The sequence below is a fragment of the Melospiza georgiana genome, chromosome 20, assembly GCF_028018845.1.
Source record: "Melospiza georgiana isolate bMelGeo1 chromosome 20, bMelGeo1.pri, whole genome shotgun sequence".
Lineage (NCBI taxonomy): Eukaryota > Metazoa > Chordata > Aves > Passeriformes > Passerellidae > Melospiza > Melospiza georgiana.
The window spans coordinates 2279857-2348173 of NC_080449.1; the positions used below are offsets into that span (position 1 = coordinate 2279857).

The 68317-nt window shown below is 57.4% G+C and overlaps 3 protein-coding genes across 19 annotated transcripts; 2 read left to right on the forward strand and 1 right to left on the reverse strand.

Annotated features, from left to right (window-relative positions):
* Positions 1 to 2716: 2716 nt before the first annotated feature.
* Positions 2717 to 3223, forward strand: RNF224 (ring finger protein 224). Its single transcript, XM_058038484.1, has one exon. It carries the CDS (start codon positions 2717 to 2719, stop codon positions 3221 to 3223), a length of 507 nt encoding a protein of 168 aa, XP_057894467.1.
* Positions 3224 to 6794: 3571 nt separating this feature from the next.
* Positions 6795 to 8734, forward strand: LRRC26 (leucine rich repeat containing 26). Its single transcript, XM_058038485.1, is given in 5 exon segments — positions 6795 to 6816; positions 6819 to 6913; positions 6915 to 6975; positions 6978 to 7532; positions 8475 to 8734. Coding segments are annotated over 5 exon segments (993 nt in total).
* Positions 8735 to 11051: 2317 nt separating this feature from the next.
* Positions 11052 to 52133, reverse strand: GRIN1 (glutamate ionotropic receptor NMDA type subunit 1). 17 transcript variants are annotated; one of them, XR_009115433.1, is made up of 22 exons: positions 51834 to 52133; positions 47758 to 47892; positions 38359 to 38535; positions 34146 to 34208; positions 33267 to 33367; positions 32699 to 32820; positions 32117 to 32291; positions 30610 to 30754; positions 30435 to 30518; positions 29136 to 29271; positions 28161 to 28288; positions 27816 to 27980; positions 27475 to 27593; positions 26690 to 26802; positions 26055 to 26203; positions 24722 to 24879; positions 24229 to 24390; positions 22559 to 22668; positions 21418 to 21563; positions 18721 to 18831; positions 15357 to 15918; positions 12515 to 12576 (listed from the first exon to the last, which is right to left on the reverse strand). XR_009115433.1 is itself a non-coding variant. In XM_058038190.1 (22 exons), the coding sequence occupies exons 1-21, from the start codon at positions 52089 to 52091 to the stop codon at positions 16974 to 16976; spliced, it is 2796 nt and encodes a 931-aa protein (XP_057894173.1). In that variant the 5' UTR covers positions 52092 to 52133; the 3' UTR covers positions 15989 to 16849; positions 16938 to 16973. The 17 variants fall into 17 exon arrangements, 16 of the variants coding, with proteins under 16 accessions (XP_057894171.1, XP_057894170.1, XP_057894165.1 ...); XM_058038190.1 differs by lacking the exons at positions 12515 to 12576; positions 15357 to 15918 and adding exons at positions 15989 to 16849; positions 16938 to 17012; XM_058038188.1 differs by lacking the exon at positions 15357 to 15918 and having other exon boundaries at positions 11052 to 12573.
* Between the last annotated feature and the right edge of the window lie 16184 nt (positions 52134 to 68317).

Below are 68317 nucleotides of genomic sequence, written 5' to 3' on the forward strand. Positions count from 1 at the left end.
CTGGGAGGGTTCAAAACATGAGTCGATGTGGCACTTGGGGACATAGGTTAGTGGTGAACGTGGTACTGCTGGGTTGATATTTGACTTGATGATTTAAAATATAATTTCCAACCTTAATGGTTCTGTGATTCCCTGTTCCTGGATCCAGGTGGGCTTTTGGCAGGGCTGGTGGTGCCCTTGGTGTCAGCGTGGCAGATGCACAGTCGCTGTCACCAAGGGCTCCCCTGCCCCAAACCCTGCCTGTGCTGAGCTGGGGTGCCCAGCAAGGGGCAGAAATAGCCAAGGGCAGCTGGGCACAGCCCCTCAATGGGACAGAGCTCTGCTGGCATCAGGAAGGGACATGAGGGCTGATGGGCAGGGGCTGGAGGGGGAAGGAGGGCAGGCAGGACGCCTGGGGCTGTGTGTGGGTGTGTGGGTGTGTGTGTGGAGCAGGAGAGGCAGCCAAGGGGTCACTGCCTCTGAGCAGTGCACAGAGCCAAGCCCAGCCCTCAACCACAGAAGTTTTCTGGCAGAGCCCCCATGGCACTGCAGCACTGCTGTCCCTGTGGCAGCTGAGCCAGGCCAGCGCTGTGTGTTGGGTGGCAGAAGGACAGCCTGGGACAGCCCCAGCCCTGCACGGCCCTGGAGGAGCACACTGAGCCTGCCAGGAGCCAGCTCTGCCCTGGCTGCCAGCACCCAGGGGCTGCACCCAGCACAGCCAGCACACCAGGGCACAGCTGGAATCCCACACAGCTGGATCCTGATCCACCCAGGACACACAGCCTTTGTTCCAATGGGTTTGACCAGAACCAATTTCCCTGGCACAGCCCGGTCCCAAACTGGCCCCACCGCCTGTGTTTGCCACTCATCTGGCAATGGGAAGGCAAAACCCTGCCATGGGGTGCCACCCCCTGCCTGGGCACCCATGGCACACCCAGCCCGTGGCAGGGCTGGGTCCCTCCTGGGTCAGGATGTGTGCCCAGGGGTGCCCTGCTCCCGGAGCTGCTTCCTCGCTCGCAGGCACCAGCGTCAGGAGCTGAGCCCTTCTGCAGTGACCCCGTGGGGATCTTCATTTCCAAAATGCCCAATTCACCTCTGAGCAGCGCTGGGAACGTGGCCCGAGGGCTGCGGGTGAGGCGGCGGCGCTGCCTGTCTGCGTGCCCGCTCCCGCCGGCAGTGGGAGCTGCTGCCCGCGGGAACGCTCCTGCCTGTCCTGCCTGCCCTGCCTGTCCTGCCTGTCCTGGCCCTCCTGCCCTGCCTCCAGGACGGGCTCTCGTCCCCCAGGATGGGCTCTCGTCCCCAAGGATCCTGAGCTCAGGACCTGTCCCCCTACCATGCTCCCTCTTCAGTCTGCAGCCCCTCCATGCCAAGGCTGGGACTCTGCTGCTGGAGCCTGGGCAGCTGTAGGGACAGTCTGGCATCTCCCTGGCATTGTCACCTCCCCTGGGTCCTGCACCTTGCAGGTGTCCCTGTGGGGTGCTGGGGTATCCCCAGCCTGACACTGAGCATTGGTAACAGAGCCCCCAGAGCCTGCAGCCCCACATGGAGGGCAGGGCAGGCCACAGTCACCCCCAGGCTCCACACCCCACGCGTGGGCACTGCCAGAGCCCCGGTGTCCCTGCAGCAGTGCCAGCCCTGCCACCCCACCGTGCCCCCGCTCCTGTCACAGCTGTGCCCACAGCCCGGAGCACCTGGGGATGCTGCAGTGCCAGGGGGTCTCTGCTGGCCGACGTCTGCCCGGATGTTCTTGGCCCTGAAGGGTGGCCCAGGACGTGGATGCTGCTGCCCAGGTCCAGACGACATCCAAGTTCTCTGCCCAGGGTGGACGCAGAGCTCCTTGGCCTCCCAGGGACGGTTCCTTCTGTCAGTGAAGCACAGGCTGATGGTTAATGACCATTCCTGGGCTTAGATTTCAGAGGTCGTTGTTACCCAGGTGCTTGTAACCCAATCTCCCGGGCTTGGCTTCCCTGCAGCAGATCCAATAGCAGCTGTCCCTGAAAGGTGAGCCCCTGCCCACTACCACGGCCACGGGCAGCCACAGGGACCTGGCTGGCAGCTCAGCCCCCCGATGCTCCCCACGGGACTGCCACAGCCCCCGGCACAGCACAGCCCTTCTGCCACCAACCCCGAGGCCCTGGGAGGCATCTCAGGACAGGTAGGGATGGGGGAACTGGGAGGAGGGGAGAGACGGGTACCCGTGTGCACCAACACACTTGAGGTCACCCGAGGAGAAGGAACAGAGTGTTGGTGGGCTCCAGGAGAAGTTTACAAACATTTTGGTGTGTACCAGACCCCACCTGAGATGAGGCTGGGTCCCCTCAGACCCCTCCCCACGAGCCTTGGTGCCACCCCCTGTGCCAGCACAGCCCGGGGCTGTGCCACTGCCCGGTCTCCAAGTGCTGCTCCCCAGCCCAGCCAGCCACCTCACTCCTGCTCCCCCCCTGCTCCCCCAGCCCCAGGCTGCGCCCTGAGCAGGCTGCTGAGATCCGGCCAGCCCCGTTCCCCGCAGAGCTCCCGGTGTGGCACTGGGCCACGCCATGGATGTAGTGGCAGTGCCACTGCAGTGGCAGCATCCCGCTCTGCCGGGCAGGGCTGGCAGGGCTGGCAGGGCTGGCAGGGCGCTGGGCGGGGATCCTGCTACTCCCACCTCCCCACGCGTGGGGGCACTCGGAGCTGGCATCCCACCGCTGTGCCCCTCCCCGGCCGTGCCCTGACGGCCGCTCTCCCCCTCCCCAGCATGTCGCAGGCCGGTGGCAGCCCCCGGGCGGAGGGCTCGGGGCCGAGTGTCGGGGCGCACTCGCGCACCCCCAGCCGGGGCAGCCAGCGCGTCGAGTGCATCATCTGCTACTCCTCCTACGACCTGGGCGTGCGGCTGCCGCGGCGCCTCTACTGCGGGCACACCTTCTGCCAGGCGTGCCTGAGGCGCCTGGACGCGGTCAGCAACGAGCAGCGCTGGATCCCGTGCCCGCAGTGCCGCCAGAACACGCCCACGCCGCGCGGAGGGGTCACCATGCTGGACCTGGACCTGGCCACCTTCCTGGCCGTCAAGGCTGACCGGGAGCAGCCGCGGGGCGCCGGCAGGAGCCCGGCCGCGCTGCCCGCCAAGGGCCCGGGCAAGGAGCCGCCGGTGACCCAGCAGCCGGCGGGGCTGTGCCAAGAGCCGGTGCCCCCGGCGCTGCTGCCCCGGCGCGGCTGCTGCCGGCTGTGCCTGTGCTGCGGGGTCACCGCCGCCTTCGAGAGCTGAGCCCTCAGCCCGGCCCGAGACTGCTTCTGGGACCCGCTGGGGACCGCAGGGCCGGGGCCCCACAAAGGGATTCAGCCTGCACAGGGCTGTCCTGCCCATCCTGTCCGGATCTGGGGTGCAGCAGTGGGGGATCAGGATGCTGCCACCCCTCATCCTGCCCGTCTGCCCTGCTGATGGCTCAGAAACCTGGTCCAGCCATCACAGACGTTCCCTGGCCCCGAGCACAGCCTGGCTCATGCTCTGTCCCCCCGAGCATGTGGCTCTGCAGCAAGGGCACCGCCTGGCAGGGGACAGGGGCACAGCAATGCCATGGGCTGTGTGCAGCACCCTGAGAGCTCCAGGTCTATTAAAGACCCTTTGCTCCTGCTGGGCTGCACATCCTGGTCCTGTTTGCTGGCAATCCTGGCCCGGGGCAAGCCCTGCCTGTGGGTGGGGGAGACGTGACCTGCCCTGCTGGGCTGCTGTGTTTGCTCTCCTGGCCAAATGCATGAAAAAATTTGGCATTGGGATCGTAGGACGGTTGAAGTTGAGGTTGACAGAGTTGTTAGGAAACCTCGGATGTTGCTCTGCTGTGGGCGGAGAGCTGAGCTCAAGAAGCTCCTGCTTGGCCTCGTGCTCTGTGGCTCATGCCAGGTTTGGCTTTTCCTGCCTGACCCTTTCCTCACACACACACACACAAACCCTGCTGCTGTTTTTCCAATTGTACCCTGCTGCCTGTATGGCTTTCCCTGCCTGACTCCACACCAGGGTGCAAGGACAAGAGCCCAGGCAGCTGGTCTGGGTTAACAGGGGCCCAACTGGAAGCACTGGGCTGCACAGGGTGATACTGAACAGCTCTTGGCCAGGGCTTGGTGTTGCCTGGGCAGCTCTTGCAGTTCTTCCTCAGGGCTCATTTTCTGCATCTGTTTTCCATGTGGTTTATGAGCTCTTGCAAAAGCCCAACACCAGGAACCCCCTCAGGGCTGAGCAGGGACCCCAGCCTGTGCCTTCCTGGGGCTGGCAGGGACCTTGTGCCTCCTGGGCAGTCCTGGTGCTTGGATATTCCCTGTGCTGGGGCAGGGCTGCAGCCAGAGGGTTCCATCAGCCGTGGTCAGCACCCAGCCTGCACAGAGCTCATGCACAATTCTGCCACTTGGTGTCACCTGCCATAAAACAGCCCCAGCTGAGACGTTCCCAGAAGAACAAACCCGGTGTGCCCCAGGGCAGATGGTGCAGAAGTTACATGTGAGTCCTGCCTTGAACCTTTAATTACCTGGGAGAGAAATTATGTGCAAGAAATGTGCGAGAAATTAAAGCCTTCAAGGAATGGATAAGAGCTATCACTGAGTGCTAATGCACGTCCTCCCCTATCTCCATTTCTCCCCAAAGACTCAGCAGTGGGTGCTGGGAGGAGTGTGGGCAGGGCCCACCCCAGCCCTCCCTGCAGAGGTGCCAGCAGCTCTGTGCTCAGCCCAGCACCTTCGGGTCCGCAGTGCTGGGTGACCAAACCCGTGGCTGTCTGTCCCACAGCCCATGTCCTGCTTCCCTGCCTCCCCCCAGCACCAGAGCCCCTCTGGGGGCTTGGGCCTTGCTTCCTTCCTCCGTGGATGTCCCCCTGCTCCCAGCCAGCCCCTGAAGGAGGGGATCATCCCTTCCATCTCTCTGGGAATGCTTTTGGCATGCTGGCTGCAGGGTCAGTGTCCTGTGCTGTGCCCTGGGGGCTCCTCCCCTGGCACAGGCACCCGAGCTGGCGGGGCAGAGCAGCTGCTGGGAGCCCAGAACCACAGGAGGGGCATCGTGGAGGGGGAGCAGGGCACTGGTGGGCGCTGCTCTGGCTGGGAACAGGGCCCTGGGCTCCTCCTGTGTGGTTCTGGGTCCCCATGCTCCAGGAAAGGGCAGTGCCAGGGCCCCCAGCACAGCCAGCAGGTGGAAAAGGGCAGAGGTGGCACTGCTGGGGTTCAGGACCCCACATGTCCCCAACGTGCCATGGCAGCGGGGTGCAGCCAGTGGATGGAGAACAGGAGTGACACCAGGCAAGCACGGGATGATGTCTGGCCATGTCCCTGGCAGGGACAGCTCTCCTGCCACGTGCCATCAGGGTGACAGCAAGGGGCTTCCAGAGGAGCTGAGTTTTCAGGCTTTTCAGCCTCCTGGGCTCTTTGTGCACAAAATCTGGAAATGACCTTGCTTTTAATAGTGGTTTGAGTTATTTTTTGCATGAATGTTGCACTTCTCACCTGATTCCAGATGGATGCAGAGAGTGGGCAATGAAAGTCCTGCAGAGGAAGAGCATTTTGGGACAGGACTCCCTCAAAATTCAGGTCTCCCTACAGCCTGTGGCTGCAGATGGGATGAGCTGGGGCTGCAGCTGCACATGGCACTGGGTTTGTGCCCTTGCCCTGGGGCTGGGCTGGGCTGGTGGATTCCTCTGAATTATTTCCAGATGGGGATTAATGCAGCAAAGCGAGTTTGCTGCAGGATAGATAAACAAACCAAAGCTCCTCGGGATGCTATTAATAAATCCTCTGCCTGCTGCTTCTGTCCCAGATTTGGGAACATCCTGGCCTTGTCCTGGGGTGCAACTGTGCTCTCCCTGCCTTGCTGCCCGTCCAGCCCCTTGGCCGTGGGGCAAAGGGACAGGGATTCCTCTGGGACCATGGCCACTGGGGTCCTGCTGGGTGTGAGTGGGGACAGTGTCCCTGCTCTGGGCACCCCTCTGGCTGTAAGTGGGATGGGGTGTTGCCATGTCCCGTGGTGGCCCAGTCCTCACTGAGCTCTGCCAGGGGCAGTGGCACTGGGAGGTGACAGCAGCCCAGCCTTCAGCAGCCAGGCTTTGGGTGACTTTGGGGCAGAGAGGGTGTAAACAGGGTGGAGGCAGACTTTGAGCCCTATGGAACTGGCACTGCCATGCCGGGGGGAGGGCAAACCAGTTTTGGGTGGCTGCAGCCTGGCAAGGTCACCTTTGCCATGCTTCTCACTGGGGGCTCCTGTGTCACCCTGCGTGTGCACACAGACTGTTCCCCTCCTGGGAAGGAGGAAGGTGCCCATGGGATGTAACCCCAGCCCTCCTCATGCTGGCAGGGCTGGTGGTCTCCTGTAGGACAGACAGGGCTTGGGCAAGGGCTGGGCTCAGCAGGGTGGGCCATGGTTCCCAACACAGCTCCACGCTGAGGGCCCCTGGGCGTGGTGGGACAGCACATAAGATGGGCTAAAACCTTCAAATGATATGATTCTGTCTCAGTTATGTTTTTTCCTGGTAACTCAGCCACTTATGTGTATGGGTCCTGGGCCCATACACGCCTCTGTACCTGGCTATTGAGGCAGCATGCCCGTGGGGGATGCCTCTGGGGAGAATGGAGGCTTAGAGATGGATCTGGATTTGCTGATTTCCAGCTCTCCAGCCGGCAGCACACACAAGCAGTTAATCCCAGGCCACGCAGAGCTGGCTGCTTACCTGGCTGGAGCCGTGCCTGGGGGAGGGAGGGACGTGGGCACGGTTCCACACCTTGCAGGGCAAGCATCATAGTAAAAATATTTGCTGAAAAAAGGGCAGCTCCACCCCGAGGAAAACCGGGTCCGGGAGCAGAGCCCCATGCAGGTCTGCAGCCGGGCGAGCAGGGGATGACTGCGAGCGGCAGCCGGGAGCCGAGCACAGCCCGGCCCCTCCAGCCAGCGCCGCCGGGCTCCGCCGAGGGCACCGGGCAGGCCCGGGGGGCTGAGCACGGCCCGGGGCTCTAGGGAGCCTGTCCGAGGGGGCAGCAAGCCCTCTGTGCCTCGGGGGCAGCCATGGGCTGCTGGAGGCTCCCCGGCCCCGTGCTGGGCCTGCTGCTGCTGCTGTGCCCGCCGGCCCCGGCCGCCTGCCCGGCCGCCTGCCGCTGCTCCCCGGCAGAGGCGGACTGCAGCGAGCGGGGCCTCCTCGAGGTGCCCTGGAGCCTCTCGGCCAACACCAGCACCCTGCGGCTGGCCCACAACTTCATCTCCGTGCTGGGACCCCGCTCCTTCCCCCCGCTGCCGGGGCTGCGCCTGCTCAGCCTGGCCCACAACCGCCTGGAGCTGATCCACCCTCAGGCGCTGCGGGGGCTCGGGGCGCTGCAGGCGCTGGACCTGAGCCACAACCACCTCAGCGTGCTCACCCCCGACACCTTCCGGCCCCTCACCGGCCTGGCCACGCTCGACCTGACCAACAACAGGCTGGGGCAGCTGGAGCCCGGGGTGCCGGCAGCCTTGCCCCAGCTCCAGGCGCTTCTCCTGCAGGACAACCCCTGGGTGTGCACCTGCAGCATCCTGCCCCTCTGGCGCTGGCTCCGCCGCAACAGGGACAAAGTGCGAGGTGAGTGCCCAGAACGCTGTGTCCCCAAGCCCCCCGCCCGCTCCATGCTGCCTGGTCACCCTGCCAGGGCTGAGGCAGACCCAGCACCCTGGCTGCCGCCTGGCTGGGGCTTGGGTTGTCAGTGCCCTTGGGGTGAGGTTCCCCGAAGCTGTCCTTAGGTCATGCCAGCTCCTGTGTCTGCTTGGGTGATACACTGCTGGGTCTCAGTTGGTGCCCACATTTTGGTTCTGGTCAGCAGCAGGGATTGCCTGCCAATGTCCCAGGGACAGGCACCCAGTGCTGGCCCCAGCAGTGGCACCAGTCCTGCACATGGCACCTGGGGGGGCGAGTGCAGCCCATGTGTCAGGGTGCACATCGCCGCTGGTCCATCCAGGATGCAATGCTTTCAGCCCCTTCCCCAAAGCCTTCATCAACCTGCTTCTGATCCTGCATTTCTTCCCCCACGAGCCCCATTGAAAGACAGCTCTGCCAGCAAAGTCTCTCCCACCGCTGCTGCCCCCTCCTGCTCGCTTCCAGCTCGGATGTGTGACTGCACTTGTTCTGGCTGGGACCTTCTGTGGCATTTCCAGGCTGGCTGCTCACTGCTCCCCTCATCTGTCTTCTGGGAGCCAGTCCCTCCCCTTTGCCTGCCCCTCCTGCCCAAACCCATCTTCCTATGCCCCCTCCAGCACTGTGCCCACCTCCCATCCCATCCCATCCCATCCCATCCCATCCCATCCCATCCCATCCCATCCCATCCCATCCCATCCCACACAGGTGACTCCTGAAGCTCACTGTTCCCCTTCTTTGCACCCTGACACGGGTGATGTTGGTGACGCTGGCCCCTGTCCTCCTGCCCTGGTGCCATCTGTCCCATGCAGACCTGCTATCCCCCTGTCCTTGGCCCCTGCCTTTCCCAGCTGCCCAGTGTGCCCTCCAGCACTGCTTCTCTCTCTCTTCCAGAGAAGAATTTGCTCCTCTGCAGAGTTCCAGAGCAGCTGAACAAGTATCCGATCATGGCCTTTGGGGACGAGTCCTTCAGGCAGTGCCAGGACACCTCCCTGTCCCCCGAGCACTACATCGCCTTCTTCACCATCGGGCCCTTCTCCTTCCTGGCCAGCATCTTCTTCTGCACCTTCCTGGGCTCCTTGGTCGTGTTCTACCACAGCCTGCGCCGGGAGTCCCACTGCTGGAGGACACCCCGTGTCTGCAGGGTGCACTGAGGGGCCCAGCAGGCCCTGCCCTGGCAGCCTGGGCTCCATCCCTGCCCCTCTCCAGCTGCCTGCACCCACCTGCTGCAGACTCGTCCCTGTGGAGCAGCCAGAGGAAGTTCTGTTCCTGGAGTCGCTCTGGGTTCTCTCAGAGTCCCCCAAGATGGTGCCAAGCTGCCTCTGCCAGGGGGGAGCAGCCTCCAGCTCAGCTCCCTGCAGGGGCATGGGCTGACCAAAAATGCTCTCAGTGTGGCCCCAGGGCCACCCTCAGATCTGCATATCCCCTTCCTGGGGGCATCCTTCTCCCCTTGTCCTGCCCCCTGTGCTGCCCAGTCCCCCAGTGTGCATTTAGGATGCCCCATGTGCCTCACTGTGCCTTTAGGTGCAGCCTGGGAGTCCCTGTGTGCATCCCAGGACACACCACTTTCTCTTGGTGCCTTTCAGGCCACCCCAGGAGTCACCATTTGCCTTTTGGTGCAGCCCAGGAGCCTCTGTGTGCCTTTCAGTTTGTTCCTTGGGCCTATTGGTGCCCCCTGCACCCTCTGACTGCCTTCAGTGACCCCAGCAGCCTCAGTGCTTTTTTTCTGTGCCCTCAGAACTCCACCTAAATGCCATGCTTGGCTTCCGTGTTCTGGCAGGCAGTGCTTTCCTTTTAGGGTACCCCAGAGCTGTCTGTGTGGCTTTTGGTGCACTGGAGATCTCTGGGTGGTTTGGAGCATTGCAAAGCCTCCGTGGGGCTGTCAGACCACCCCAGGCCTGTCAGTGTTCTGCCCAAGGACAGGGCTGGCTGCAAAAAGCTCCTTTTGATAGTTTTTTTCCATTGAGTCAGGAATGCTGGTGCTGAGATGGCTCAGCCAACAATCAAGGTCTAGGGTGAGGCTGAAGCTTAGGGTGAGGGCCAGGAAGAGCCTTGAGCTGCCAGGGCTGTGGTTGGGCAGAGCAGCTGCCAAAGGATGGGGAGGCTACAGTGGTTTCTCCCTCAATAGCTTTTCCCTAGGCTACAGCTCATCCCCAGCCAAGGTGTGGGGTTAGCTCAGGGTTGGGAGCAGGGACAAACAAGCCCTTTACAGGGGCCCTTTACAGCAGCCCTGGCTGCTGCCTCACCCTCATCACCCACAAATCAGGGCTGGGGCTGCCCCTGCCCTGCTCCCTCCTCTTTCCTGTGGAAATGCTGCTGGAAATGCTTAGTGAGCCTGCTGGGAAATGGCCTGGAAGAATCTGGAGCTGAGCTCCATGAGAAAGCCACAAGCTGAGGTGACAAAAACACCCTTCAAGGAGAAACAAGACCCCTTTTTGGCCTGACCTCTTACCCACTGCAAGATGATCACAGCCACAATGAGATGCTGTGACCACCAGCCTTGTCCACTCCATCTCCTGCCCTTGCAAGAGCTGGGACCTGCCAGGGCTGTGGCAGGAGTCAGAGCATCCTTCAGCAGGCTCCTGGCGAGGGTTCAGTGAATCACACATGAATAAACCAGGTGTCACCTCAGTAGTGGCTTGCTCCTGTTTTTATTTTTAACAGAGAAGCCAGCCCCATGTGCTGCCACATGGCCACATCCCTGCTGTGGGGCAGGGACTTGGCAGGGAGCTGCTGGAGGCAGTGCTGCTGCTCCAGTGCTGCCAGCCCTGCCCCAGGAGCAATCCCAGCTCTCCCAGACCCTCTCTAGAGAGGTTCAGAGGTTCAGGAAGGCCTGTGCTTCCCATTTGGAGGTGGGACCTTGTTTGTCATCCTGCACAGCCACCTGATCCCTGCTCCTTCCCTCAGACTGTCCTGAGGCTCAGCCCCCATGGAGGCTGGGCTGGAGGTCTCAGCACAAAGGGAAGATGCTGTGGGTGGGTGATGTTCCTCAGTTCAGCCCTGGGGAACCCTCCTATTTTGGAGATCTCTTCCTGTGGATGGGCTGGTGTGTGGGGACTTCCCCAATGCCCTCATCCCTGCAGTCCATCCCCTGTTCCCAAAGGCTGGCTCCCAGGAGAGGGAGCCCAGAGTGGCAGGGGACAGTTTTCCCCAGGATGGAGGTGGGACAGGGCCAGCTGCCGTGGTGCTGGTGTTTGGACAGCTCCATGCTGTCCCATCCCCTCGCTGCAGGGCCTGTGCACCACCCTGGCTGTGCAGGCTCTCTGGCACCTGGATATCCCAGGGTGGGGATGCCCTTTCCCTCCCAGTCTCCTCTATAGCCCCTGGCCTTTCTCCCTCCTGGTTTCTCCATCCCTTCCTGTCCCTCCACTGTTTGCAGACCCTGCCACAGGCTTGGGTGAGGCTCTGATTCACCACAGGGCTCCCTGCCAGCTTTGCCAGAGGTCAGAGACAGAAAGAGGCACACAGCTCTGGAATAAACCACTTCATGATCCAGTCTAGACTTTACTGAGCTCTTGCAAAAACTTGGTATTCATGTAACATTGACGTATAAAGTAGGATGGGTCCGATTTCTCAGCTGGAGCTAGATGAACATGATGGAGCCACAGCAGTCGGTGGGACGATGCTCACAGACCTCAGCTGCCATGTGAAATCCTGCCCGCGGGGGCAGCCTGGGGCCGGGGAGGGCAGTCCGTGGGCACCACGCTGCCCCTGGGTGTTCTGCTGGCAGGAGACGCCGCTCGCCCCGCTGCCCACGGGGAGGGTGCTCGGGGTGCCCATGCGGGCCCCAGGGGAGGACGGCGCGGGGAGGGACGGGGTCAGCCCGGCCCGTTCTGTTCCTTCTCCCGAACTGGGACCTGCTTTCCACCTTTCCTTGCGCTGGGGCTGCAGGGCAGCCGCGGGAGCTGCTGGCAAGCTGAACTGCAGGTGAGGGTGGCAGGGGAGCCGCCAGCGCTGGCCATGGTGCCCCGGCCGTGCAGACAGGCTGGGGGCCCGCAGCGAGCCGGGACCAGCCAGCAGCATCTCTCCTTGCATTGCTGGTGCTGAGGCAGTGTGGAGCTGGGGTAGAGGTCAGTGCAACCATCCAGAGCCATTTCCCGTGGAGAATTCCTGGCCAGGAGAGCTGCTGTGTGAGTGCTACATGCTGGCCGTGGCCAGGTCCTGGGGATGTTTCTGTGCAGGAGAGGTGGGAGCCGGGGTCTCGGCTGGCGGCACTCCGGGCTCCGGAGTACCGCGGTTAGCTCAGGGGCGAGGGCTGCAGGGAGGGAGCTCTCCTGCTCTGCCAGACCACGGACGGGAACCGAGTCACAGCCACGGGACGGTGGGGGAAAAGGGAGGAGTGTCCATCCCCTGCAAGGAGCAGAGCACACATCTTCCAGCCCCTGCAGCAGACAGAAGGGTCTCTGGGCACAGCAGGAACATGTGCCCAACCCGCCACACCGGGAGCTGGCTGCTCCGGCTGCGCAGGACTGTGGAGCCCTCCAGGTGGTGGGAGACGTGGAGCACACGTCTGAGGGGCTGTGTGTGCTCAGAAGGCTGCAGCCTGTGAGGTTAAGCACGGGTTTGTGGTCTGGCACCAGCTCTTCCCTGCTACCGTGGGAGAGCAGGCACCGTGTGCCTTCTGCAGTCCTTTCCCCTTGCACAGAGCCAGCCAGTGGCAATTCTGATCATTGTGGCACTGTTTGGAAGCAATTATCTCTGTACAGTGAAGTCCAAACCTTGTCCTGGTTCTGCCGTGCTTCCTGGGGCACGAGCATGGCAGCAGGCCTAGGAAGGGAGGGAGATATACAATGGAGTCACCGTGTATGGATGAAGGATGCTTTCCTCCCATCTCACCCAGAAGAACCCATCAGTGTCCCTTGAAAGGCAGTCCTGGCTGTGCCTTCCTACTGGGTTGGGCAAGGACTGATGGCCCTCGGGGAGAAGGTCACACCACAGTGCTGACTGAGGGGTCGGAGAGGTTGAGCTGGCCGGTGATGTCGGTGGGGTGATACTGCTGCAACACACAAATAGACAGACAAAGAGAAAGCAGTGTTAGGCAGTTCTGGCACTTGTCCCCGCTGCCACTTCTATCCCATGTGTCCCTACAGGATATCTCTCGGGGGTGAAGCAACGCCCTGAGAGCTGCTGCTGGCTGAGGTCCCCTTCCCAGTGCCATCCACGCTTGTGCAGAGGTCGTTGCAGACGCTCTCCAAGCACCCTGGAGCGGGGCAGAGGGGACACCCAGGAGCGCAGTGCAGCTTCTGCAGAGCGTGGCTGCCACGTCACCCACTGAGCCAGGCCCTCTCTGCTCTGGGAGGGCTACAAGACAAAGCCTGTGACTCATCAGCCCAGCCCACGCCTGAACCTGTGTTTGGAGGGTCTGGCTGGGTTTTGGCACCTCTCTGGTGCCAGATCAAGCTGTGCTTTGAGGCCAGGGCATTTCACCTCCTTGCTTGAATGACCCTGCTGTGACTATCCTTTCATGCAGGTGAGATGTGTGGTGTGGTTGGTTTGTGATAAAGTGTGGCGTTGATTTCTAATGTGAAAATACGGCCTGTGTTGGGGATGTGGTCTGGGTTTGGGGTTCTGAGCTCCTTGCAGATGGGGGGGCTTGTCATGGGAGAAGCCATGGGAGAGGCCATGGGAGAGCCCTCCCCTACTGCAGTCCCATCAGCAGGTGGGGGGCAGAGCAGAAATACCCATCAATGGGCAAGAAAAAACGTCCTTCCTCCCCAGGCAGGAATTTACAGCTGGGCAGTATTTCCTCCCTTCCTCCTTCCAAACTCCCTCTCCCAGCTCCACTCTCCAACCCTGACCTGGAAGCTCTGTCCAGCCCTGCTGTAGGCTGGAGCATCCTGTGCTGCTCTCTGGGGTCCTAATCCGGTGCCAGGGCAGGAAAGGGTCTCTGTGGGTCTCACGTACTGCAGCACAGATCCTCTCCAGTGACATTTTCCCAGCCCTTGCACCACCCTGCCCAGGAGGGCTGATGTTTTGAGGGGCTCCAAGGGGGCTCCTCGGTGACGGATTTCACCTGCCCTGCTTTGGTCGATGGTGGCCGTGGCCTTCGCGGCGCTGCCGGCAGCTCTGGCACTGTGGCTACCCTGTGTGCTGCACACCCTGCCTCCTGCCACCCCTGAGCCTTGCATGGGCTCCGTGGGGCTGCCCTGCCCTGCCCAGCCCGGATTTGTGCTTCCCGGGACCCCTCGGTGGCAGCAGCTGGGGCAGGGCCGGGAGCCAGCGCGCTCCCGTCTCTCCGGTGCCGAGCGGGGACACGCTGACACCCGGGGAGCCCCTCAGGGGATCACACAGGGAGCCCCTCAGGGGATCACCTGGCACCTCTCAGGGGATCACCTGCCACCTCTCAGGGGATCACCTAGCACCTTTCAGGGGATCACACAGGGAGCCCCTCAGAGGATCACCTGGCACCTCTCAGGGGATCACACAGGGAGCCCCTCAGGGGATCACCTGGCACCTCTCAGGGGATCACCTGGCACCTCTCAGGGGATCACACAGGGAGCCTCTCAGGGGATCACCTGGCACCTCTCAGGGGATCACCTGCCACCTCTCAGGGGATCCCCCTGCCACTTATGGCGCTGGCTAAGATTCCAATGGAGCCTCTGGGAATTCCTGGCCATGGCCTTGCCTTGCTTGGCCATTGCCTGTTGGCACAGAGAGCGGCCGGGGCTGTCCTGGTGTTACTCTGCTGCCCTGGAGGGAGCTTTTTGTGGCTATTCAGCAGCCCACCAAAAAACACCCCTCTCTCCCAAAATCGGGTGCAGCCACCCCTTCCTCATGAAAAATTTGGATTCCAGCTAAATGCAGTGTTTCCATGGCAGAGCTGCTGGGAGGTGTGTGCTTTGTGGGATGGGGCTTGACTCCAGCAGGGAGGAGAGGTGACTGGGAAAGGGGAGAGGCTGTGACTCACTGGTGGAGGAGAAGGAGGAACTGGAGATACAAAAATGAATGGGTAGAAGAAAGGTCCTTTGTTAAACATCCTGATGTGAGGGGGGGTGGAAGAAGTGGAGCGTGCCTGTGTGAATGCGTGTGCCTCGGTGCATGTGTACATGTGGCTGCTGTGGTGGTGTAGCAGGGCAGGCTGGGGCCTTCTGGCCTCTCTGCACAGCTCTGGGGGTGGGAAACGCTAAAACAACCAAGCGAAATGGGCAATCTGGCCAGAAAAATTAAAATACAAGAGCATGGCTTTTGATTTGAAAGCATATCTCCTCCAATCACAGAGTTATCACAGGGTAACATTCTCATTTACTTTTTTTTTTTGTGTGTAAAGTTCATGCATGCAATTTTTAATAATAAAAATTAAAATGAAAATAAAAAAGGAAAAGAAAAAAAAAGCAAGAAAACGGTCATATCAAAACTATGTTAAAGTAGGACTAATGCTAGAAGCACATATCAGTAATTTAAGATAAATTATGTTACAGGGACGGTGCAATAATCCCCAAACCAAACATTATAAAGCCAAGAAATTAATCAATATTAACCGTAGAAGAGACTCAAACATGTTAAGGTATGGAAGTGAAGTGAAGGCACCAAAAACTTTAAATGACAACCAGGAAGAAAATATAGACAAGAACTTAATGTCTTTAAAAATGACTTCAACCTAACTGGGCTCATATGGTAGTCCCTGGCTGGTGGAAGATTTTCTGGAAGAATTTTAGTTTGTTGTTGTGGTTTTTTTTCCATTAAAAATTAGGATTCCAGCTAAATGCGATCTTGCTGTAGAAAATATCAACTTCCCTTTAGGAAAAAAAAAAAAAAAAGAAAAAGTCTTTGACCTACTTTTGGTTCTTTTGGGCCAAAAACTAGGCTCTTTGTCAGCCAAGAAGTGTTTGGCTTTGGGACAGCTGATCCTTCACTGAAAAGGTGACCTTTTGCAGGAAGCCCCTCGGTTGCCGCCCAGCCCCGGCACCGTGCCCAGCGCGGGGCGGCGCCGCGGGCCGTGTGCCACTGCTGTGTCACGGGGCTGGGGCTGGCAGTGTGGCTCTGCGGGGGCTAAGGGACCTGTGCACCTCGATCGTGTCTGTACGCAATGTGCCGGCTCGGAGGTGTCTGTGTGGTTTATGCGTCTCACATGGCGTCTGTGGGGTTGCAGTATCGTGGGTGGCTGCGATGGATGGACACGTCAGCTCTGCCAGTGCTACTCGAGTTGCAGGAGCTGCCTATGGGGAACACATGCATCTCCTCCTGGGGCGGTGGGGATGATGTGCCGCGGAGAGGCTGTGCAGCTCGGGTGATGGTGGGCGCTAGGACGTTCAGAGTGGGGTGGAAGCTTCCCAGGGCTGTCTTGGCTCCATGGTGCCAGCCTGTCTCTCTGGCACTCCTGAGGGACCATTCTGCAGGGCTGCAGAGCAGAATCCATTTTTAAAACTCCCGACAACGGAAAGGAAAGAAGCAAGGCCGCCAGGTCTGCGTCTTTCGCTCGCTAGCCAGGGGAGCCCGTGGGGCTGGGGTCAGCCTGGCCTTCCAGCCCCAAGGGCTCTCCAGCCTTGCCCATCTAAGACCTGGTGTGGGCCCGCAGCTCTGCTGAGCATCATGAAAGAGAGCACCTCGCTGCTTTCTCGTCTTTACAAGGACCCCAGGCAACGTGCCCCAGCATGCTACGGACTCATGGGGCCTTCCAGCAGGAGGGCGTTGGGGTCTCTGAGCCAGGGCTGCTGCATGGAAGTGGAGGTCACCGAGCACAGGCTGTGACATGAGCTGGTGGCAGCACCCCGCTCCCGCTGGCTGCTGACCCTGCAGAGCAACCAGCAGGTCTGCCCAACATCACCACAAAGCTCTCTCCACCACGGACCTCCTGCCATAGCTGCTAGCCTCCAAGTTGGCCATGTTGGCTTGGATGTTCACCCCATTGGCCTGTTCTTGACCCAGCTAGCCCAGTTCCCTGGGGAACGCGTCCTGGGAGCCTGGACATGGCACCCCGTGGCAGGCAGAGCATTGTGACAGGCTTCAGAGCACTGGGGAGTAATTGACTGTGCAGCTGCCCCCAAAGTGGGGACCATCTTCTGGGATGAGTGGGGTCATCTTCCTCCACAGTTTGCCCATGAACAATGTAGCAAGAAGAGCATGACTGGGACCCAAATATGGAGAGCTCTGTGTTGTGCAGGACCCCAAGGAAGGGGAGAGAACAGCTCCATTGCCCATCCATGGGACCTGTGGTGCAGGTGGGCACTGGGCCTGCTCAGCTCAGGGCGTTGGGGGCACAGAGGGCTGTGGGCTGGTTGGTGTAGGATGGATGCCACACTATGGAGCAGGATCAGGACCAGGATGATACCCTGAAGAAGGAGCAACGTTGGGGTTACCAGGGGTGCCACACACCAGCTGCCCCATTTTTCCTGGGTTCTCCCCCTCTCCTCTGCTCACCGGTGGCACTGGTTCCCCCAGGTGCCCAGGGCACTATCATGTTGCTGCTCTCCCAGGGCAGGAATCCTTGGTTTCCTAATTGTGGAGTAGTTCAAACACATCAGAACACGGGGGTCTACTCAGCACATGCAGATCTTTCTGCCAATTTTTCTCCTCTCTATTTTCTCTGCATTCTACTTGTCCCTCCTCCTCCTCCTTCTCCTCCTCCTTCTCCTCCTTCTCCTCACTCTTGCACCACCCCCTGCACCTCCCACCCCGTCTCTGTCTCCTCTGCCCCGGTCATGGCTCAGGCCACAAAGACACACCCTGTGACCTCCCTGCAGAGCTGCTCGGGGGTGCAGCAGTGGGGAGAGGGGACCCCAGACATGGGGGCGTTACTGGGACAAGGTGCCACCCAGGGAGCACAGAAGCAGCACAGGACATGACAAGGATACCCATCTTCCCTGGGGGTACAGATGATGAGTGGGAAGAGTGTGGGTGTTTCCCCCATGACTTCCAGGCTTCGAGGTGACAGTGAGAGGAGCACTTTGTGTGAGATGGTGGCAGTCGAGCCCGGCCGAGGGCTCAGCTGTCCCCAGGGCCGCATTCCAGGGGTGCTCCAGGAGCTTCTTGGTATGGAGCCTGCGCTGGTGCCAAGGGCAGCCTCCTCCATTTCTCATACACAGCCGTGGCCCCGAGACCCCCTGCGATACCACATGCTGTCCCCGAGGCGCCCAAGCCTGCGGCTGGGGACGGGCACCCCACCACGGGGGCCACATCTCCCACGCTGCCACCGTCCCCCGTCCCCGCTGCGCCTCGGGCAGCCTGGCAGGGACCTGCTCTGGGCAAGCCGGGTACAAAGGCGCCGGTCGCCCCGGGGACGGGGTCTTGGCAAGCCCGGCGCGCCAGGAGGTCGGGCAGCAAAACGCAGCGGGCGCTGCCACACGAGACAACAGAGTAGCCACAGTGCAGAGTGTCATACAACAGACGGCGACATGCAGAGGGACACGGCTCAGTCCGACAGACCAACAGCCCAACCTGACGCTGAAGTGTCTGAAGCTCCAGCACGAGCAGACACATTTGCACATTTGGAAACAGCTGGCTTTAGAGGCAGCAATTTGGAAATTTTCTCTGGTTATGTGAGAGCAGCGGAAAACACAAGTTTGAACCAAGGCTGGGTCTTTAACAACCTCCTCTTTGGAGCCTTTTCATCTCTTTTCTAGAGCTGCATTACTGCTGATGATAACCAGAGACAGCTGTCACTCCTGTGCGAGGACTATTCCGAATGCTAATTGTCACAAACAAAAATCACATGTAGAGAGTGTGACACGCATGGCTCTTGGTGAGGTGACACGGTGCCCAAATTAAATCGGGGTGATTGTTTTTAGGCATACAATGACAAACAGGTACAGGAACACTTAGGAACAGAAAAAAAAAAAAAGAAAAAAAAAAGAAAAAATGTCATCAGTTTCAAGAGGTCAGCACCGGTAAGGTGAGCGAAGCACAGAGAGGAACATCAGAAATCATCCAGGCAAAAAGAAAACAAAAAAACAAAACAAAAACTCGGTTGCATCTCCCAACTCATCACAGGACTCCAAGCCACCTCCTGCCTGCCCTCCAGGATCCCAGCATCCTTTCAGGTACACGGGATGACTGACTCACTGACTGACTGACTGACTGGTGACGAACATGAGCTATGCATGTACACTGGCAGCTTCGGGATGGGTGTGTGGCAGTCGATGGGATGGCAGAAGAGAGAAAGAGAGAGAAAGAGAGAGGGCAGAATTGTTCTTCTTCCTCTTACCGTATCCTTGGAGGACCTACGTCTCTTGAAGCTGGAGGCCAGGGTGGAGGTGATGGACCTAAAAGTGGCTTTCTTTTTAGGGTCAGGTTCTGCTCTACCACTTTTTCTATCCTAAAATGAATATGTATAAGTAATTAGATCTCTAGTGTGTTGTTGGAAACTCTAAATCTATTTGAATACTGCCCCGTGTCATGGCCTTCATTTAGGTGAGAAAGCTACTGGAGGTGTTCTGCCACTCCCAGTCCTCCAAGGGCCTCCTTGAGCCAGGGCTACGGCACAGCCACCACACTGCTACAGCTACGGGGGGCCGGCCTCGCGTCTGGAGCGCTGGGAACCCCTCTGGGAGGCAGCCCTGCTCTCCTGGTGTCTGCAGCCAGGCTGGCACAGCTGACCTCGCTTCCTGGGGATGCTCTGCCTGGCGCCCTGCCCCTCGCTTCCACCGCTAGCCTGGCTGGACCGAGACGTGAGATGCTGCACCTACCACTAAAAAAAAAAAGTGCTCAGGGCCTTTTCTGAGGCTGAATCCTAGTGCCACAAGAGAGAGAGAGGACTGCATTGAAAGAGAAGTCATTGTATGAATATTCTGTAAAAAAAATGTGTTCAAAAATTCAAATGATGCAGTTGTGCAAAGCCGAACGTGGTTGTTGGTGGTGGTTTGGTTTGTTTTCCAAAGTAAAACAGGCTAAAAAACAAAAAGGAAACTGGAAGAAAAAGAAAAGTAAAAAAAAATACAAAGGAAAAGAAAGGGAGGAAGCAAAGCGTTAGTGCCATGATGTCGTCGGGTCGGGATGAACTCAAAGAGAAACAGAACTGAAAAATGTAGGCGTTGGAGTTAGCGAGTCGGACCTGGTTGGCGCAGGCTGGGAGCACCAGCCGCCATGGTGCGGGGGCCGCGGGCCGGGGGGCCCGGCCGCGCTCGGCGCCGGGCGCTGGCAACGAGTCCTCCCCAATTGCTTTGGTGCCAATGAGTGTGACCTTGCCGACGGGGGACGGAGTGACCAGGTCTGGCTCTGCTACCGCACGGGGGTAACCAAAATGTATCCCGCTGGTGCGTAGAGCATGCTCGGGGATACATTTGCTCCTCCTTCTCAGTTCTCTCTTTTGCGGACATGCACAAACGGAAAGGAAAGCAAGATGAATGGAATGAAATGTCTTTTTCTTCCATGGCATCTCAGGAAATAGCCATGGCAAAACTGTGATCCCAAAAACCATTATTTTTGTTTGTTTGTTTTAACAAATAAATCTTTCCACTTGCCTACCTTCTAGCAATGTACCAGATACTAGTGCTCTGACGTTTCCTCCTGTGGAAAAGTCTTACAATGTCAAACGGCTCTTTACCATGAGGCTGTTTACCCCCACAGGGCAGCATGCTTTGCTCACAGTCCCACAGACTCTGCCCAAGGACCCAGTGCAGTATTTTCTAGAAGGTTGGCAAGTGAAAAATGGCAGTGCGACTAGTGTGCTCTGTCCCAGCAGCCTTAACCCCCTCGGTGCTGCTGCTTTTTGGAAGCAAAGGAAAAAAAAGGAAAAAAAGGAGAAAAAAAATTGAGAAATGGCTTTTCCGAGACTCTTTCCGGTGAACTGAACCCAGCGAGCTCTCAGGATGCAGCAGCCCGGCCTCGTGCTCCCCTTGCTGCTCCCCCCGCAGCCCCAGCCAGCGCTGCTCCCCGGGGCCCCGCCGGGCTCCTCGGGCTCCCCGAGCCTCCTCCTCTCTCTTTGCCTGGCTGGCTCTGCTGTGAGCAGCAGTGTCCTTTAGCCACCTAAAGGAGCTCTCGCTCTGGGAACGCTGCTGCGCTTCCCCAAGGGAAAAACCAGCCCAGGCAACTCAGACAGAGCCTCCAGCTGCCCTACACTGGGGTCAGGGGCACGGTGGGGCTCAGCCCCAAAAGCAGCAGGGGAAGGGAAATGTGAGGCTGGTGGCCCACAGATGTGCCCACGGCTCAGTGTCACTGCCAGGCACCTCCGACCCTCCTGAGCTTCCCTGCCTGAGCGGCACAGAGATGTTCCAGCAGCAGGAGAAGCCTGGGAGAGCAACAGCCCCATTAAAGGAGACCAAGGGAGGCTTGGCACTGACAGGGACCGGCACTGCTGGCTCCTGTGTGGGGAGATGTCCTTGTCTCCAAAGGACAAGAGCACGCACCACCTCTTTTTGGAGTTGGTCCTGGGTATGGCAAGGGCTACCACGCTGCTGCAGAGCAGGCAGGGAAGGGGAGGTGATGGAAACTATCCCTGGAGCATTCCTCCACCTGAGCACTGGGCAGGGACGGTCAGTGGCAGCAGGCTGACCTTCCCATCTGCTGCTGAGCGCGGCTGGAGCCGGGCTGCAGGGCAGAACCTGCAAGGAGCCGTGCTGGCACTGCCTGCTCAGCCAGGGCAAGGTGTGCCTCTGGCACATGGTCCCCAGCAGAGCAAAGTCCCCATCCCGAGCTCCACTGGGGGTGTCTGGGCCAGGCCTCTGCCCTGTTGGAGCTTTGCTGGGAGAGACGGCATCGGGCAGGGGCAGCTCCCGGGGAAAAGGAATGGACACAGGGACACTACCCTACAGCTTAACAGGCACCGATTAACCCAGCTGGAGCTACGGGGGTGGGGTGGGGGACAGAGGGCCCCATGCTAATCCACAGCTCTGCATTCACTGATTTGGTGAAGGAATGGAAAACGCACCTGGTGGAGATTTGCTCTAAAAACGGTTTGTCCTACCTGCAGGTTTTTCCTCCACACATTAACGGCCGCAAACGCCAGCTGCATCTGCTTCCTCCGCGCGTCCTTATGCCTTTTGTAAGCTATCTCTATGAATATTAAAAATATCCCGGCAACAATACCTCCAGCCACCAGCATAAACACACCTGAAATAAGCAGGAAAGTTACAGGCGGCAGTGGAATTGCAACACCATCCCTCAATTCTTCTGCATCGTGCTCAGCAATGGGAGCATCTGCCACCCCCGGGTCCCCCCGCCATTCCCCCAGTCCTGGAGGGCCGGGAGGGGAACACAGCCTGGGCACTGAGGGGTGCCAGTGCCAGCTCTGGGGGACACTGAGCTGCAGCACTGCTGGGGACAGGCACGGCAAGCCCCAGGGCACTCCCCATCCCCAGGACCGTGGGGCCATTTGCACCAGAACCCAGCCCTGGTGCTCATCGGGAAGCACAGCCATGCACAGAGCTCTGTGCTGTCCTTGGGTGCCTGCAACCCTTGGGGCTGACATTTCTGGAGTGGTGTCTGAGGAGATGGAGCAAAATACCCCTTTTCTCCATTGTCTGTAACTGGCCAGCAGTGCTGGTGCAGACAGGGTCCCATCCCTCATCCCTCATCCCTCATCCCTGCATTGTCTGGCTGTAGGACCAGCAGCACCACCTCAGTGCCAAGGGAGAGCCTGTCTCAGGGTTCTCAGAGTCTTTACAAGATGAAAACCCTTCTCTATCAATTGTCCTTGTTCTGGCCCTGCCCAGGGCTCCTCAGGACTTGGGGGCTGCCCCTGGCCTCCAGCCCCTCCTGCAGCAGGGCTCTCACTTGCCTTTCCCGAGGTGCTGTTCTCCTCTCTGCAGTGGTGCCAGCCCTGATGGCACTGTGACAGCCACAGTTGGGCCAGGGCACAGGGAGGGGAGCCATGCTCACACCACAGCCCCACTGCCAAGAAGGGCACCCAGGGAAGGTGGGGGAAGGTTTGTGGAACTGCTCTGAGCAAGGTGGGAACAGAGCCCACCTCAGCAGCCTCCCAGCCCTAGGAAAGCACAAATCCAGAAGGAGCAGAGATTTGGCCTGAGAGGAGAGCCCCGGGGAGGATGTCTTGAGCAAAAGCAGGCTACCCAGGGAAGGGGGAGAAAGAGGTTTGCAGAACAAACCTGCCATATTTTCAAAGGTGAGTGTTGCTGGGGCATTGCTACGGGAATCACACTCTTGATACCTCACCCAAGTCTTGTCCAAATCCTCCATGAAGCCGTTCTCATGAGACCTGCAAGCACAAGGAGACAGGACAGGGCAGTCACTGGGGACCAGCCACAGGGCACACACTCTGTGCCTTGTGCCCTCCATCCCAGGGCTCTGGGCTTGCCTGCACCTCCTAGCACAGGAAGCAGGGATGTGCTGTGTGTGTGTGTGTGCACCTTGGCACAGGAGTGTGTGGGCTGTGTGCAGGGGTTGCCAGCACTGCGTGGGCACTGCGTGGGCACCCAGAGCTCCCCACTGCCCCTGCAGCAGCTCCGGGCCAGTGCCTGCTGCCAAAAGGGCCACGTGTAAGCCATGGGGAAGGTGTGCTCCCAGGGAAGGATGGAGCTGTCAGTGCTCCAAGAGCTCTTGGAGAAGACTGCAGGGAGTGGACATGAACCACATCTACCAGTTCCCTCCTGCAGGGTTCCTCTGCCTGCCAGGGACACTTGGGGCCCAGGCAATGATGGACCCCAGTCCTTTCTGGTGACCCCCAGCAGCTCTAGGCCAGGGCACTGCTGCCTGGCAGCTCCCTGCAGTGCACACTGAGGGCTGGCACACCCCAAGCTCGGTGTCACAGCTCAGTGTCACAGTCATGTCCTCACAGTACCTGCCTGAACAGCTCGTGGGGATGGAGTGGGCACAGAGCACACATCCCACCACAGGCTCCCTGCACTTTCCTCCCTGTTGTTCCTGGTACACCCCCACCACCTTCCTGGGCCATCTGTAGCCCTGGGCTTCCCTACCCTCTCCCAGGAGGATACTGAGGACCCCTGTGGCCTCTTCAGGCTTCTCACGTGCTGGTCCCAAGTCCCATCTGTCCTGCTGCCACCCTCACCACGTTAAGATGATCCCACAGACAGGGTCCATGGCTCCCTGGGTCTGGCCCATCTTCCACATCCTGACCATTCTCCCTCAGGCCTTTCAGTTCTGCATCTTGGGCAGGACCCTCGTGGCTCTGACTCTGTCTCTCCTAAAATGAATCTCCCAGCACTCCCTCCTTTCACTTGCTCCTTCCCTGCTGCCTGTTTCTCCACGTGACATTTCTCTGTCTGCAATGAGTGTGGCTTTGCCAAAGCCACACAAGGAAATCCCTTTTCACCCATAACATCAGGCTGACTGTGACACCCCTCACTGCAGGTCAGTGCTGCTGTAAAAGCCTTGGACTCAGACGTACCCCTGTGTAACAGGAGTAGCCAGAGGTGAAAGAAAAGAGCCCTGCATGACCAGGGCAGGGCAGTGCTGTGGGACAGGCTGACCCTGAGGGAGGAGCGGGGTGATGGCAGCACCCACACCCTGCTCATACAGACAGTGCTGGACAGGCTGCTCACACAGCCCTGCTGCTCTCTGCCCGCATTGCCTGCAGCCCTGGCTGGCCCTGACCCTTCTCTCTGCCCTGCTCTGCCCCCTCCAGCTCCCTGCTCTTCCCCAGCCCTGCCAGCCGGGGCTGTGGGTGCCCAGCCCAGCCTCACAGTGTCCCTCTGTCAGGATGGAAGGGCAGCCCCCCCGGCCCTGTCCCTGCAGAGCTCTGGGGGGAAGCTGGCACTGCCTGGCACGGACAGCAGGGAGGCAAGAGCCGTGTACAGACTTGAGGATGGCCAGGGAGACGTTCTGCTTCCAGGGGCTGTCCTTGCGCATGCCGATCCCGAAGCCGGAGCGGAAGAAGAGCTCCCCCGTGGTCACCAGGTCACACTTCTGGGAGGCCTCGAACTCCAGCACCGCCGAGTCCCAGATGAAGGCGTGGAGCTTGCTGGACACACAGGGGGATGCACGGGTCAGGCTGGGCAGCCCAGCTGGTCTGCAGCGAGGGTGCTCGCAGCCCGAACTGAAACACTGAAGCCACCCAGCCTTGCACTGAAGGAAGAAAAGAGGCCAGAAAGGGAGGCCATGGCCAGGGCTCCCACTGTGCCACCCCCACGCAGAGCTTGTGCTGCCCACCGAGCCCTGGGACGCACTAGGACTGGGAGGGGCCGTCAAGGCACGCTTTGGCCACAGCTCCCCAGCTTTGCCCTGCTTGCTCCACCCAGCTGAGCTCCCGGAGGCCCTGCCAGCGTGGCCAGGCAGGGTCTGACCCCACTCACTTGTCCCTCACTGCCTGGATGGCCTCGGCAGCGCTCTCGTAGTTGTGCTTCTCCATGTGTCGGTACATGGTGCTCAGCTCCACCTGCCGTCGGAAGTAGATGTCCACAGAGCTCTGCTTCACCGTGGCGTAGATGAACTTATCCGAGGGGTTGCGCAGCTGAAAGGACACGGCAGGGCTCCAATGCATTCTGGCCTTCACCAGCAAAACTTTCTCACCCCAAAGCTGTTTCCTAATCTCCCTTCTCCTTCAGGCACCTGTTCCCTAGAGAAGACCTTGATCTCCTCAGAGGATGCCACAGGCAGTGAATGCTCTTGGGAGAATGGTGCTGGGGCAGGGGATGCTCTGGGAGCAGGGAATGCACTGGGTCCATGGTGCTGGGGCAGGGAATGCTCTGGGAGCAGAGGATGCTGGGGCAGGGGATGCTGTGGGAGCAGGGGATGCTGTGGGAGCAGGGGATGCTGTGGGAGCACAGTGCTGGAGCAGGGGATGCACTGGGTCCATGGTGCTGGGGCAGGGAATGCTCTGGGAGCACGGGATGCACTGGGACCATGGTGCTGGGGCAGGGGATGCTGTGGGAGCAGGGGATGCTCTGGGAGCAGGGGATGCTCTGGGAGCACAGTGCTGAGGCAGGGGATGCTGTGGGAGCAGGGGATGCTGTGGGAGCACGGTGCTGGGGCAGGGGATGCTGTGGGAGCAGGGGATGCTCTGGGAGCACGGTGCTGGGGCAGGGGATGCTGTGGGAGCAGGGGATGCTGTGGGAGCAGGGGATGCTGTGGGAGCACGGTGCTGAGGCAGGGGATGCTCTGGGACAGGGACACGGTGGCACTGAGGGCGCAGGAGCCCCGTGGATGCCATGGGTCTGGCAGTGCCATGGGCAGGGCACACTGCAGGGTGTGGGATGCTGTGGGTCTGTGCTGCTGTAGGGCACATTCCTGCGTGCCTGGGCTGATGAGCTGTGGCTGTGTCCTTGCCAGAGCAGGAAATGGATTTGAGGCATGTGGAGAGTATTGACTGCGCCGCAGGGACGATTTCATTAGTTATAACTCATCCATAATGAATCGTTTCCTCGGTGGGCACAGGAGGCTCTCCAGGAACTGGCAGGCAGTTTGACTGCAGACAGGCTATTTCTGGGCAGGTTGTTTTCCTGCTGATCCCTGCCCACGTCTGTCCATTCCCACCCAGGGCAAGGGCTCAGACTCATCAGCACCAGCCCAGGCACAGCTCCCTGGGTCTGGCCCCCAGCACAGATCACAGCCATGGTGAATCAGGGCTCTGGGAGCCACAAGCCATGTGATGTGCCCCAGGGAAGGGGAAAGCAGAGGGGTCGTTACCCGGGGGTCGTTGATGCCTGTGATCCTCTCCTCAGGTCGGTCCAACACCAGGAAGGCTGCCAGGTTGGCAGTGTATGAAGCTACAATGATCATAGCAAAGCCAGCCCACACCATGCCAAGGATACGGGCAGAGAAACTCCGGGGAGCACCTGCAGGGAGAGGAGGGATCAGAACAGCAACACAAGGGCTTGGCTTGGTTGCCAAAGCTGTGTCAATCCTCACGAGCCCAATGGCAGCTGCAGATGTGCACCATCTATCTGCTCTGCCAGCAGCTGTGCAAGGAGCGTCTGCATTGCCTGAACCAAAAAAAAGCCTCCAGCTCCTTCCAGGGCACGCTGTGTGCCACCCTGAGAGGGTGGGTAACCCTGGGCAGGGCATCCAGCCCAGGTTTTCCTGCCTTGTTTCCCATCTGGGGCTGGGCCTGGCAGGAAGCCCTGACACCTGCCACAAGTGTGCCACACTCAGCAGCACCACATCTCCTGCAGCCTGCTCCAGGGAGGGCTCAGAGAATGAGGTTCCACAGGGACCATGTGAGAGGGGGAGGCTGTGGAGGAGGGCAGGGGCTGCCCCTCAGCCTGCCCAGCTCAGAGCCTGGGCTGCAGGGCAGAGCAGTCCTGCTGTGAGCTCTGACTCACCTTCTCCAATGCCAGAGTTCAGCAGGACTCCCCAGGAGAACCACATGGCTGAGGAGAGAGTCAGGGCATCTTCCTCCTCCTCCTCACTGTTTACTTTGAACCGGCCAAATGGGCTGGAAAACAAGATGAAGAACCCTTGTCATTCCCCTCACCCTGATTCCCAGGGCTCCCCACTGTGCCCTACGTGTCCTGGTGCAGCCCTGTGTCCCTCATTCCTACAGACTGTGCCTGCTCCCAGGCAGTTCTTCCCTGTTGTGGCACATCCCCGTGCTGACCTGCAGCCCTGCCTGGCTCACACTGCTCCTGGTCCCATCCCACTCTCTCCAGACCAGAAAGATCATCTGACCCTGGCCAGCTCCAGCCTCTCCCACTGCAGCACAGAGGGCTCCCTGCAGATCAGCCATCAAAGCCTCTGGGCACAGGGCTGAGGCAGGGACAGGTGCCCTCAGAGGAGCTGCCACAGGGCCAAGGAAGGCCAAGAGGAAATTCTCTCAGAGCCCAGAAGCTGACAGTGCCCTTGGTCAGGGATCTGCACAGCACCTGCTCTGACAGGTGTGTTCCACATCCTTACGTGCGGGGTACCCCAATATCCACATCCCTTAGCTTAGGCAGCCAGAGGGGCCAGGAGCCCCAGCCCAGAGCTGGTGGGGCATAGCAGGTGGGGTAAGTCCCTGTGAGAGCCCTCAAAGGGCTGCAAGATGTGCCCAAGCAAGGGACCCAGGGGACAGTTCCCAGGAGCACCTCCCTGTCCCCTCCAGATCCCAAGTGGCCCAAAGTGCACTCACCTGAATCGGTCTAAGAGGTACAACATCACTGCCACCACGTGCACAGACAGCCCCACCAGCAGCCAGAGCGTGCTCTGGAAGGGCTGCATGAACGAGTCCAGGGTGCTGCGGGGGATTTCCTGCACACAGGAAAGAGGGAACAGCGCTGGCATCCCCCAGCTGCACCCACAGGGGCCCTGCCCCAAGCTCCTGCTGCTCAGGAAGGGTCAGGTTGGTGCAGACAAGAGCCTGCATTAAAACCAGAGGCCTGCAGGCTGGAATTTGCAGGGGCTGCTCTGGGCACTGCAGTCTGGGGAACGGGCACCTCCCGTGTTCTACAGAAGCTCCCCCCCAGCCCATACCTTCTTCACGAGGATGGTGAGGCCCTGGTACTTGAAGGGCTTGGAGAACTCAATGTACTGAGCCCGCTCGTTGTTGATGGTGAGGGGAGCCACAATCATGTCAGCCTGGCCGCTCAGCAGCTCCCCCATCATCCCGTTCCACTCCTTCTTGTTGCTGTTGTTCACCTGCCAGGGAGCCAAGGCCGGGTCAGACCCCTGCCCTGACACACAGCCCCCACCAGCCAGGACCCTGCACTTTATAGGAATCCTGCATCGCCCTTCCACCCACCCTGCTCAGGAGAAGGGCCTGGGGGTGTTTCAACACACGAGACAGGCAAAGAAAGACCACAGGCTGCCCAAACTCACCCTCTCTTGGGTACCAAATTTACCATCAGCCACCAGGTGAACCTCGTAGGTGAAGTTCATCACGCCTGCCAGGCGGATGAGCAGGTCGATGCAGAAGCCGTAGCAGCACAGGGCCACGGTGGGACGGCCTGGGGGGGGACAGGGGGGCCATGAGTGGGGACAGCCCCAACCAGGGACCCCACAGCATCCCCCTGTCCCAGGGACAGCAGCCACCCCACGGCTCTGGCTCCATGTTGGATGGAACCACCTTATCCTTCAGGGCCATCTGCCTCCATGCTGCCTCCAGCCCTGGGGGTGTGGGCAGGCTGGGGACAAAGGGGTCCCATCCTTTGCCATGTCCCAGGGAGGTGGGCTCAGAGGGGGTGCTGCCCACCCACTGCAGGGCAAGGAGAGGGCTCAGTGCACGTGCTGGAGGAGTCCTGACATGAGCCCAGCAGGCTGAACACAGCCCAGGACACAACTCTGGGGGGATGTTGTGCACAGGAAGGTGTGAGGAGCCCAGGGGAGCCCTTCAAGGTGGATTTGGGCAAGGCTGGCATTGCTGAGCAGCTCCCACCCCACACCAGGTGCTCACTCCCGATCCTGACACAGTTTCTGTGACAGTTTGGAACTGGTGCTGTGTCAGTGCAGCACGTGCTAAGGTGCCTTGAGGGCCTTGCTGCTGCTGGAGATCAAGGCAGAGAGAATTGGAACAGGCCAGGAGACAGAAATTTGGGATGCAATCCCTCAAAGCTGCCCTGGAGCCCATCCAGAAGAGAGACAGTGGGAAAGAGTCTGCTGGGCTCAAACCCCTGGATCCCAGGGCCCAACTCTTGCACAGCACTGCTGAGAGGCTGAGCTGATGGGGACAAGGGGGTGTCTGGGGGCCAGCTGTGCTGTCACCTCTCTGTGCCTCATCCTCTGGGCCTCCTGGGTGACTGAGCACCCTCCCTGGGACCCCTTCCTGGAATGGCAGTCCCCAGCAGACTGAGTTACCTGGGATGGTCTCATTGGGTCCAGTGCAGAAAACCTTTTTGACAGGATCTCCATTGATGGTGAATTCCTCCCTGCATGTCCCATCTGCCTGAGTGGGCTTCACATACACAAAGGGCTCTTGGTGGATGGTCACAATCTGTGAGGTGAAGCACAAACACCCTCTGGTCTGTGTTTCCCTCCAGAGCTACATTCCCATGGTGGGAGCTGGGCTGCCCTCCCCACACGAGTTGTGGTGCCCTTCCCAGCTGCCATCTCAGCCCAGCAGCTCTGGCATGTGGAATCAGAGAATCCTCTAGGCTGGAAAAGACCTTTAAGATCATGAAATACAACTGTAAACACAGCATTGCCAAGAAGAACACCAAGAATATTTGCTTTCCCTTCACCCAAGGTGAGGAGTGTCCTCCTTCATGTGGCCCTTTCAGCTGAGTCCCAAAATCTCTTTCCCTAACAGGAGACTGATGGCAGACACAGCCAGGACTGGTGCCTGGAAAGGGGCTCCAGGCACTGCCCCAAGTTCATGCAGGTGTTTCAGTCCTGCCCTGGACCTTTGAGAACAGCAGCAATCACAATGTTCCCATAGCACCTCTGTGGGAACAACACTGCCAGTGGGAATGGGATTTCCCTTGCTGGACAAATGAACAGAACAACAAATGAATGGTCAAAGTGGGAAGATCAGCCTGGCCAGGGTCCAGTCACAAAAATGGGATCCAGTCACTGAAGGGGCTGCTGAGTGACACTTAGAGGAAGAGCATGAGAAGCGAAGCAAGACTGGTGGGACCCTCTGCCAGTGTTACCTCCAGCTTCTGGCCATCAGCTCCTCAGGGATTTCGAGTTCAGCCTTGCAGCCACCAATCTGCCCACCCTTCACAAGAGGGTTTAATCTGCTTTTGGATCTGTTTCCGCCTGGCCTCTGCACTGTCTAACAGAGCTGAACCATGCCTTGGCCAAAGGAGCCAAAGGAGCCCATCCTTGCATTTCTCACAAATCTGTGACAGGTGTCCTCTGGCTCCCATGAGAAATAGTGAGCACCTTGCTCCTCCACCTTTCCATTCAGTTTTCTCTCATATGCACTTCCCACCTGTCTCTTTCCAAACCCAAGGATGCCTGCTGCCCTATCTAGATTGACTCCAGCTGAAAGTTGTGCTTTGAACATGCTCCAGATTTCTCTCCTATATCCTCTCCTGGCCTTGCAAATGCAGCTGCCAGCTGCAGAGCAGCCGTGAGGTGGGAGGCAGATGAAGTCACTGCCCAGCACACAGAGAGCAGAGAAGCTCTGCCCCTAATGCCATTTGCTCTTACCTTCAGCTTGGTTGACATCTGATAGCCTTGAGGTTTCTCAGTTTCCCCTCCAGGCCAGATGATCTTCCTGTCGTTGGTCAGGACCTGAGATGGATCCCAGAGGAAGCAGATGGACATGAGGCCGAGGAGGACACTCCAGTGCCAGCCCTCCCCGCCCAGGCCAGCCTGCACGTACATTGCTGCCGTTGTAAATCCCAACCTGGACCAGTTTTCGGTTCTGCAGGTTCATGATGCTGTAGTTGGCAAATTTCCTGTCCCCGTCCTCGTTGAACTCCACCCGGCCGGTGACACCCTCTGAGTACTTGGAGGACATCAACACCCTAGGGAGAGAAACACAGCTGGACAACCTGGAACACCTGCTGTGCTCCTGAGGTGCCTCACAAGGCATCAGAAAGGCAAATGCTTCCTCTCAGTTCCCTGCCATGAGCTCACTACCCTGTACAAGCCTGGCCAAGGCTACCTATGGTCTGTTCATAGACCTGTGGCCATCTCCTCCTGCTGGATGGAATCAGTTTCCCAAATGTTCTCTGCCATATCTGCTGCCATTGCCCTTGTTCTCCACCAGATCAGTCCCACCTCCCTTTGGAATGATCCATCCCACAGCACCCAAGGACTTTCCTCTGGGGTTCCTTGGGAGATGTGCCCATTGCTACAGCTTTGGTGCTGTGCCTGGCATCTGCCCATCCCAGCCTGGCCAGTGGCCCAGGCACACACAAACACCACCAAGGAGAGAACCAGCCCCCAAACCCTGGGAAGGTGACAGCAGAGACACACAAGGATTGTCTGAGCCACTTGTGAAGAACAGCTTTGACTCACTCATGCCAAAGACTGTCACTGCAGGGGATGCCAGAAACGCCTCTAAAACATCTCCAGGCCTTGCAGGTCTCATGCTCCACAGAACCCAGTCTGTAGGGAGTGGCTGCTGCACCAAGGCCCAGCCCCGTGCCCCAGCAGCTGCAGTGATGCAGGGATTGGGGTCTGGAAGCTCATGCAGGACCTGCAGATGCCCCTGCCCTGGCAGCAGCACCCCACAGGCACAAGCTCCCATCTGTGACACTGTGACACTCCAGCCTCCACATCCACAGCACCAGGGTTTGCTACAGCCAAGGGCAGCCTGTCCCATGCCTGGACAGCTCCTGCCACCAAGCCCTGCGTGCAGCACTGGACCCATGCACAGCCCTTGGAATGCTCAGCAGGAAACGTGTCAGCAGCACTGAGGTAAAATGGGACTGAAATATCCCCCTACCTTGACTGGGCAGAACCCTCCTCTCTCCCATATCCACCCATGGAATCAAGCTCCACACTGGAGGAGGCCACAGTCCCCAATCTTGTCCTCCTGGAGTCATTCCCTGCCCACACATCCCAGCTGTCCAGGCATTGCCCAGGGTAGCATGGGTTGACATGGACTGAATTGGTGCCAGGCACCAGGATGATGCCTAAACAGCCTGGAAAAACTGGGTGCCATTGTCTGTGTCTTGGGAGAGGTTTCTAGGAGATGTGCAGCCCTCATATCCAAATCATGCAGGACAGTCCAGGCAGCCCTGTGCCACATGCCCAAAAGCTTTAGTTGGCCCTGGACAAAGCCACCATGTCCTCCTGCACCTTTTCCACATGCTCCCACCTTTTCCAGCTCTCCCCCACCAGGTCCTCTGCTCGCTCCAGCAGGACCCTTTCCCCAATACCTCTTAAAAAGGGGTCCTGTCTTCCAGATGTTGGTGTTGCCCACGCAGCCCCGCGGTGGGTCTGTGATATTCTCCTTCTCGAACAAGTCGTGCACGGCCTGGGCCACCACGGCGACAGCGTCACTGATGTGGGCAGACTCGTTCTTGCCATTGATGAGCTGCAGGCCGATCACTCCTGCCGCGGCAGAGGAGGGGGTCAGGTCAGCATTCTTGGGAGCCCTGGCTGCTCCAGCACCACTGCCGTGCCCAGCTCTGGGCACAGCGAGCACACGGCTGCGGGCTGGCACCTGGCACCCCCAGCTGCATCCCCAGGGCCCTGCCCAAGCCTTCCCGGGTGACAGGCAGCTTGCCAAGCCGCAGCGACACGGAGTTGGGGCGCGGCAGCCCCAGGGTGGCCACGGCCGGGTCCTCACGGGGGCGGAGGGATGGAGAGCAGAGTGCGGGGCTCTCCAAGCGGGGCTCTCCGTGCGGGGCTCTCCAAGCGGGGCCAGCCCGCGGGGCCCGGGGAGGGCAGCGCCGCCGATCCCCGCTGCTTCGGGCTCGCAGCCCCGGGTGGGTCTGTGATATTCGGGGGGTGCCTACCGTCCGGGGCGTAGCGCAGGGCATTGCCCGAGATCTCCCGCTCCCCCACCAGCCACACGTAGCCCGAGCCCGTCATGTTGAGCATGGCTGCTGATCTGTACACCGTGGCCGCGTCATCCTCGCTGCAATGACACAAGGGAACGGCCATGGGGCTCCCGCTGAGCCGGGGCTGCGGCGGTGCCACCCCGGGGGACTCCGACTGCTGGGCGATGGTTAAACCCTCGGTGCAGTGGGACCCTTGCTCTCAGCCTCGCCTGGTCCCACAGCTCCCGGAGCTGCTGAGCGCCTGCACATCTGCCCGTGGTGCTGCAGGCCGGGGCCATCGGGCTGCCCTCCTGCCCTCCTTCCAGCCGGACCAGCACACGCCATCAGTGCCCAGGGCTGCTCCTGCAGCACAGCCAGGCACGCTGGGACTGTCCCTGCCCGGCAGCAGCACCCCCGGCTGCCCGGGACAGGGGCTGGCTGTGCGGGCTCTCTCAGGCTCCTCGCAAGGCGGTCAAACCCCAAATCCAGTGACCCCAGCCCTGGGGGAGAGGAAATGGAGCAGGGAGGGGCAGCATGGCCTCACCTGGCAGAGAGGATGATGACCCTGGCCTCCAGCTCCTTCGCCTCCAGCAGCAGCGCTGTCACATTTTTGGTCCCAGGGTCAAACTGAAGCACTTTCTCAGCCTGTGATGAGTGTGAGCAAAGCTGGTTAGTGAGTGAGCCCCGAGACTGGTGGTGAGAGCCATGCTATCTAGAAAAGGGTCAAGAGAATTCATTAAACTGCACAAAAGTCCGCTAAATAAGATTGGTTAAAGTTATTTTTTTTCTTTTTCTTTCCTTTCTTTCTTTTCTTTCTTTCCTTCCTTCCTTCCTTCCTTCCTTTCTCTTTTAAGGTTTTGGCTTTTCGGTTGGTTTTTTTTTTTTTTTTTGCACTGTGCATGCAAACTGAAGTCAATCAAGACCCAAAAAGAGGCGTGCATTGTACAGGAAAGAGAAAAAGGCTTTGAAATGCAATTGAAAACTCAAACGAGTGTTGTTTTTCAAAAACATGGGAAATGAAAAAAAAAAACATATTGCACAGGGTTAACCTTTGGGAATCAAAGTGAGCAACTTACACCAAGGAACTGTTTCCTTTGGGGAGGAAAGGGGGTTGGTTCAACTTTTCAAAAAAAAAGAACTTGCAAGTTAATTACTGGTTCACATGCATGTTTCAAAAAGAAATCCTTCCAGGGTCAGCTGGCTAAGTTTCCATTCTCAAGTCCAAACCAAACTATCTCAACATAAAAACGTGCTACCAAGAAACATAGTCATGGATATTTTTTTTTTCTTTCTTTTCTTTTCTTTTTTTCTCTTTCTCTCTTTTTTTTTTTCTTTTTTATTTTTTTAATTTTTCTGTTGGCTGTGGCTATTTTTCATTTGCTAGTTAGGTTGGTGGGCGGCGTGCATTTCCATGCATATATACCTTGGGTCCTCGCTTGTTGTCATAGGAAAGTTGGTCGAGGTTTTCATAGTTCCTTTTTTTACTCTGATGAATAATGTGCACAGAGAAAATATGTAGACACAGAAGAATATTATAAACAGTTGAAAATGACGTGTAGTAAAGCAATCCAACATCCACCTCCTCCTCCACTGTTTGCTAAAGGGTCTCTATAACGCTGGAGCTCGCAAAAACCACTATCAGGAGAGATTGTGCCTCAGCTCTGACGGGAGGTCACGGAGCAATCTGAGAGCAGAGCCTGAGTGGCACAGCTGGTGCGATGCAGTTGCATTTTCCCTTGAGGGACTGGGGGATTCTTCAGCAAGGAAGTTTTATCTTAAGCTCAGAAAGAATCTAAGGGCCTAAGTGGTGGGGTTTCCATGGAATTACTGTGGAAGTAAAGGACAAAATGTTGTGTACGGAAAGTGCTGGATAAAGGCAAACTGTTACAGTTCAGAGTATCAGCATTACTAGCATCACTAGCAGCATTACAGTCCTGTCCACCCTCAGAGAGTCCACACAAAGTGAGCGGTCTCAGCTGAACCTCTCACCCCCTGAAAGGAGGGAGCAGCTTCCTGAGCTCTGTTGACATCCAAAAGAGAAAGATAAAGTTCTCTAGGTGCCGTGTTGGCTCAAAGCGTGGCGATATGAAGCGATGGTGAACATGGGATGGCATTGCAGCTTTTACCTGGTGCCTGGGGAGGGCCCAGGGCACCTCATGGCTCTGCAGCACACGGGTGGCCCTGGGAGGTGCAGCTACCTGAGACCAAGGCTGGCCCTAAGCGTGGCTAGGGGGCTCAATGCTTGGTGGTCTCCATGCTGCTGCCTGGAGCATGCCAGGGGGGCTCAGGGCCTGCACTGACCCCAGAGAGATGGGGCTGGAGCAATGATCCTGCTCCTGCCCTGCTCTGTGCCTCAGCTGCTGGTGCTGCCTGGCCCCAGAGCAGCCCAGGGCAGGGCAGCCGCTGCTGGAGGTTTCCTCTTGGCAGGCATTGTGCTGAGGGCCCAGAGCCTCTGCTCAGAGCCCTGACCCTGCACAGAGCCCCAGCACCTCCTGGGAGCAGCCCCTGGGGCCAGGCCAGGCACAGCAACCTGATAGGGCCTGCAGGAGAGGGCTTGGCAGCTTTTGCTGGGACATAGGGGGACATCTTCTCCTTGACCCTGCCCCAGCTGAGCATCCCTGATCTGTGTATGGGGGGTGTGGGACACAGCTCTACTCTCATCTCCATTTCTCCAGAAACTGATGGCAATGGATCCCAGCCAGGAGTGGGGGTCCATGCTCCCAGGCTGCTCCTCAGACAGACAGATTGCTCTTCATCTTGCTTTCCAAACTCATTAGCTTGCCTTTTCCTGAGCATTCAGGCCAGTCTTTGGCAGGACATCTTGCCAGGTCTTCTTTCCATGCAGCTGTGTGACCTTTCCTTTCTTCCCCTTGGACGCAGCCTGATGGGTTTCTCATTGCTTAAAGAAGTCGGGTCCTGGCAAGGAAAGGTGTGTGAAGAGGCAAAATCTGCTTGGAGCCCAGGTCTGCCTTCATTTCTGATGAATCCCACAGCGAGGATTTCTGCAGTGGCTTCTGCTGGGCCTGCAGTGAGCCCTGGAGTAATGACTGCTACAAGGAGGCCAGAGATGCAGCAGGACAGCAGGAATGTTCTCCAATCAGGCAGCGCTGGTCACTTCTCCCCAGGCACTGTCAATGTAGCCAAAAACTTGGTCATCCATGCTGCAGCCATCAACCAGGAATTCCTGGGATGTGCTGGCACCTTGGACCAGGCTGGTCAGCAGAGTCTTCAGAACAACAAGGCTGGCCCCTGGTCACCTCTCCCTGTCACTAGCCCTGTTTCCAGAACTACACTAGTAATCCTCTTTTTCCCATTTTTCCATGTGGTCTTTCGGCGCTTCTCCGCTCTTCATGTTTCACACAGGGACTGACAAATCAGAAGTTCCCTTTCCACCATGTGCTCCTGCAATCACTCAAAAATTTGCCACTTTCATGCAGGCCATTGTCCCAGAGAAAGGCAATCAGCACAGCAGGGAGCTGCCACCTCTGACCCCAAGCTCAGGTTCCAGTGCCCCAGCACTCCCTTCCGAGCCCCATGGATGAGCAGAGCTGTGCTGGGTGGAGCAGCTCCAGGCTGAGGGCTCCTGCAGACAGCCCATGGGGCACTCCAGGGCTGGCCAGCACGGCCTGGGTGCTGGGCTCAGGGTGCTGCTGGAGCTGCAGACCCACACAGTGGTGCCAGGATGGCACACGGGGCTGGCACAGACCCTGGGGGCAAAGCCATGCCCCAAACCAAGAGCCCAGATGGCAGGTGAGTCTCTGACCCTGAGCAGGTCCTCCATGTCCTCAGGGGCTGTGATCTAAGCCTTGAAGAGGTCGAGATCAGGACTCCTGCCTGGTCCCTCCCCAGGGCCCAGGCTGCCCTTGGAGAGGCTGGGGAGGGGACCATGGTGCAACTTCATGGCATGGAAAGAGCCAGCACAGCTGTGATCAGAAGAGAGACTGGAGAGAAGAGGTGGAGGAAGACAGGAAAGCCCCAACAGGGTATCTGCCACCTGCAAGACCAGTCAGACCAGTCTGCCTGACCTTTGTCAAAGGAAAAAGCAACAAGATGCAGTGGCACACCCCAAAGAGAAGACAAGGTGACCTGCTGGGACAGAGCAGGTGCCCCAGGCTGGAGAATGGCTCTCAGGCTGCCAGGGGACACCAAGACATGGTAGCTGCAGTGCAAAATGGGGAAGGTCTGAGGACAAACCCTCTCTCCCTGTGTTCCAAGCTCTGAAAGGCTTTCCTGCAGGGTAAGCAGGCTGAAGAAACGCATCCTGTGCCTGGAGTACCACATGGGGCAGGTGGGAGTGGAGGCATGAGAGGGAACAGCAGAATGGGATGCAGAGGAACTAGAGGAAAACAGAAAGGGGAATTCAAAAGATGCAAGAGGAGGGAGAGAGACTGACAATGGCTCTCCCTGCATGAAGGGCTTTGTGCTGGGAAGAGGCTTTGGAGAAGAATACTGTCCTGCTGTCACCCAGTGGGAAGCTGCCCTTGGAGGCAGGAGGATCCCTCTGTGGCTGGTGGAACATCAGTGCCTTGAGACAGCCTGGGATGCAGCAAGGATGAAACTTCTTGAAAATCACTGCCATAATCAGGAGCCTGTTGGTCAGTGTGGCTTGTGCCAGCCTGCACCCCTGCAGCAGTTGTTCCTCCAGGGAGGTGATGAAGAGCAGTCTCAGGGTCCCATCTCTCAGCTCAGCCACCAACTCCAACCACAAGAAGCATCCATGGCCACATCTCAACAGCTGAGAGACTGCCAAAGGTCTAGCAGCTGCAGGTGGGGCTGCAAAGAGCAGACTGGGGTCCCTGCCTGGGAGGGAACATCCCCAAATGGGTGCCTGCCCTGATGCTGCTGGAGACTGGATGAAGTCAGGCTCTGCCCATCCGAAGGGGACCTCACCTTATACAGGAGAGAGGATGTGCTGGGACTCCCCCCATAGGACAGGAGGTGTTTCCTTGCCTTCCAGATTGCAGGCACAGCTTCCTGTGCTCTTCTTCTGTGCTGGCCTTGGACACTTGTTGAGTCCTTTCCCTGCAGGCCGTGGGTCTGTGCTCTGTCCCCCTGGCTGCCTCCCTCCCTGCTCCCCTGGCCCTGAGAGCAGGACGAGGTCCCACAGCGGCCCTGCCATGCATGGGGTGTCAGGAAAGCAGCGTTTGGGTGTGCTGCGATGAGATGGGAGGGCCCACAGCGCTGCCCAGGGCTCAGAGCCCCTGCCAGGCACCGAGCTCAGCCCCATGGCCAATTGAGAAGCTGCTCTGTGGGGTGGGTTGGGCACTGCTGGCTCTGCCTGGCCCCGGGGTGGCTGCAGTGGGGCAGGTGCTTCCCTACACTGAGAGACTGGTCCTCTCCTTGGGTGGGAAACTTGGGCAAGGCATTTGCAGAGCTCCAGGTTATCCTTCCCTTCATTTTGTAGTCGATTTACATGTAGGAGATTTTGACCATGGCAAAGCAAGTGAAATGAATAAAGTACAAAGTTCTGTCAGGTACTAGTCAGACACTGTTGATGCTTTAAGCATGTTAGCCATGTTACAATGGAAAGAAAAGGTGTTTTACATACAGAAATCTACATACATACAACAGCCCAAGACTTCTAGTTTCGTTGTTGTTGCTTAAACAAAGCTACAAGACAATGTTCAGGAACTGACCTTGGACTCTTTCTCCTCCAGGAGGGTCTCCAGCTTCTTCTGTGCAGCACGACCCTCGTGGTCGTCGCTGACTATCAGGATGACGTGGTTCCAGTTGAAGACTCTCATCATCTCAAACCAGACGTTGGCCTGGTGAGAGTAGGGTGGGACCGTGCGCAAAAAGGACAGGTGGATGCTCTGCAAGGGAGAACAAGAGCTCAACACAGACTGTGGGGCTGCCAGCCACGTCTGCAGGGACAGGGACAGGGACAGGGACAGGGACAGGGACAGGGACAGGGACAGGGACAGGGACAGGGACAGGGATCCATTCTGGGATGCACACCTTGACCTAACCTCTGGGACCTGCATCCTTCCTTCCGGCTGGGAAGCAAACCCTGCATGTGACTTTGCACCTCTCTGTGGTTAAACCAGAGCATGGCAAACAGGGGTTTCTGCTTTGTGCTCCATAAATGCACAGAGAAGAAAAGCCTATGGAGCCATGAATGACCAGCAGTGTTCAGTGCAAATATAGCCTTGCCTCTTGACCTTTTAAATGATTACCAGACAATGGACATCAAAAAGCAGAAGAATTCCCTTCAGAAGGCAAGAGGCAGGCACAGGCAGCTGTGTGCCCGTCATGTGCCATGGCAGAAGTTCAGGAAGGCAGTTTTATAACATGCTCCCTGGCTGTTTCTAGGTCAGCCTGTTCTGCAGCAGCAGGCAGAGGAGGCAGCTCTGGACCCGTGCCCCAGCAAACCTCTCTGCTTGGGTTAAAGACATCGTTATAGTTGGCTGATTGTGCAATAGCAATTCCAGCCTAATTAAGTACACTGCTCTTAGGGGAGCAATCAGACCAAGAGCTGGAGCTGACAGAGAGCTTTCAAACAAATGCAGCTTGTCCAAAAAGCCCTAGAGTCAAATATAAAGAAGTGAAAATGCTCATGCTCAGCATGGACCCTGCTTGACAGCCCAGCTACGTGCTGGAGGGAGGCAGGAGCCAGAACTGGAGAGGACAAAAATAAAGCACCATAATATTTCTTTCTCTAAGGCTGAGATGGTTGTCTGAACCAAACAGGGCCTGTCCAGACCTGCTCATCCAGAGACCTGACCCAGAATGGGTCAGAAATGTCCTGAATGGGCCAAAGTAATACACACTGGGAAGGAAAAGTCATCCTGTCCCCCGTGGACACACACAGGAGGAACAGACACACCAGATAAATCCTCTTCCTCACACTCCACGAAGTGATAATGTCAGACCAGACCATGAAATGTGTAGAAAAGGATGCAAACTCCCTGCTGTGCTCAGGGCTCCCTGCACAGGCTCAGCAGGTCCCTGCTCCTGCCCCAGCTCAGCACAGGGGAATGGGGCAGCAGCAGAGCCACCACAGCACTGGGAACATTTCCTGAACCTCAGACACTGAGGAGAAGGGTGGAAGTTTAACCAGAGGAGAGAAAAACCAGGAGAGCCCTAACATGACTCTCAGAGTAGGAGATACAAACATTGGAGTTACAGGAAGAGCAGCTCACCCCACAAACCCATGGGATTGGGAAAAAGCCCCATAGGGACAAACAATGGAAAGGCAACCACGGTGTCCTCACTAACACTAACACAGTGTGCAAGAGCTCTTTGCAGTCAGCAGAGATGCCCAGGAATGTCCAGGTCCAGCTGCACAGCCTGGGCCAGGGGCACACCACCTGGGTCTAAGCATTTTTAATTTTCAACCCCAGAGCATTTTTAATTGCTTTAAGGAAATCCAGGGAAAGTGAAACTGAAAATGGGAAAAAAATCAGAAGAGAGAAAAGAGATGAAAAAATATCAGAAAAGCCAATATTAAAAAAAGAAATCCGATAAACACAGGTGTCATGGTTTGAGAGGAAGTGAGGTTTTTTTGAGATGCTGTAGTCAAACCAATAAATGCTCAGATTTGAATATTAGCCCCTGATGTAGCCACTGAAGACATAGATATGCCTTTGAGAACATAAGGAGTTAAAAGCAGAAAACTCCCAGGAGAACTTTCTCTTAGTTCCAGTCAGTGAGAAGTTCAAACCTGCCCTGCCCAGGTGCTGCTGGCTGGGTGGGGAGAGGAAGCCATGCGGCCAGGTAAGGTAAGCCAAGGCCCTGAAGACAGAAGAGCACCAAGAAACATCAAGCAGCTCCCCTCCTCCAGGAGAAAGAGAAAGAGAGCCAGCCTGTGGCCACATTAAAAATGTAATATCATGGCCAGCTGAGAAAGAGAAAGAGAGAAAGTGCGGCAAGAAGGTGCCCAGCGAGACAGCGTAAGAGTTCTGGACAGGCAGAGCCTGAGATTTTTAACCCTTTTCTTAGATGATAGAAACCTTACAAATGCTAACCCTCCTGGAGCTGAATGAGAAGAGAATAGAGTTGAGATAAAAATAAATAGGCCACGAGAGAAGTGAAGAAGAATCTTAAGTAGAAAGAAGTGATAGAGTGGCCTTTGGCTAGACTTTTCTTGTATAGCCATAGACAGAACTGTTTTTTCCTGTGACACAGAGACTGCATTTAAAAAGAGGCAATAGCTCAGAGTCAAGAGAGTTCAGTGTTGTTATGTGAAAGAGTGTGTAAACAAAGATGATGAGTGAAGTAGTTGGTGCCCTTGGTCTTCAGCACAAGAGAACATCTCTGTTCTTGAGACGCCTCAGCTCCAAGAAGTGAAATTCAGAGAAAAGAAGTGTCCCAAGAAACTGTGCTCTTTTTAAAATTAGACAAAACACCCTTAAAAAGAAAACCCTAGAAGCAGCTCTGGTCCATGCTCAGTAGTGAGAGCACTGAGCACTCCACAATGGCAAATGATCTCCAGGCGGTGCCACGTGTGACTGGAAACACCAGAGGTCTCAACTCTGTTTCCAGAGGAAGCCTATGGCACAAGAAAGACTCCTCATTCCTTGATGAACTGAGAATTAATTATCTAAAAGGTAGTCATAGACTGAAAGTTAGTGATCTAAAAGATGGATGTATTAAAAATTTAGTAAAAACAAAGTTTTTAGAAAGTTTTCATTCTTTCTGTGTGTTTCTTTTTACATCTAGTTGTAAGTTAAAAAAGTTTTCTCTTCTTTATTCCTAAGTTAGAGCCTGCTTTGCTCTATTCCTAGTCACATCTCCCAGTAGACCCCCCAAAAAATGTATTTTCATAGAAGCACTAGCATTACACCAGCATCAAACCACAAGCATTTTTAATTGCTTTAAGGAAATCCAGGGAAAGGGAAACTGGAAATGGGAAAAAAAATCAGAAGAGAGAAAAGAGATGAAAAAAATAACAGAAAAGCCAATATTAAAAAAAGAAATCAGAGAAACACAGGTTAAACATCTATAAAAATTCTTTCAATCCCTTTTTCAAATGAAAAAATCTTTGAAATTTCCGTATATTGCATCAAATTACTTTCTAGCTTCCCAACCAGCTTGCAAAAATGGTGTTTAACCAATCATAGCTTTCTTAAGTATTGCAGATACATATCATTTGGTTCAGAAGAAAAAAATACTGCAAGGTTGTTGGGGGGCAACTTGGTTTAACAGTCCAGACAAATTTGCTTTCTGAGGTGGTGTCAAAAGGGTCATGGACAGACTCTGGTGGTATCTCAGCTCCTGGATCCCTGAACTGTGGTTTTCAAAAGGGAAAATGAAGGAAAATTAATGTCAAGTGCTGAGCTGAGATCTCAGGATGAGCACTCATGGTCTGGCACAGCTTTTGAAGCACCTGGGACTCCTGAGCATCTTTGCAAGGGCCAAAGATTGGCAGAAAAATGACCAGAGTCCCCCAGAGGTTCACACGGGCAGCTTGTGCTGTGCAGAGGCAGGTGAGGATCCAGCTTGGTGTGATTTGATACCCCCACCCCAGCACACACAGTGACACCTCCCAGGTCCCTGTCACACCCCCTGAAACTCGGCACAGAGCTCAGCTGGGCACGGGCACACAGGCGGCACTGCAGAGGATGGGGGCAGTGATTTATGCACCCTAATTAGCCCATTTTTTGGCAAATAACTGTAAAAAAAGACCCGTGGTTTTTAGCAGAGCCCCTGTGAGACAGCCAGCCCAACTGGTGGGTTCACTCAGCTGCACCAGCTGTGCCCTTGGTGCTGCTCCAGCCCTTGAACCCAGGGCTGTCACCCCTCCCTCCCTGCCCTCAGATCAGGCACACAGCAAAAACTGCTCCTCACTACGAACCCACACTGGCCTTGTGGGGTGCTTTGTAGGATCCTCACCCCTTGCTCTGCTCTGAGTGTGCCTGGTGCCAGCCAGGGCTGCAGTGGGACCATGGCAATGGCTCACAGCAACCCCAAACCCCCTGCAGCCCACCCACAGCTCAGCCCTGTGCTCCCCACTTCATTCCAGCTCTGCAAAGGGGCAGCAAACACAGGCTGGGCTGAAATCCAGTGCCCAAGCTCAGCAGGAACCCAGGGGCTGGAGCCAAAAAGCACCAGAGGGAGCAGGGTTAGGATGCTGGGGATATTTCCTGGGAAGGTGGGCAGGCCCTGGCACAGGGTGCCCAGAGCAGCTGTAGCTGCCCCTGGATCCCTGGCAGTGCCCAAGGCCAGGCTGAGCAGGGCTGGGAGCAGCCTGGGACAGTGGGAGGTGTCCCTGCCATGGCAGGGGTGGCACTGGGTGGGCTTTAATGTCCCTTCCAACCCAAACCAGTCTGGGATTCTGTGATGATTCTGTGTGGGGTCAGGACTTGAGAGCTGCAAATATCTGATGCAAGCCCATACAAAGAGGAGTTGTTTGAGCAGATGATCATGTGTATAAGTGTGTGCGTGTGTGTGTGTGTGTGTGTGTGTGTGTGTGTGTGTGTGTGTGTGTCTATGAAAGCACAGACTGTGCATGCACAGCTGTGAGCCTGCACCAGCAGGAAGCACAGGAGTGCATCCCCCTGCAGGGAAGGTGCCTGGGTGCTGCAGTCCTGTGCACAGCCTGGCTCTGAGCTGGGGGAGAGCACGGGGGGTGCCTTGGCATGAGAATTTACCCACAGAGCAAAGGGCATGGCTGGGGCCAGCAGGCTGGGCCTGTGTGTCCCATCAGGGCCGTGCAGAGTGCCATGAGTGAAGGGTCTGTGACCTCCTGCACTCCTGCCTGCCCAGGGGTTCAGCCCAGGGCTGGGGAAGGGATTTTTCCTGCAGGCTGAAGGGAGCAATGTGCCTTTGCTTCATTACCTGTGGCAGTGGGGTCAGCTCCCCTGCTAGCAATGCACTCCCAGCTGAGCTGCCTGAGGAATTTCAGAGCTTTCAGAGATCCCAATCAGCAGAGCTCCTGAAAATTTGGTAAAATTCACCAGCTGGGCATGAGAAAGAAAGTGTTGGCCAGTGTTTCCATGGAGGGAGCCTGCCCACTGTCCCACATGACAGCTGAGGAGGTGGGAAGGAGCTGAGATAGCCCTGAGATAGCTCAGACAAGTGCAGGGAGGGGTTTGGGGGCAGAGCTCTGACTGAAGTGACTCTTTGCCTTTCCCTGCAGTGCATGGAGGAAGGGATGGGCAGGGCCACTGTGGGGCTGTGGGGCTGCTCTGTCCTGCTCCCAGCTGGAATCTCAGCCTGTGGGGATCTGCTGCCCTGTGGGGGCTCCATCAGGCCTGGCCTCCACCTCCCTGGCCTGCTCTCATACATTCCAGGCTGCCCTGCTGAGGGCTGTGCTGCCCTGCTGAGGACTGTCCTGCCCTGCTGAGGGATCTCCTGCCCTGCTGAGGCCTGTCCTGCTGAGGGCTGTCCTGCCCTGCTGAGCCTGTCCTGCCCTGCTGAGGGATCTCCTGCCCAGCTGAGGGATCTCCTGCCCTGCTGAGGGCTGTGCTGCCCTGCTGAGGGATCTCCTGCCCTGCTGAGGGATCCCCTGCCCTGCTGAGGGATCCCCTGCCCTGCTGAGGGCTCTCCTGCCCTGCTGAGGGATCCCCTGCCCTGCTGAGGCCTGTCCTGCCCTGCTGAGGGCTCTCCTGCCCTCCTGAGTGGTTTCCTGCCCTGCTGAGGGCTCTCCTGCCCTGCTGAGGGATCTCCTGTCCTGCTGAGGGCTGTCCTGCCCTGTTGAGGCCTGTGCTGCCCTCCTGAATGGTTTCCTGCCCTGCTGAGGGCTGTCCTGCCCTGCTGAGGGATCTCCTGCCCAGCTGAGGGCTGTCCTGCCCTGCTGAGGGATCTCCTGTCCTGCTGAGGGCTCTCCTGCCCTGCTGAGCCTATCCTGTCCTGTTGAGGCCTGTGCTGCCCTCCTGAATCGCTTCCTGCCCTGCTGAGGGCTGTCCTGCCCACTCCCAGGACAAACATCTCTGTGCTGCACCAAGCAGCCTCTCGACTCATCACCTGTGGGTGCCAGTGAAGGAGCACTGACCCTGACCTTGTCAACAAAAGCCACTTTTGTCCCCACCTGCACCTTCCCAGCCCTAATAGGGCTTCTGCTGAGCATGGGCTGCAGTGAGGCAGTAATAAAGCAGAAAACCCTTTCAGTGAACAAGCCCTGTGAGGGCCTGGAACGGTTCCACTGAGAGCACAAACCAGAGGGAAATCTATCCCCTGACTGGAGAGACAGACAGACCTCACTTAACCACCAGGGCAAGGGGCTGGAACTGAAGAAGCTGTTCAATTGCAGCAGGTCTAAACTGCATTTTCCAACTCCTCCAGCAGCAGAGCAGGTATAGTAACTTATTAATTTATTGAATTATTAATTTATTAATATGTTAATTTATTAATCTGTTAATTTATGCATTTATTGATTTTTAAATTTTATTGTTTTATTAATTTATCTCCCTGTTCCTCTGCTGCAATAATCTGCTGTGGGGTGGTGAGGGGCTCAGCAGCCAGGGTGTCCCTCCAGCCCCACAGTCCCAGGTGGTGGTGTTGAAGAGCACAGACCTTCCTGAGCTGTGCAGCCCCAGCTCTGCTCTCACACTCGCTGTCAGCTCTCCCTTTTCATGGTGCCAGCATGTCAGTGGCAGATTTGTTCCAGCTGAGATGCAGAGCAGAGAGAAACACCCCCAGTAGCCTGTGGGGGACGGGAGCACTGAGGGAAAGTCAGAGGGGGATTTTTGCAATGCTCAGCCCATGGGATCTCCCTGGAGGGCTCTCCATAGCCATGCACACCACAGTGATGGGAACCACTCTGCTGCCTTTACCTTGAGAATGCCTCTCTCCCCCAGCTCCCTGCTGGCCTCTCTCAGAGGTGATGGATCCCAGAGACCCCTCCCCAGCAGGCAGGGCTGTGCTGGGTGCTCAGAGGGCCTCAGTGGAGGAACAGCTCATGATTTCATAAGATGTACAAGGAGGCCAAGCCAGAGTGCTCTGCCTGATATCTGCAGTATTATTTCTAGAACAAATGGTTGGATACTGGAGCAGTAAACTCACTTCCCTTGGGTATCCTTGCTGAAAGACTGGTACAGCTCATGGACCACTGTGCTGACTGGAGATGCTCTGAGAGCATCAAAAGGTTCTGGGCAAACCTGTCCAAGCTGAGGCCCACACCTTTCCTCCCCTGGTAGCCTTGAGAGGACCAAAATTAACCCAACTTCAGCCCCTTGTGAAATTCAGCTAAAATTGTCTGATGCCTCCAAAACCAACTAGGGGCGTACATAAAAAGTGATCCTACAAGCTTGTTTCCATAGAAACTAAGCTGAAAGATATAATTTCCTGAATTAAAACAAAAAAGAAAGCAAGCTGATCACTGGAAACCAAAAAGGGAGCAGCTGAATATCCCTGTGTCACGAGCCAGCCTGTCCTGCATGGTGTGTGCAGAACCTTCCACTCTCCTGTCCCACAGCTCTACATCCCTCTGTCCCCCACTCCACTCCCACCTTTGCTGTCCCCTCCACAGTCCAAACATCCTTTGTTCCTCTCCCCAGTCCCTGCCTGCAGCTCCTGTTCTTCAGAGAGCTCCAAGCCTTGGTGGGCAGGAGCTGAGCACGATGCCAGCCAGGCAGGAGCTCCCTGAGGGTGTGGGGTGGGCAGCCTGGGCTCCCTGCCCAGCCTCTGCCAGGCAGCTGCACCCCTGAACCTGCTCAACACCCCAGATATTCCCTGGAGAGCATCTCCCTGCCAGCACTGGGTCACCACTGTGGGTGTCTCCCCCAGCCCTGAAGGGAGCCAGGTGGGGGTTGTGGGGCTGCTCTGCAGAAAATGGGTTTTAAAAAGGACAAGAGTGGCAGAAGGAGAGGACAGGGTCAGCCCGGGGGTGAGCACTCCAGGCCAGCACAGGTGGGCAGGGCTGCTTTACTGGGCACAGCCCTGCAGAGATGGAGCAGAGAGGAGGTGCAGGGTCCCCTCTTGCTGCCATGGTGGGCCCTGTGACAAGGACCCTCCCAGTGACATTCCTGTCAGATCTATCTCCTCTCCGGAGTAGCAAGAAGCAAATTTCCCCTGAACGCTTCCTGCCTGCTCTGCCAGCCCTTCTGCCATCCCTATCCATCTACCCACGCCTGGTGGGACCCTGGCAGGGTGTGCAGAGCCCCAGCCCTGCCAGCCACCATCACCATCTTGGCTTGCTGACCACCCTGCCATGGCTTCCCTGCTGGGAGATGCCAAAATCTACTGCTGCTCCAGCCAAGCAGTGCTGCTGGTGCCTCTCTGGGAGCTGCTGCTCCTCCTCCTGAAATTTGACTTTATTTACCACGTAGGTGGAGTGACTATTTTTGCACTGAACATTTACATTTGTGAATATTCACATTTTCCAAGCAAAGGCTGATTCGTGCTTCGAAGCAAGCTCTATCTCACCCACTGAGCTCGTGTGCTGGATGAAATCCTGCAATGGCATTTGGAAGGCCTGGCTCTGCTCAGCTCATCCTTTGCCTTTCCTAAGGCTTTAGGTGTTTACCAAACGGGCTGTGAGCTGAGGGTGAGGGCACCACCTCATTGCCCAGGACCTCATCCAGCCTGGAAGTCTCTGAGTTCCCACAGGGACAGCTGAGACACTGGAATCTGAGCCTCTGTCTTGAGTGCTGACCAGACTGAATGCCATGTGAAGCCTCAGGATATTCTGTTATCTCCCCTACCAGTATCCCACAAACCCAGACAAGTGAATGCAACCAGACAACCTCCCAGCCCCAGAGAGATGCTGCCCAATGTGCAGGCTCTGACAGGACCCTCTGCCCCTCCCAGGTTCCCCCAGAGCCCCTGGCTGGCAGCAGAGCCAGGGCAGGAGCCAGCCTGTGCCTCTGCCCTGGCTGGAGAGCAGCGAGCCCGGCAGCCTGGCACAGCAGCGCTGCAGAAATCATCCCGGGCTATGTAGGTCAGCACTGGCAGCTGCAAAAAAATGATGAACCCTGGAATGCAGGGGGAGAGAGAGAGAGAGAGAGAGAGAGAGAGAGAGAGAGAGGGAGCTGCAGGCTGGGCTGGAGAGGGTGGACAGACAGACACAGAGAGTGCAGACACCATGAGCCCTCCTGGCGGGCACTCCTGATTCACAGCACACGTATGAGGTACCAGAAGCATGCATCAGTTACCTTATCAGAGTATATAGACATGCGTGTTGTCAGACCAATGACAGGGATCCTGTAGAAGCCAGCTGTGTATGATACAGGTGTTGGTGTTAGGTGATCGTTGGGAGCAGGAGGGTGACTAACTAATATTGCATAGACCTGTAGGACAGGATACACGACACAAACATTATTTCACGGGAGCGCCGCGGCCATCGAGCGTGATTTTTTCCCCTTTTCTTTGCTGCAATGCTAAACGGCCCCACGTTAACATGACAATGGCACTGCAATGGCTCGGGATGGGGAAGAAAGGGCTGTGCCGGGAGCAGGGGTGCTGCGCCACGGCTGAGGGGGACGGCTCTGCTCAGGGTTCCGTCCTAATGGAATGCCGTGCCCAGGCGCTCCGCTCGCTAAACTAATAACTGCCACAGATTAAAGGGAAGCATCTCCCTTCCAGTCAGACTGTGTAATGCGATTTCTTTAACCACACATTTAATACTCGGTCGTAATTCCCCTCTGAGGACCATTAGGAACAAAGTGGTCAGCTGGGACTGTGGCGGGAGCGGGAGCGCGGAGCCCGGGAGAGAATCTGCCATCTGGCCCTGGGCACAGGGAATGGCAGAGCCCGGAGGGCGGGGGCAGGAGCCGGGAGCTGGGCTATACCAAAATGCGAGAGGAGGATCTCGGCAAAATTCTGCTGTTACAGCAGGGCTGGGATTTTGGTCTCCAGCAGGATCCTACTATGTGTCAAAGGGAGAGGAGGGAGCTGGGTACTCCCTGGGGATCCTTTATTACACCAATGCCCTTTCGCAGCACAAGGACTGTCCCCAGCTGGTGACAGATCTCCAGCAAGGGCTTTGATGCCTGGAGGAAATAACTCTTCCTTCTCCAAGCATCTGCCCAAGCCCCAGGATGTGCCCAGCGCCCGGGCTGGAGGGACAGATTGGCAGGACAGGAGAGGAGGATGGAGCCCGCCTGAGGAAAGGCCCCGGGGGTCTGCGGGAAGAGGGAGCATCCTGCTTGGCATTGGGAGGGAGAAAATTGAGCGTGCAGAGGGAGCTGGGCCAGCCGGAGACCCTGGATGGGAGTAGGGAGAAATTGCTAGAGAAAAGGTTGGGAAGCTTCTGGGGATGCAGGAGGAGGGGATGCCCTGGGCAGAAGTGCCCGGTGTGACACGGGGTGAGGACCCGCCCCCAGCAGGGCGCTGGGGCAGGAGCGGGCTCGGGGCAGCGGCGGGGCCGTGCGGGGCTCGGTTTGTGCCGTGGCGCACCGCAGCACCGGCAGGAGCCATTTTGGGCGCGCGGGCTGCCAGCCCCTCCTGCGCCCCGCAGCCCCCGCTCGGGCACGGCGCCAGCGAGCGGGGACCGAGCGGGGACCGAGCGGGGCACAGCGGCCGGGACAGCCCCGGCTGTCGGACGGAGCGGGCACCCCGAGCCCAGCGCCCCCGGCAGCCCCGGCCGCGCTGCCCCCGCACGGCTGTGCCCGTCCCCACGCTGCGCGGGGACAAGGCGGGGAGGGGACACGGCCACGGGCATCCATCGGCCGGCAGCGCTGAATGGAGCCTCGGCCTCCCCCGTGCCAGGGGACAGCGGCGAGAGCCCGCGCTGCCGGCCCGGCCACCTCCCCAGGGCTGTGCCGGCCACCCTGCACCGCCACGGCGGAGGCTGAGCCGCAAAGGGCCAGCTCTGCCCCGCGCTGGCAGCCCCTGCCCTGCCCTGCCGGCCGTGTGTGCCACACGCGTTTCCCCGCGCCCTGGGCGGCTCAGGCTCCGTTCGTGCGGTCCGGGGGCGCGGTGCCATCTGCGCGGGCCCACGCGGACCTTCCGCGGCTGGAGGGGTGGTCTGTACCCGCCCGTCCCCCGATGGCCCCGACTGACGGCCTGGGGGTTCGCCGGGCTCTGCACACAGGGCAGGGGAGCTGGACAGGCCGGGCCAGGGCTGCACCCGCCGGCACCGGGGGCTCGGGCTGCACCCAGGGGTGCGCTGAGAGTCACCCGAGGCACAGGAGCGAGGAGCGTTCTGCGCTCTGTGCACAGCCACACACAGCACACACGGAGTCGGTGTGCATGTGCGTGTGCGCCCTGGGTCTGTGTGTCCGTGTGTCTGTGCGTGCCATGCCTGTGTGTCTGCACCCTCAGCCGTGTGTGCCCATGTCCCGGGTGTGCGTGTGGCAGTGGGTGTGCCAGGTCCCTCACGCAGATGTATGTGTCCATGTGTCACAGCAGCTGTGCATGCTGGCACAAGTGCAGACATGTTGTGTGTGAGCCCATGTTTGCACAGCAGTGCAGTGTGCACATGGCGTGTGTGTGCACATAGAGTGTGTGTGTGTGTGTGTGTACATGGAATGTGTGCACGTGGAATGTGTGTCTGCACATGGTATGTGTGCACATGGAATGTGTGCACGTGGAATGTGTGTCTGCACATGGTATGTGTGCACATGGAATGTGTGTGCGTGGAATGTGTGTGTGCACATGGTGTGTGTGTGCACATGGAATGTGTGTGCGTGGAATGTGCATGTGCACATGGTGTGTGTGTGCACATGGCGTGTGTGTGCACATGGTGTGTGTGTGCACATGGAATGTGTGTGCGTGGAATGTGCATGTGCACATGGTGTGTGTGTGCACATGGTGTGTGTGTGCACATGGTGTGTGCATGTGTGCATGGAATGTGTGTGCATGGAATCTGTGTGTGTATGGAATATGTGCACATGCAGTGCAGCCCGTGGGCATTCCCACATGTGTGTGAGGGCACAATCTGTGGGCACACAGGGTGTTCCCTGTGCCCATATGTCCCCCCAGTTTGGGGGTGCCCGTGTGTGCTCACACCTGACTCTGTGTGTGCCCGTGGTGCCCATGTGTGGTGTAGGTGTGTGTGCACATTGCTGTGTGCATGCACAGCTTTGGGTGGGCATGTATGTGCACAACTGAGGGCATGGGGAGCTGTGTGTGCCCAGAGTGTGAGCCTGTGCGTGTGAGCCTGTGTGTGCCCAAGTGTGTGTGCGTGTGTGTGAGCCTGTGTGTGCCCAGGGACTCTGTGTGAGCCTGTGTGTGCCCAGGGACTCTGTGTGAGCCTGTGTGTGCCCTGGTATGTGTGAATCTGTGCATGCCTGGGCTTTGTGTGTGAGTCTCTGTGAGCCTGAGCTTCATGTGTGAACCTGTGTGTGCCCTGGATGTACCAGTCTGTGTGTGCCCTGGGTGTGTGTGTGTGTGAATCTGTGTGTGCTCTGGGTGTGTGTGTGTGCCTGTGTGAGCCTGAGCTTCGTGTGCGAACCTGTGCGTGCTCAAGGGCTGTGTCTGTGTTCGTTTATGCGTGCTCAGGCTTCATGTGTGAGTCTGTGTGTGCCTGAGCTCCATGTATGAGCCTGTGTGTGCCCAGGGGCTGTGTGTGATCCTGTGTGTGCCCTGGGTGTGAGCCTGTGTGTGCTCAAGGGCTGTCTCTGTGTCGGTTTATATGTGCTCAGACTTCATGTGTGAGTCTGTGCCTGCTTGGGGTTCGTGTGTGAGCCCATGTGTGCCCTGGTGTGCGTGTGGGTGCTTGTGTGCACCCCAGAGTGCGTGTGTGATCCCTGTGTGCCCTGAGGGGTGTGTGTGTGTGCCTGCATGTGCCCCAGGGCTGTGGGGGTGCCCCTGTGTGTCCCAGAGTGCTGGTGTGAGCTCGTGTGTGCCCGGGGGCGTGTGATGCCAATGTGCACCCTGGGGGGTGTGTGTGTGAGTTTGTGCATGCTCTGAGCCGGGTGTGTGAGCCCATGTGTGACCCGGGTGGGCACTGCAGGTGGCCCTGCGTGCCCTGGGCGGTGTGTGCAAGCCTGTATGTGCTGTGCCGGTGCCCAGGTGTGTCCCAGGGTGTCTGTGGGTGCCCGGGTGTGCCCCAGGGTGTATGTGGGTGCCCGAGTGTGCCCGGGGATGCGGGGAGCGCTCAGCCGGCCGCGCTTACATAAAGGCTGCAATGCGGGCAGCGCGCCCCGGGCCCGGGCAGACCCCGCACGGCTCGGCACGGCTCGGCTCGGCCCGGGGGCACGGCGGGGCCGGGGCAGGGTGGCCGCGGGGGCGGCGGCTTGGGTCCCGCCGGGGCCGGGGCGGGGAGGGGGTCGCCGTCCCGGGGTACCTGGCTGGAGATGAGGTCCTCGCAGACGGACAGGGCCATCTGGATGGCGTTGGGCTTGTGGGTGACGGAGGTGGCGTTGAGCTGGAGCTTCCAGGTGCCGTGCCGCTTGTTGGCCTGGTTCACCGCCTCGCGGAAGATCTGCTCGTGCTTCTTGGTGCTCAGCACCGCGCCGATATTGACGATCTTCGGGTCGCAGCCGGCGCGGGCGAAGGACGAGGAGAAGAGGAGGGCGAGCAGCAGCAGCCGCATGGTGCTCATCCACGGGCGGCCCGGAGCCCGCCGGGCCCCCCGCGCCCCCCGCCCGCCCGCCCGCCCCGCGGGCCGCCCGCCCGGCTCAGCGCGGCCCCATCGGGCTCGGCCCCCGGGCCGTGCCCGGCGCTCGGCGCGGGCGCTGCGGGCGCTGCGGGCGCTGCCGGGCGCTCTCCCCGGTGCTGAAGCGCCCGCGCCGCCGCCGCCGCCGCCGCTGCGCCCCGCCCCGCCCGCCCCGCGCTGCCGCAGCGCCCGCCCCGGCCCGCCCCCGGGACCCCCGCCCGCCCCGGGCGCTGCGGCAGAGCCCCCCTCCCCTCCCCTTCCCTCCCCTCCAGCGCGGTGTGCGGGGTCGCTGCGGGGTCGGTGGCACCGCTGGCAGGGCGCGGGTCCCGCTGGCCCCGTGCGGGTGCGGGGTGCGGGTACGTCCCGCAGCTCCTGCGAGAGTCGCTTGTGCGGGGGGTGCGGGGCTGAGCTCCGGGGTCCCGCTCCGCCCTTTTCACCTGCAGTGCCCTTTCGGGATCAGGGTATCCCCGGTGCCTCGAGAGGCAGGGAAGCACCGGGCATTCGGCAAACCAGGGACTGGGTGTGACACGGTCCATGGGTTTGTTCTCCACACCAATATTGCCAGTTATGCAGCACCTCTGAATAGCACACTTCCGCAGCTCTGCCTGGGCACAGCTCTGTGTGACATGGACTCTGTCATGGTCTGTGTGCATTCCAGTGCTGGGGAACCCTCCCTTGACCAGCAGAGCTCCTGGGCATAGATGTTCAGCTGACGCTCAGCCTGGTTCCTTGGCTTCACTCTGTCCCTCCAGACAGAGCCACCACTCTTCCAGACATTAGCTCACAGGGCAACCAGCCATTTCCCTCCATTAAATTCACCAAATTACTCTGGGATATAACCTTAAGATTTCTCTGCTGAGGAGATTTCTTGGGGTTCTCATCATCTACCTGTTGTTGGGCTACCGTTAGCCTCTGTTAAGGAAATGGAGGCACAACAGCTAGTGGCCAACATCTGGAGGGCAGTCCAGCTCCACGGCAGAAAGAGACTGAGTTTCACTCCTGGGCTGTCTGTCCCGTTCCAGGGCCACAGGGGTGAGGTGGCCAGAACAGCACATTGCTCCCCAGATCTGCCACTTTGGCTTTTTTGGAAAAAAACAACATGTTTCAGGTAGTGAGAGGGTGTTGCTTTGTCACTGCATGGGGCAAATGGCACAGCCAGCCCGGGCAGGGAATAGACCGAGCACTGCACAACCAAAACCACCAGGGATATTTTTACACCACCATTTCTGGGGTGCTGCTGCAGCCCACCTCTGTCCTTCCTTTGCAACGTGAGTTGAAGCAGAATATTTTCCCCCAACGCAAATTTTCTCACTGGCATCTCTGAAGTGTGAGTTGCCATGGAAACCATTTTGCCTGTGTCCCACATTGCCCACATGCACTCGGAAGGAGCTGCAGGAGCAAAATGGCCGTTGTGTAACGCTGCAGGGCTCAGCGTGCTGGGCTTGGGGCTCTGCAGCCTCTTCCAGCCATGAGACCCTCTCAGGAAGCTGCAGACCATGGCCTGTGGAGGCAATGAAAGCCATGGAGGTCGTGATGCGCTCCCTGAGAGAAGGAAAATGGCCCCACCTTGCCTTAACTCTTGCAGTGCTTGGCATGGAGCTCCACACCAACCCTGCTGTGCTCCTGGAACAGACTTCCAGGAAAGCTTAACCCTTTTCAGTGTCCCCATGTCACTGACACTCCTCCACGCATGGAGCTGAGGGCCTGGCTGGATTCACATGGTGTGGGTTTGTCTTGAAGGGACAGAGGGTGAAAGCCAAAGAGGGTCGCATCCCTACTCTCAGTGTGCACAGAGCTGACTTCATTCCTTCCTCTGCTACCAGGTGCACCTGCAGTGGGTTGTGTGGGAAGAAACTGTTCTGGAGTGCGCTGTACAGACCTGGATGCTGGTGGGTGTCATGGCAGTAGAATAACAAAGTCAAGACCTGGCCACAGCAGGTGGCTTGGCAGAGAAGACAAAGGAAAAAGGCAGGCTCTGAAACGTTATTCAGAGTCCAAGAGCTCTTTCCCTCTCATTACCTGGAGTTCCCTGCAGGGAAAAGGAGTGCAGCTATCGAGTCCTTCTTGTGCTGCCCAGGAGTGTGGGATGGCCATGCTTAGGATGGAGCCTACCATGCTGGCAGGCTCTTCCCTCTGTGCCTCCACTCATTTTTTGTCTCCAGAGACTCTTGTTTCTGGCACAGTTGTGGAGACCTGAGAAAAGCCTGCTTCCCTCTCAGGTCCTGCCCCCATGGCTGTGCTGGCAACAGGAGCAGCCCGGGTGACAATGCCCCCAGCCAGGCACAGCCAGCACAGATGTTGTCACCACATGAGTCTCCCCCTCGCTGTGTCCTTGGGCTCTTTGATGCTCTGAAGGCAGAGGAGTGTGCAGGGCTTTCCCAGGTAGGAGCCACCTCCACCAGCTGCTCCTGGCAGCCAGGGCTGCTCTCTCCTTTCCCTGTCACTGCTCCTGGCACCTCGTGGCCTCCTCCTTGGCCATGGCTGAGGGCAGGAACTGACCTGGGTTGGCTGTTAGCAATTACTGCAGTGTGATGCTGCTCTTCATGTGGCACCTCCTGGATGCAGGGGTTGGACAGGAGCATGGGAGGGCTGTGGGTGAGGTGTCCCCTCACCAGTGGGTGCTGAAATTCCTCCCATGGTCAGAGTGACTCACTGTAAAACTGGGAGACCTCAGAGGAGCAGTGCTGAACCCAGCTGGAAACTTCACCTGCCTCGGGGTAAGGCATCAGTCCCGGTGGTAGAAAAGGCAATGGGGAATTTCATAGAAGACAAAATAAAGTATTAGGAATATGCAATTTGTGCCACTCCTTGTGGAGCTACCAAACCATGCTTCTTTTGAGAAAGCAGAAATGGAATTGAGAGGAGTAGCTGCAACCCAGGCTGTGGAAATGGCTCCTGTGTGCAGCTGCAAGGTTAATCTGAGGTGTAAAATGGAGCAAAGCGCACGCAGAGTGCCCATGGCAAGGCTCCAGGCCTGGTACAGAAGAGCTGCCATGGCATGTGGGTGTTCCTACAGGGATGAAAGGATTTGCAATGCAGTTGCCACTTCAGTATTCCTGCCTTTGCTCTGGAAGCAATCACTGGTGATAAAATCTGTGAGACAGCAAATAATGATGCCAAATCACTTGGGTTCTTTGATAAGCACAGAACTGGAATGTATTTTAGTACAGCCAGTGCAGAGCCATGAAAGCAGAAGCAAGAATTTTTGGTCCTGCTCTTCAGACAGGACTGCAGATCCAGTGGAGACATGGACTGTAATTGTGGTCTCTAATACTGACCTGGGGATCAGAGATCACGAATTGCCAAACAAAAAGGTGGCATTGTTGTCCTTGAATTCACCCTGAGGAGTCAGAGCAGCAGCTGGCAACAACTTGAGCCTCTGCAAGGCAGCACTGGGGAACCCTGCACAGGAAGGCTGCCTGCAGATCTGGGCGTCACATTCTTTACAAAGAGGCTGAAAAATGTGAGAGACCACCCTTCAGAATATTTGCAGGAAAAACTCCCCATGAGCTGCTCCAGCAGAGGGGAGATTGGACGCAGTTGGAGCCTGCTGCCTTCCAGGACAGGGACAGAGAACAGCACCAAAGCCCAGCCTGAGGTCTAGGCAGGGACAGGGGACAAGGGAGGGGGTGCAGGGCCCCAGCAGCTCCTCACAACCCTGCTGGAGGCTGGCACAGTGTGTCCTCACTGCCAGTGCTCTGGGGCTGTGGTTTGTGTGAGCAGCTGGGACACAGCAGGATGTCCTTGTCACAGGATCAGGCACAGACAGACAGGCAGTGACTGGAATCTGAGGGGAAGGTGCCCGAGGGCTCTGCTCCTGTGGTGGAAGAGCTGCAGGGAGCAACGGGGTGGAAACCAAGGGGGGAGTGTCTGAACAGCCCCTTGGTTGCTTTTGTGCATTCAAGCCCTGTCTCCAGTTCTTTTCCAGACAACATCCAGGATGGACTGCAGTCCCTCAGTCCCTGTGCTCGTCCTGAATGCTTTCCCAGCTGAGAGGGACTGAGCCAGCCCAGCCTGCAGCTCAGGAGTGGCTGCTGGAGTCCCCAGGCAGCACAGCTCCCTGCTCTAGGTGCCCATGGGCACCCGTGTTGCCTTTGCCCAGCTGTGCCCACAGGAAGGAGCTCCGGGCCCCCAAGGCCTTTGCCACCCTCCCGAGCAGTGTTTGGCACACCTGGAGCCCCCCCTGTCACAGACAGGAGCTGCAGCACCACCCTCCAGCTGGTGATGAGAATGGAGGTGTCTCCCCTGTGCAGAGATATTCCCAGCACCCAGCAGAGCTCTGCCTTCCCCCAGGAGCTGGGCACACCAGGGATGGGGAGATAAACAAGGGGCAAGCAGTCAGCCTGGAAAACTGAGGGGTTCCTGGGCAGGCAGGGGGATCTGGGGGCAGAGGTAAGAGGATGGGACATGGAACATCAGTGGCTGGAGGCAGAGATGGTGAGAAAGCCCAGAGCAGATCCTGTGCAACCAGAGGGAGCTGAAGGTGCAGGAACACAGTCAGATGTGCTGTAGGAGGGGTGGGAAGTTCAACTGCGAACACTTTCTGAGGGAAAACCAGGATCTGCATGTTTGAAATGCACTGTAAGGAAATTTTCATTTTGATAACATTCCAATTTTCTGCTGGAAAACCAGCCAGAAGCTCAGCTTCAGCTTCCTGCACATCGTGTCCCAGGAGATTGGACAGTTTGTCCTCAGGGACTCCAGTCCCCTGGAAGTGCCACACAGCAGGGCTGGAAAGCACCTCAGACACCTGGTCACTGCCTAGGGATCTCCTGCCCTTCTCCTCAGAGAGGCTGGAGCCTGGGCCAGGGGATGGAGATGGAGCACATGGGGAACATCAGCCCCCCCTGCAGCCCTTGGTGTCCCCACCACACTCAGGGTGTTCCTGGGAAAGCTCCCCATGGGATGGGGCTGTCTGCCTCCCACAGCAGGGCTGACACCAGCAGTGTCACCTCCCTCTCCAGGGACTCTCTGGGGACCCTGGGGCACAGCAGCAGTCTCCATCCTGCCCGCTGCAAGGAGTGGTGGTTGGTGCCTGTGCAGAAACCATCCCCTCTTTGGAGGGGCTGGAGGGGCCAAACTCCCCAGGAAAGGGGCCACAGGAGCCTCTCCAGGTGTCTGTCTGTCCCCAGCAGAGCCCAGGTCGTGACAGGCACCACTGTTGGGCAGAGGTGCCATGGCTGTGCCCAGTCAAGGGGAGAGAGAGATCTCTGGGCATTTCCAACCTCTTGGGGCTGCAGTGAGGCTGAAATGGGGGAAGGAAAAGGGTCAATGACAATTGAGGTGCTCTGGAACTTGCAACCCTTCCAGAGACAAAAGCAGGACATTGTTTTCACAGTGATGGGTGCACTAACACAGAGGAGTTCCCATCTGAGACCCACCCTTGGGGGGAGGCAGCAGACATCTCCTTTGGCTGCGTGCCCCAGCCTCCTGTGCCCTCACAGGAGCCACCACAGAGCATCCCTGGTGTCCCAGCCCTGCCCTGGCCCAGCCACACATGTCTCTGTCCCCTTGCAGGGGGTGATGCCTGGGGTTCCTCAGTGCTCAGCCCCTCACCCTGCTGCTGGGAGATGTTCCTGTCTTTGCACAGCTCCAGGGGCTCTCCAGTCTGTGCAGCCCTCCGTGAATCCTCCTGTCCTTAGGGGGACAGGAAACTGAGAGTGGCTTTCCAGTCTGCCAGATGTGGCTTTCAAAGACACCAAAGGTGACCAGTGAGATGTGCACAGCCTTGGGGGGAGCTGAGGAGGAGAGCCCAAGGCCAGGCTGGGCCCTGGTGACAATGTGGCACTCAGGGGCAGGAGCAGCAGACTCGGGGCTGCACTGGGTCCCTCAGCCCAGGAGGGGGGAGCCTGGCTGGGCTCCAGCAGCACCAGAACAGACCAGTGGTGGTGACAGCTCAAAACCACCCAAACCACAGGAAAATGGTGACAAACCCGCCCCCAGAGAGCTGTGCCCTCCTGTCCTGTGTGACTGATGCTTGATAGGACACCAAAATCTCGTTGCTGAGGACAGAAAGCAAGATTGATTACACAAGTTCTATTATGAAACCAGCCTAAAAAAGCCCAAGTAAAACATGATGAGGCAGCACTGGTTTTGGAGAGAACACTGCTTTAATTTCATCTCCTTCCCTGAAGGTTCCTGCAATGTGCTTACAAGTCAGCCCTTGTGGAAAGCACAGTCTCATAGGGGCTTCCAAAGAGGCAAACACAGAGCTGGGGCTGCCTGGGGTAAAGTGCCATGGATCAGGGAATCACGGAATCTCGGTAAAGTGCCATGGATCAGGGAATCACGGAATCTCGGTAAAGTGCCATGGATCAGAGAATCACAGAATGCCCTGAGCAGGAGGGACCCCCCAGGATCCCCCAGCCCCTGTCCCTGCCCAGCCCCCCCAGCAGCCCCACCCTGGGCACCCCTGGCAGCGCTGCCCAAAGGCTCCTGGAGCTCTGGCAGCCTCGGGGCCGTGCCCATTCCCTGGGCAGCCTGGGCAGTGCCAGCACCCTCTGGGGGCAGAGCCTTGCCCTGAGCTCCAGCCTGAGCTGCCCTGGCCCAGCCCCAGCCGTGCCCTGGCTCCTGTCCCTGTCACAGGGAGCAGAGACTGGAGATGCCCCTGCTCTGCCCCTTGTGAGGATGATGAAGATCCCAGTGAGGTCTGACCTCAGTCTCCCCTTCTCCTTGGCTGAACAAACCAAGTGACCTCAGCCACTCCTCCCTCATCAGGCTTCTCTTCTGCCCCTTCCCCACCCTCAAGGCCCCCTTTGGATGCTCTCTCTAGTATAATGTCTTTTCCATATTGTGGTCTTTGTGTCGAGCAACCCAGTCCTTCAAGGCTCCATCCTCCTCGTGCCATCCTGGGAATTGCTCTTCACTTCCCATTTCAGTCCCCAGGTCAAGCCCCAGCCCTGATCTAATGCAGAGATGTGCTGGAAAACCCCAGACATTTGAAGGATTTCTAATATCAGCGAAAGACATTTCTCCTTTCCTTGCTTTTCTAGAGATTCAAAATGTTTTCAACATTTTGAAATGAAGGTGAATCCTCTCTCACAACCACTGCTCCTGTGTGTCAGACCTGGGGGATGGAGCATTCCAGCCTCAGGGGCTCAGATCTGCTCACTCAGAAGCTTTCTGCAGCTGGGGGTTTGTACCTGCTGCAAGGTGATGGCCATGTGTCTCCAAAGGCACCATTCCCAACTCAGACAGATGCTTTTGTGCTGCTGAGGTTGCTGTGTGCTGCTCTAAAGACTCTCAGTGTCTCTCAAATGCAGACACACAGAGAGAAGCTGCAGGAGCCACAGCTACCTCACCAACACCTTGTTGTTCTCAGTTCACAGAATTTACAGAAACATTTATGTCCCAGCCTCCTCCTTTCCGTGTCCCAGCTGCCTTGGGACAGTCCCCTGCAGGTCATTGCCCAGCCCTCCTGAGGAGCTTGGAATGAGAAGGAAATCTCTGCATTGCCCCTGATTTTTCCCACTTGCCTGGGATGAGCTTCATCCCAACATTCCCCATCCTGGGGGCACACAGGGCAAAGCCACATCCCTGCGTGTCTGGGGAGTTCCTGCCTTGTCCAGCAGGGTCCTTGGTGCTGCTGTCACCCTGGGGTACCCTCAGCCCCCTGTCCTGGCCCGTTACCCCCACCTGTGTGTGCCTGTCTCAGCCCCAGGGCTGCTGGGCAGCCTTCACACCCCCAGGGCTCCCTGAGTCCTGTTCCCTGCCCCAGCCCAGCCCTGGGGAGCAGAGGTGTCCACACACCCCCCTGTCATGCCCTGAACAACCTTTGATGCTTCCCCGCTGCTGGGGGTGCATCCCCAGGGGGTGCCCTGGCCCTCCTGCTTGCCCCTGTAACTGTACAAGAGGTGTGCAAGATATTTTAAACATCCTAGGAGAAGGATGTTGAAGATACCTCAGGGAAAAGGGCAGAACAAAAAGGATGAGTGCTCATAGAGATTCTGACAACCAATTCTTGGTCTCCATGCCATGGAAGCTGCTGCTGCTGCTGGGTTTATGCAGCAGCACCTCAGGGCTCCCCTTGTCTCCCATTATGTCTTCCCTCCTGCCTGACTGAGCTCTGCTCACTCATAAATTCCATCCCACTTGGAAAAGGGGTCAGATATGAGCTTAAAAGGAAAGTGTTAGACTGAGATACAGCATGGCCAGGGAGTGGTTTAGGAACCAGCAATGGGTGGGTAAAGTCACCTCCTGTGGATGTCAGCACTTCAGGTCTGCTCTGCTTGTGCCACTCCTGCATTCTGCTCCCCCCTTGCCCTTTGTGTCCCCTCTCTGCTCCCTGCAGGGTGAGGGGTTCACCACCAGCCCCCCTTGCAGGGAGCAGCAGTGCAGGTCAGATGGGACGTGGCTCTGAGCAGCCTGGTTCAGCTGGAGATGCTCCTGCTCGTGGCAGGAGGGTTGGACTAGATGGGCTTTAAAACTCCTTCCCAACCCCAGCTATTTCAGGATTCTGTGTTTTTCTGCTGTTCCCAATTACATTCCTAATTATTCTTGAAGGAGGGCTATTATACCTGAAAGCTCATCCACTTTTTTCCAGCTGTATCAACTCATCTAATAGAAATTATTATTGTTCTCCACGGGCCTTGCTTTTTTATTCCCTTAGATCCTGCCTACAAAAGGATCTAACATTAATGCTAATTATCCCTAGCATGAATTTTCTGGTGGAACAGAGCAGATGCAGGCAAGGAACAAGTGGAGGAAGGCTCAGATCTCTTTCCAAGCACCAGTTAACAGCCAGGGCTCTCCTGACAGGCACTCAGAGCAGTGCAGGGCTCCTTCTGCAGGGGCTCACAGACTCTGTGTTCCCACAAGTGCCCAGAACTGCCTGGGAGCCCTGGGGCTCTTAAGGTCCCCTGTGATTTACTCACTACCAGTGCTACTTGTTTTCCATAAAAGGAATAAACTAATTAAATGGGAAAATTATTAATAAAAATTAAAATGAAAAAAAAAATTTGGCTGTTTGTGCTCTGATACTCACCTGCAACATTTCTCAGTATTTCCTAGGGCAGAATACTGTCCTCCCAAGTGGAGAGACATCAGATATGGTGCACAAGCCAGAGCAAAGACCAATCTCTGGCTCTGGTGGCTCCAGGCTGCAAAGGCTGGAGGCAAGAGCAGCACTCAGCAGTCCTGGGTGAAGTTTTTGGGCAGCCCAGCAAGGGTCTGGCCACAGGCTTCCCATCTTCAAGGTAGAAGAGCTCCAGGCTCATTTATGAAGGGAAGCTCCAGAGGTGGGACCTTCTTGGAGTCAAAGCACCTTGAACTGGCAGGGCAGCTCCTGGGACACATGGCTGGGACCCCCGGGCTGCTCCTCTGTGCTCCCACTGCTCCTGCTGACCCACAGCACCTCCCACACACAGGAACACTTTCCCTGCCTTCCCCCTTTGTCCTGAAACCCAGCTCAGCTGCAGGGCTGGGTCAGACTCAGGGAAACGCTTCAGAGTGAGCAGGTGACCCCTGGTGCCCCCACTGCTGCCTGCAGATGTGGGAGAACCTTCCAGAAGGGCTGAGGGATCTCCAGGCACTGGGGTAGCATTGCTCATTTCTCAAATAATCCTTCCTGGGCTTGAAGGCTGGGAAGGTTTCCAGGGGCTCCTTTTCTTGGCCCAGAGCACTCCAATCAAGGGAAGTGGTTTTAGAGGGAGAGCTCACACGGTGTCACTTGTCACCAGGGTGGCTGCCTGGAAATGTGTGCTGAGCTCAGCTCCCAGTTTGGTGTCCCTCATTTCTCACTGCATGAGCTGCAAGTGACAGCAGCCACTGCAACAATCCAAGCTCACAGGGAACGAGCTCTGAATGCCAATGTGCATCACCTGAAACGTGGAAGGGACAACCTGGCCTTGGCCACAGCTGTGAGCAGCCCCCAGGAGCTCCTGTGCCCCTAGCACAGTGCAGCCCCTCAGGAGGAGCTGAGGGAAGGCTGAGGCAGCCATCCAGATGTGGCAGGAGCACAGCTGGCTGCAGCAGAGCTGTGCACTGCCATGGCTGAGGCCCAGGTGCTGCCTGTCCCTGTTTGATCAGGTCAGTGCTCAGCTGAGGTGGAACAGGAGGATCCCAGAACCGAGCAGGGACAGACCCCAGTGGGGCAAACTTCACATTGCTCCAGGGAACACCAGGAATCAGGCCCAGCAATGGGGAAAAGCAACCCAGTCTGGAGCTGGAGGCTTCCCTTCACCTTCCCAAAAACCTGCATTTTGCTCAGGAGTGTCGCTGCTCTGGCTCCCTGCCCTGGCTGGCCCTGCCCGAGGCAAGGATTTGCTGCTGAATTAAAGCCTCAGAGACTCTTGGGGCTCAAGAGCCTCAGCAGGGGGAGCATTCTAAACCTTTCAACATTTTTGTGAAGGTGGCTTTTATCCTGCAGCCAAAACAGGATCCAGGAGCTCAAAACCCGGGGCTGAAAACCACAATGGTTTGGAGATGACAGTGAGAAGTTATTCCCCCCTGCCTGGACCGAGGTGATGCCTCTCATCTCGGATGTTTCTGTGTTCCAGCAGCCTCTGTGGGACCCTCCGGGCGGCCCGGGGTGACACGGGGTGTGACAGGCCGAGTCTGCTCCGGGATGGCCTCTAAAGCTGATCCTGCGGCCAGCACAGCTCGGGGACCTTCAGCATCGCTAGCCCAGATTGGTGTGCTCAAAACACACAAAACACACTTCTGCAGCCAGTGAACAGCTCCTGCCCACAGCCCGCCAGGGAACTGCTGCCCGCTGTCCCTGCTGTCCCTCCCGTCCCTGCTGTCCCCCGTCCCCGCTGTCCCCGCCGGCTCTGGCAGCTGCCTGGTGCCATCTCGTGGTTAAATCCCTGTTCCAGCGCTGCCTCCTGTCCCCTCGAGACGAAGGAGCCGCTCTGGCCCCATTTCCAGGCTGTGGCGGGCCCAGTTCGGTGCTGCCCGTGCGGAGAAGCCGAGCAGGGAGCGGCCTTCTCGGCCCTGCTGCCCGGGGGGAGGCCTCACACCGGCACCACCTCCCGTTCCCGCAAGTGAAATCTCCCGTTCCTGCAGGAAAACACCTCCTGTTCCCTCAGGAGAACACCTCCCGTTCTCCCGTTCCCTCAGGAGAACACCTCCTGTTCCCTCAGGAGAAATCTCCCGTTCTCGCAGGAGGACACCTCCCGTTCCCTCAGGAGAACACCTCCTGTTCCCTCAGGAGAAATCTCCCGTTCCCTCAGGGGAAATCTCTCGTTCCCGCAGAAGAAATCACCTGTTCCCTCGGGAGAACACCTCCCGTTCCCGAAGGACAAATCTCCCGTTCCCGCAGGAGAACACCTCCCGTTCTCGCAGGAGGACACCTCCCGTTCCCGCAGGAGAACACCTCCCGTTCCCTCAGGAGAACACCTCCTGTTCCCTCAGGAGAAATCTCCCGTTCCCTCAGGAGGAATCTCCCGTTCCCGCAGGAGGACACCTCCCGTTCCCTCAGGAGAACACCTCCCCCCGTTCCCTCAGGAGAAACCTCCCGTTCCCTCAGGGGAAATCTCTCGTTCCCGCAGGAGACATCTCCTGTTCCCTCAGGAGAATTCTCCCGTTCCCTCGGAAGAAATCTCCCGTTCCCTCAGGAGAAATCTCCCGTTCCTGCAGGAGAAATCTCCCGTTCCCTCAGGGGAAATCTATCGTTCCCGCAGGAGAAATCCTCTGTTCCCTCAGGAGAAATCTCCCGTTCCCTCAGGAGAAATCTCCCGTTCGCTCAGGAGAAATCTCCCGTTCCCTCAGAGGAAATCTCTCGTTCCCGCAGGAGAAATCTCCCGTTCCTTCAGGAGAAATCTCCCGTTCCTGCAGGAGAAATCTCCCGTTCTCTCAGGAGAAATCTCTCGTTCCCGCAGGAGAAATCTCCCGTTCCTTCAGGAGAACACCTCCCGTTCTCCCTCGGGAGAACCTCTCGCTGTGCTTCGCTCCCAGCTGGACCCTCCTGCCCTGACCCGGGTCAGCTCCACCTTGCCGGGCAGCTCCGAGGAGGGGATGGGAGATGCAGCAGTGTTCCATGAACTGGGAAAGGTGAACATCCCCAGAGCTACGGAGGGCATCCGCAGGAAGGGGGGGGCCCTGTGTGTCCCCATTAAAAGTGACTAAATTAAGGGAAAGTTGTCCTGTAATAATCTCCCCTTGCCCCCTCCCCTGTTTCATGCAGAACCCGGATTTTCATCCTGGGTTTCCAGGTCCCAGTGTTCCACAGGAGTGCCTTTTTCTGGGTCAGATGTTGACTGGGACTGCAGTTATCTAAACAGTGGGTGTATGTGAGGAGCTTTTCTGAATCCCAACCAAAAGTTCCCTTCAAGCCTTAAAAGGAGAGAATATTCCCAGTGAGCCCCTGTTGTGTTAACTCCTCTCAGCTCTGGCAGTCCCACATCCCTGCACTCCCAGGCAGGGTCACAAAGCAGATTTTTCACTCTGAGCCATCCCCTGCGTCCCTCAGGGTGGATCCTGAGGAGCTCTGCAGAGACAGCTGACAGCACATCAGTGCTGAAATGTGCCTCATGAACAGAGCAGGTTCTCAGTGGGAATTTTATTGTCCTTTTAAGGCTGGAAGGGAATTCAGGAAAGCTCCTCACGCCTCCCCACTGTTTAGAGAGGGTTTGCATTGACTGTGTAGGAGAGCACCCTAAAATTCACATGGAGCAATTAATTACTTGATCTGCCTGCACTAATGAGCTTAAATCACCAACCCATTTACCTTGAGTTTTGCTTTGGCTTGTGTTTCTTAGTTATTGTTCTGGGAAGTTCAACTCCAGTGGATTTGGATCGATGGGACAGCAATGAAACATTCATTGAATGGCAGCACAGATCAGTCTTGGTACTGAACAATCTGTTTCTCCCAAAGTGAAAAAAACATTCCATCTTTATAGGTAAGAAAAACAATTTATAGATCTCACCAAACTGCAATTTCTTTTTCTCTCTCTGTGTTATTAAAAAAAAAAAAATTACTGTATTTTTCCCCCATAGTCAGGAGCTGTATTCAAATGAAAATTTGGTTCAAGTACTGAGCAATGATGTCATTCACCAGAAAATGAGAGAGAATATTCTGGACATATGCAAGCACTTGCCAAGATTTGGGATTACATCTGAAATGGCTGAATTCTGAGTCCTTGCTATCCAGAGGTATTAAAAAGTCAAAACTGCAGCCACCTGCCCTAGTCCCCCCCACTTAAAGGGCTCAGGGTGATTTCAAAGCCCCCTGTGCTCTTTGCTGGAGAGGGATCTGGGGGCAGCTGGGATGGGCAGCACCTCCAGCACCCTTTGCAGGAACCCAGAGGCCAGAGAGGGGCTGGAGGGAGCTGGGGAGGGTCTGGAGCCCCAGGAGGGGCTGAGGGAGCTGGGCAGGGGCTCAGCCTGGAGCAAAGGAGGCTCAGGGGGCCCTTGTGGCTCTGCACAGCTCCTGACAGGAGGGGACAGCCGCGGGGGTCGGGCTGTGCTCCCAGGAACAGGGACAGGAGCAGAGGGAACGGCCAGGGAAGGTTCAGGGTGGACATCGGGGAAAATTTCTTTACTGGGAGGGTGACCATGGCCTGGCACAGCTGCCCAGGGCAGGGGGTCCCTATCCCCGGAGGAATTTCAGAGCCAGGTGGATGCAGCACCTGGGCACAGGGAGCAGCGGTGCCCGGGCAGTGCTCTCGGACCCGATGGCTTTAAAGGTTTGCTCCCACCTGAGGGACTCTGACCCTCCCTGTGGGTGCGGGGGCACAGGGAGCGCTCTGAGATCCATCCCACCCGAGGGCCCAGGCTCTGTCACCAGGGATGGGCTCCTCCTGCCCCCTCGGCTCTTCATTGACTGAAGGAAGAACTTCACTTCCCCCACTCCCACCTCCCACTCAGCAGCTGAGGCTGGGCAGGAGCGAACCGCTCTCCTTGGTGCTGTTTCCACATTAGGAAAGAAAAAGTGACGAAGGCAACAGCCTTCCAATCCTGCAGGAGCTGCATTTTTTGACACTGGGTAAATATAAATGCCAAAATTAATTTCTCTGGAAAGAATGAGCAGCACACGATCCTACAATGTTACAACAGAGAATGACTTGAACTTGAGAGGCAGTGATGGATCTTGCCCTCCCATCTAGAACTGAAAGCAGCTCCTTTCAGCTCATGGAGGAGGATCCATGGGTGCAGCAGCGTTCAGCTGTTTGAAGGTTAAAGAGGCAGCAGGGTAACCAAGCCACACAAACTCATGCAAAACACCTGATTGAAATAAATCTGATTGGAACAAACTCTGCTGTGCCCTTTGTAGCTGCTGTCCTTCTTCAGCACTCTGAAAGCTGGAAAAGTGCCACCACGTGTTTGTGCCACAGGGATCTCTCCCACAAGGACGGTTCAGGATTGTAGTGGTGTTCGCAGGGGTCTTAGGATGAGGGAAGAGACGAGAATGTTGACTCCATGTTTCAGAAGGCTTGATTTATTATTTTATTATATATATTATATTAAAAGTATACTAAAAGAAGAAAGGATTTCATCAGAAGGCTGGCTAAGAATAGAAAAGGAATGATAACAAAGGCTTGTGACTGACTGAGACAGTCCAGACAGCCGGACTGTGATTGGCCATTAATTAGAAACAACCACATGAGATTAATCACAGATGCACCTGTTGCATTCCACAGCAGCAGATAACCATTGTTTGCATTTTGTTCCTGAGGCCTCTCAGCTTCTCGGGAGAAAAAATGCTAAGGAAAGGATTTTACAGAAAATATCATGGTTACACAGGACGGGGTGACTCTTGAGGATGAGGTGACCCTTGGTGCCAGTGTCACCCTTGGAGCTGCCTCTTTTCACGGGTTCCCCCTGCCCTTGGCCATCCGGGGGTGAATGGGCTGCTCTGCTCTGGTACCACTGCATAGGGGGGTCCCTCCTCATGTGGGCAGTGCCCAGCAGTGCCAGAGCACCAGGAGTGGGTGTCCCGTGGGCAAACAGAGCTCTCAGTGAGCAACCTGGGAGCTTCCTTCCTGCTGGGGCACATCCAACCTCCACCATCCACGCCTGGGTGCTCTCCTGCAGCACAGCTCAGGGACATTTCCCCCGGTTAACTCGTTCAGAGCCATTCCTCCAGTTAACCCATTCAGGGCCATTTCCCCTAATTAACTCATTCAGAGACATTTCCCCAGTTAACCCATTCAGGGCCATTTCCCCTAATTAACTCATTCAGACCCATTCCCCCCAGTTAACTCATTCAGGGCCATTTCCCCTAATTAACTCATTCAGAGACATTTCCCCAGTTAACCCATTCAGGGCCATTTCCCCTAATTAACTCATTCAGACCCATTCCCCCCAGTTAACTCATTCAGGGCCATTTCCCCTAATTAACTCATTCAGAGACATTTCCCCAGTTAACTCATTCAAAGCCATTTCCCCTAATTAACTCATTCAGACCCATTTCCCCTAATTAACTCATTCAGAGCCGTTTCCCCCAGTTCACCCAGTCCCAGCAGTGTTCCCAGTGCTGCTGGCACAGCTCTGACCCAGGAGCACCCCCGTGCCTCACACCGAGCACACAGCACTTGTTCCCCCAGCACAGATTGTCTCTCCTCGAGGAGAACAGATGTTCTGGGTACTTAAAAAGAATCTGTTAATTTGCTGTGACTTACAACCCGTGCAATTTAAAACCAGCTTTCCCAGAGCTGCAGCATTCAGCCTCAGGAGCTCTCAGCTCATCGATCACCCCAGGGGAAATGTGCAGTTATTCTGCTGTTCATCTTCATAGCCACATCCCAGGCTGACAAATGTGCCACGGAGAGTGAACAACTGCTGCCTCCATCACCTCTCTGGAAATGAATCTGGGACCTGTTCTGTGGCACCAGACAGGAGGGAGCTTGGCCACGGCCCTGGGGGAGCAGGGGCAGCCACGGGCAGCGGCTCCTCCAGGAGAGCAATGGGAGGCTCCAGCAGGTTTGGAAGTGGGTGATCCTGGAGGTCCTTGGGAGATTTGTCTGTGCTTGGTGCTGAGCAGGCACTTCTGGCTACAAAATTCCCGCACAAAAAAGACCCTAAATGCAAATCCAGAGGCAGCATCTGCCTGACTGCATCCCAGCGGGGGAGAGGGAGGAATAGAATTATTAGAAGACACAAAAGCACAGGAGATGCAGCTCTGCAAGTGTGCAGAGGACCTGTGAGGATCTGGGAGATTGATGGTTTAGTAATTTTTATTTCATGTCTATTTTCCAGTGCAAACCACTTCACACTGGTCTGTTCTGTCAATA

What these genes read in the sequence shown, in the direction of transcription:
- RNF224 (XM_058038484.1), top strand. Translation starts at nt 2,717, where the DNA reads ATGTCGCAGGCCGGTGGCAGCCCCCGGGCGGAGGGCTCGGGGCCGAGT.
- GRIN1 (XM_058038181.1), bottom strand. Translation starts at nt 52,091, where the DNA reads ATGAGCACCATGCGGCTGCTGCTGCTCGCCCTCCTCTTCTCCTCGTCC. An exon ending in AGATGTCAACCAAGCTGAAG is followed by an intron (nt 29,272 to 30,434) that starts GTAAGAGCAAAT and finishes TTCACCTCACAG; the next exon opens with ATTGTGACCATCCACCAAGA. An exon ending in CAGGCATCAACGACCCCCGG is followed by an intron (nt 24,880 to 26,054) that starts GTAACGACCCCT and finishes GTGTCCTTTCAG; the next exon opens with CTGCGCAACCCCTCGGATAA.